The 72,089-nt window shown below is 31.7% G+C and overlaps 3 protein-coding genes across 4 annotated transcripts in view; all 3 read right to left on the bottom strand.

The window, feature by feature from the left end:
* LOC145202015 (Golgi-associated PDZ and coiled-coil motif-containing protein-like) overlaps nt 1-6,551 on the bottom strand; it is an 8,403-nt gene extending 1,852 nt beyond the window's left edge. The window contains exons 1-5 of one of the 2 annotated variants that reach the window (XR_016450931.1): nt 6,247-6,551; nt 5,917-6,081; nt 4,390-4,565; nt 3,818-4,109; nt 3,414-3,680 (exon numbers count right to left, since the gene is read on the bottom strand). Coding sequence is in view for 1 of the 2 variants with exons in the window: in XM_090082527.1 (XP_089938653.1) it covers nt 3,430-3,680; nt 3,818-4,109; nt 4,390-4,565; nt 5,917-6,081; nt 6,247-6,462 (1,100 nt within the window). In the remaining variant the exon portion in view is untranslated. The remainder of the gene's footprint in view (nt 1-3,413; nt 3,681-3,817; nt 4,110-4,389; nt 4,566-5,916; nt 6,082-6,246) is intronic. The other variant, XM_090082527.1, reaches the window with a different exon arrangement.
* Nucleotides 6,552-7,467: 916 nt separating this feature from the next.
* LOC145180454 (ras-related protein Rab-39B-like) lies at nt 7,468-9,113 on the bottom strand. The gene is made up of 2 exons (XM_080055351.2): nt 8,611-9,113; nt 7,468-8,427 (listed from the first exon to the last, which is right to left on the bottom strand). The coding sequence occupies exons 1-2, from the start codon at nt 8,792-8,794 to the stop codon at nt 7,937-7,939; spliced, it is 675 nt and encodes a 224-aa protein (XP_079911477.2). The 5' UTR covers nt 8,795-9,113; the 3' UTR covers nt 7,468-7,936.
* A 10,166-nt stretch (nt 9,114-19,279) lies between these two features.
* Nucleotides 19,280-51,429, bottom strand: LOC149890745 (uncharacterized). The gene is made up of 10 exons (XM_090081960.1): nt 51,000-51,429; nt 50,697-50,800; nt 41,719-42,039; nt 38,041-38,256; nt 34,710-34,844; nt 26,506-26,591; nt 21,855-21,936; nt 21,246-21,271; nt 20,165-20,273; nt 19,280-20,084 (listed from the first exon to the last, which is right to left on the bottom strand). Exons 1-10 carry the CDS (start codon nt 51,426-51,428, stop codon nt 20,024-20,026), a joined length of 1,569 nt encoding a protein of 522 aa, XP_089938086.1. The 5' UTR covers nt 51,429; the 3' UTR covers nt 19,280-20,023.
* Nucleotides 51,430-72,089: the final 20,660 nt, after the last annotated feature.

A 72,089-nucleotide genomic window follows, 5' to 3' on the forward strand; every position in this document is an offset into this window, starting at 1 on the left:
TTAATCTGTCAACCCTGTATAAAAGTGTATGAGATTGAACAACATTTCTTTTTCTGGAAACAATAGAAACAGATTTTCTATCAAGACTTTTCTTAACAATCGAATTCTGGTTTTTAATTATGATTGGAACATTTGAATTGTTGGAGCAACTATGGGCTGCACATTTTTTAATTCATAAAACATTTATTTCTAATATGACAAAAATGTTTTAGTATAATAAGTGTAGTGAGTGGCTTCCAGTAGGTTAGACTAACCTATTAGTTTTCTTCAAGGTCTTTTTATAATTGTATAGTTTATTGGGTAACACTAAATGCTGGAAAAAAAACTAATAGGTTAGTATTTTCTGCAACACTTGCATGTGTTATACATGACAACTGTATTTGTTTATGTGTTGATATTGAGTGAGCAGTGATATTTGTTTATTTTCTTGCTATAACCGACATGTAAGGTGAATGACAATTGGATTTTATCATTTATTAATTATTTCATTATTTCTTCTGGCTTTTACAAAGGAAAAGGTCATCTTTAACAAAGAGCCGCAAAATATAACACTGTGTTACATCAACTTAAGAAAAAAATTATCCCAGAGTTTGTAGAAATGATAAATTATTTGTTTAGAAACCTTGTGTTTTTAAACAACTTTAAACTTTTTAAAACAACATTTAAACAATAAATTATACTGTAAATATTATAACTTAAGTTTTTAACTAATTTTAACAATATTATTTTTTTGTGTATCACACCTTATTAATTGTTGAAAAATAGGACCAATTAAGATGGTTACACAAGCATTAACTTTATACTTGTTATCTGCATATTCTTGCATAAAAAAAGAGTAATAAATTTATCAAGCCACTAATTGGTCTTGTGCCGAGAAAAAGCAACAAAAAATGTTTAAACTGATAAATCTGAAAAAATTTTGAAAAAAATCCAGTCTAACATTTTCAGTTAGCAAACTTATATCCAAAACTCTAAATAATACTCCTACACAAAATTTACATAGATTATTTCAAAAGAACTATTGCTAATAATTGTCAGTATTTCAAAATTTTTGAATAGAAGTCTTGATTAAGCCCAGTGTTTTCTCTTCTTTTGGAATTAATGTAGGGTAGGGAAAAAAGTGATTTCTATTGTAGGATTTAGGCCTATCAAAAAATATGTTCGAAAATACGTATTTGCAAACAATTGAAGACCACACTGGAAAAACAATCAAGCTACATTTTTGCTTTTATTGGGTTTTTGCCCCTGTTATATTGGGCTGCAGTTTAACTATATAATAATTGACTATTTAACTAGAAAACCGATCAAATGACACAGATATTTAGCCTAACAAATAAGTGAGCTATGGTGTTTTGAAGTTTAAAATCAAATTTACTCAAAACAATAAAAATGTAGCTTGATCGTTTTTCCAGTGTGGTCTTCAATTGTTGTTTAACTTTTTAACAAAACAGAAATTTATCTTTTTTTTCAGCTTTATCCTTTTTCATTTTAATATCGAGTTAAAAAACAAACTTTAAGGGGTCTTTATGAGCCACAAATACTGCCATTTTTTAATGAAAAAAGGGTTTATTTTAAAACCTGAATGTAAGGAGGATCCTTAAATATAAAATTCCAACTCAGTAAGTTGGCTGAGGTTTAAAAACATGTTTTCACATGCATTGCATGATTTGATTCAGATTTTCCTTGAGCAATCATAAAATAAATGAATATTTTTACCCAACTGACAATGACTAAAATTATCCAACCAATTTATGAATTTTGCTAAATAATGCAACAAGAATGGTTGATTATTGTTAGCTTCTTTTGCGCAAAGTTAAAGTTAGCCTAGCCAATCAATTCTAAGGAGTTTCAGTTTGCAGGGCATACTTAAGTAGTGCCACTTGGTGCTCCTACCAGATCAAACTTCTGTAGCATTTCTTATATTTCTCAGTGGAAATAGCTGTATGACTAGAATTTATTAGTACAAGGTTTACAATGGATAAGCAGCATGATTCTAAAGCTGAATCAACTGAATTTGAAATCAACTAAGAATTAGAAATAAGAATGTTACATTGCCATTGCTTGCCTTAAAGTGATCAAAAGTAATGCCAAGTTTAGGGATAACTGCATTTTCATACTTTGCTGGAAGCTTTTGTGGAAATCATTTACCACATCACCTAATTTTTGAGATAAAGTGGTAGGGTGTGATGGATGACATTGCCCCTGAGTGATGCTGAATACAAACTGATGAAGCCAGATCCAGAGGCTATTTCAGATGGGTTTTCATCTTCAAGGATAAATCTTAGCTTTGCACAACTATTCTTTTTTAACAGTTGTATTAATTGGGAGATTGCATAAATTATGTGGTTAATGTAAAAGCTGATCTTTTTTTCAGGCAGTCATTGGTGTCAAAGCTGAGATTGGAACAGTTTTCTGAACAAAATATTTTTTATTGCGACCATATGGTTACATTGTCAGAGTGTTTCACAACTTTTAAAGTATTCCCTACAACTGATTCTTTTGAAGACATTTGCAATTTGGAGTGAGAAAAAAAAAAAAAAAAAAAAAAAAAAAAAAAGGAATTTTCTTTTTTTAATTTATAGCCATAAGTAAAAAATTTTAAGTTTTTACTGTGAAAGGTAAAAATATTGATTAAGAAGTTTGAAGAAAAAAGATAATAAGTTTTTGCACTTTGGGTTGCTAATCAATGCCATATTGTCACTAATCCACAATTTAAATATACTACATTACAAATCACTGCTAAAATGTTGCATTCTATCAATCTTTCAAAAATCTAAAAATATGAGAAAATTATTGAATTGTAGCAGTACTTGCAGGGTAAATTATATATATATATATATATATATATATATATATATATATATATATATATATATATATATATATATATATATATATATATACATTTAAAAATGATGAAGCCAAAATGAAAATTTAATTCATATCAAAAAGTTCTGGTGTCAAGAAAAAGGAGAAACTTCAGCTGAAACTTTTTTGTCTAAAAAAAAACATTTTATTTATACTATATATGATAAAGATACCATTTTTTTACATTAAGTAGCTAATTAATGTTCTATAATTCTAGAAGAAATTTACCTATATAACATTAAAGATTGTAGTTAAAGAAGGACATGGAATTTATCAAATCAAGGTTTAATTTGCAAGTCCTGTCTGACAGTTTGATCTGTTGTAAACATTGAGACAAGTATTTTAAATTTAAATGTTCTATTTGTCCTGGTAACAGCAGTAAACTAGTTTAATGTGTTTTGAACAGCATTTTGCACCAAGTTGCACTTCTTGAATAAAAACTTAAATATTTTTATCTTTGTTTTTTTTAGGCTTTGAAAATAGAACTTGAAGTAAAGTGAAAAATGGAAAAACTCAATAGCCTAACACACAAAGTAAACACATACTTAACATGATAATCACCTAGAATTATAATTTGTCTCCCAGTCCTCATCTTCGCTTGAGCTATTTATTATAACTCTGTAAACCTCCATAGTAATATTTCCACTCACTGTTGATAAAGTGCTTACAGCTTCAGCATGTGTAGCATTCTCCAAACTAATATTATTCACAGCTATAATTGCATCACCTGTATGCAAGTCATCACAATTTGAGGCAGGCAAACCTTCATGAATCTCAGAAATAATCACTGGAACACCATGCTCCTTTCCGCCCTAAAAGTTAAGTTAGTTTTAAAATCAAAGCTTTACTTCATTGTGATAATTAATAGTACATGGTTTAAAAATATATAATTTAAATAATAAGAGATGTATTTCATGCTAAACTGAATGATTTCAAAAAGAACCTTTACCGTTATAGATATACCAAGACCCTCGCTTTTTTTTCTATGGAATTTAACAATTCTGAGTTCTCCTCCTGGTTGCTTTTTTAATGGAAGATCAAGTGCCTCTTTCATTTCATTGCTAAAATTAGAAGAGTTTGATGTTTCTGTTGAATTTATTGGCCTTTTGTTATGGTTCCTTTTGCAGGCACGTATAACAGTTTTATGCCGATGAAGAAAAATTTCAGATTCAATCTGATTCCAAAGCATTTCATGTTCTTGCATTTTTAAATCACGGCCCAACAACTGAATCTGTTGGATTCTTTAAAAAATATGAACAACTCTAAATACTTCAATACAATTTATATAAATAAAATGTAAATAGGGACCTGTACATGCTATTTATATCTTCAATGACTACATGATTAACTCATAATGTAAATATGTTCTGATAGTTATCTAAAATTATGTTCAATCAGATATTTTGATTAAAATGATATAAACTTTGTAACTAGTTACTTTAATACTTAATTTACTCCTTTTTTCTGATTTAAATTTAAAATAATCATGATTATGACCAGGATTCTTGAAAGATGTCCTACCTTCCAGCAAGTTCTTTATCCAAATACTTAGCAGCAAGCCGAGCTCCACAAACTTCACCTTGAAGCTGTGTAATATATTTGCGCAGACCATCATTCTCCTTTTTATATAGTGCTGCTTCTTCCATTAGCTGAGATTCTTTTATTTCACTTTGACGAAACTGAGTGAGATCATTTTCCTGTTAAAAAATCTGATAACATTTAAAAATTATTTAAGATAACATTCACACATGTATGTATGTATGTATGTATGTATGTATGTATGTATGTATGTATGTATGTATGTATGTATGTATGTATGTATGTATGTATGTATGTATGTATGTATGTATGTATGTATGTATGTATGTTTTTATGAATGCATGTATGTATGTACAGTAGCAGCTAAAAAACTAAGACCATCTTATTTAAGCAACTTTTGATTTACAACTTTGAGACTTTTACAGTTAGAAACCTTTTATGGTATTTAGCTGTTACTATTACTTTTTGATTTTTATTTGTTTCAGTACTTATTGTGGTATTTAACTTTTAAACTATGAGTTGAAAACTGCCAATTAAAAAGAAATCTAGACTAATCCAGCACCAAGTTGCAGCTTGATTTAAAGTGTCAAAGACAGGAGTGTTTAATTTTAAACATTAGGAAAGGTAAAATTGTTCATTAGTTAAAAAGTACAAGATGACTATGTGTTATGAAGACAGGATCATCACAAAGTTCTCAAAAAATAATCTGAGAAAACAAACCACTCAATTGATTACAGAAATGTGAGAAAAATACAGAATTAAATGTGGTTTGCGGTTTTAAATCTAGGCTAATCCATGCATCAAAATTGTTTAGAAGATGCCCTACCTAAAAACCAATTGGTTTCCTATAAAAATCCTATAGCTCAAATTGAGCTGACTAAACACCATTTTCACAATGGCAAAACTCCCTGGAGTCAAATTTTATGCTGTTTGGGTTGGATTGAATAAAGAATGTTCGCTATCCTGTTGACTGAATATTTAATTATCCAAGTATCAACTTCTGATTGTTAAGCATGATAGGGATATGTAATAGTGTATGGCTGCTTCATTTGCATTGGTCTAATTCAGTGTATTCGCAGTATTCTTGATTAGGCTATGCTCAAAATGTCACCTAGAGGTTGCTATAACCAAGCTTATTTTCAAATTTTATAGTGGAAAAAATCATTTCTTGTTTTTCCTTTGCAGTAATTTGGTTTTTTGTGTTCATATAATAAGAAAATCAAATGTTTTAAAAGCCATTAATTTTGGTTTACACAGTTAAAACTTTCAGATGTTTTCGTTCTTTCTTTTCCATGTACTCATTCTCTAAATTTCATTTGTTTTTCATGAAAGATTTTGCTGTAAAAGTTTCTTCCCTAATTGATGTTACTCTGCACATATAAAATAAATTACGCTATTACTTTTATGTTAAAATAAAAAAAAAAAATAAAAATAAAAAAGCTCTAGATAGAAACAGATACCATTTATAAAAATAAACAAAAAAATAAATATAATTAGATTATCACTTACAAGTTTTGCTTTAATTAACTGCAGATCTGCCGTATTTTCATCTTTTAAATGGAGTTGCAGCTGAACAGCATGTAGCTGAAGAAGCAGATTCTTTGCTTCCTTTTCAAGTACAGTTATAGTAGCTCTTGCTTGACTTAGTTCAGAACGCATTCCAACCAATTCTGCCTAGATAAAGCTTATAGTTTAAAATTATTAAAAAATATTAGATGTAAGCTAAAAAAAAATAAAAAATTTAACTGTCTGTCCACATAGTGATTTAATATAACAAATGACATAATAGAAATGATATATATACATCACATTAAATTATTATCATAAACTTGTTATTACCTCATACTTTGCATTGTTTTCATAAATAGTCTGAGACTTATGTGATAACTGGGAAAAAACAGAAGAAATTACAGTTAATTTTTTACGCCCATCATGCATCAAATCTGATTGATCACAATCAATGTTTCCTAATATAACATCCAGCTCAATAAAAGCTTTATCAAACTCTTTTTCCAATAAATCTAACCATCGGAACATTGAAACAGCCAAACTCATGATTACAATATTAATGCACTATCAATATATCTTATGAAAAGCTCTGAACTCATCTATAAAGTAAAAAAGCCAATAAGATATACAAAGGTTCTAGGAAATAATCCTTCAAGAAAGATTGATCTATGTTAAAAAAACCATTTGTTTAGAAAAATTCCACTCTAATCCTATGCTATCCACAATCCTAACTCCAGGCCTAAGCCCAGTCTTATCTTTAACATTATAGAAGACTTATTGCTCAGGGATTACATCATGATACTGATATAAGATAAATTGAAAATATTTATGAAATGATAGTAATGATATATATATATATATATATATATATATATATATATATATAATTATTATTTATATTTATATTATAATTATTTTTAATTTTTTGTCAAGATAGAGTGAATTTGTTCGAAAGGAGAATAAAAGAATAAGAGTTGAAGAAACAAATTTTTAAAAATAAAGCAACAAGAATTCATTTAGAAAATAAATGAATTCTTGTTGCTTTATACAAAATATTGAGCACTCTTATACGAACAAGAGATATTGTATTTGAAAATAATAAAACTTGAAATAGCTATATATATATATATATATATATATATATATATATATATATATATATATATATATATATATATATATATATATATATATATATATATATATATATATATGTATATATAGGACCTTTCAACTTTTTTTTCAATATTTATTTCAATATAGTAATTTTAGGTAAAATTTTCAAAAATATTCTTTAACTATAAATTGCAAGATACAATAAACAATAGCACTAAAGATGTAAGAAAACTTTAAATCATAGCAACCCCTAAACATACACCAATCAACTTATATACATCAATTGGTAAAAACAGTCCTATATATCTAATACTTTTAAGTTTAGCAATACTAATTTAAAGCACCCCAATATATAAATATACATAAATGTGTATATACTTTTTAATACAAAGTCTCTTACACAGTGCTAGAAGCATGTATTTAAATAAGACACACTTTTTCTTAAGATACATTTTTTAAAAAAGAAAATCACTAAAAATTTCAACATTTAAAATAATTCCTAAAATATTAAAGTATAACTTTTTAAGAATTTTTAGTGTATGAACAAATAACAATTATTGCTGATCAGTATGCGTGCATGTACATGCATGTGAGTATGTGTGTGTGTGTGTGTGTGTGAGTGTGTGTGTATATATATAGACTTAACAAAACATAAAAGTATTGTTATAAGTTTTTTTTAATAAATATAAAAATCATTCATTGTACTTTTTGATTGTTGCATCACTTGATTACTTGTAAGCATCATGGATTTATTAATAAAGAAATTTTTAACACCAAAACATGTTTATAAATAAAAAGATTTGTAACTATTGAAAAATTTATATTTATGTACATAAACAAAAATTGTTTAATGAAAGAAATATAGCAAATACAAGTAAAATACATGAAGATATTTAAACGTATTTTAATTGCAACATTTTCTTTTCTGTTCTATATCATTTGTTTCCTCAGAAAGATAAATATTAGGTGGTCTGCTAGGTAGTCTTTTAACACCTTCCCAATCTGACTTTTGTTTTATAGAGCCCTCATGAAATCGATTATATATTTCTCTTGCAATTAAACTAAATGCTTCATCAACATTACACAAAACCTTGGCTGATGTTTCAATGAATAACATGTCATGAGCTTGTGCAAATGCTTCACCCTCAGAAGTTGGTACTTCTCGCAAATGATCTAAATCAACTTTATGCCCTACTAAAGAGTAAACAACGTCTAAATCTTCAGTAGCATATTTTGCTTCTTTTAGCCATTCACTTACATGATCAAATGACTCACGATTATTTATGTCATAAACAATTAGACATCCTGCACAGTTTCGATAGTATGACCTTGTGATTGAACGAAACCTTTCTTGACCTGCTGTATCCCATAGCTGCAGCTTTACACGTACTTTATCTGTAATGAACCAAAAATTTAATTCAATTATAATTCAGCAGAATGGATAACTTCATTAGTATGTCACTCTACCAAACATATTTGTAGTAACAGTACATGAAATCTTAAAATATAACAATGTCATTTGTGATAAATTTTAAGCTCTATACTAGAACTAAAACACTGCATAATAACAAATGATACCGGTGATTTGAATAACTCTCACATGGAAATCGACACCAACTGTGGGGTCAGATGTACGAATATATTGACCTTCAGTAAATTGACGAAGTAAAGAAGATTTCCCAACTGTGCTGTCCCCTATCAGAATGACTCGAAATTGATAAAAACTGTCTGTCTCCAATGGATTGTATTTATTATCAGTCATCTCATAAGTTATAAGTTGAACTGGCAATCATTTTTGGTGATACATAATAGAGGCCCAATTTAAACAAGTCATCTTGTTACCGTAAAAAATATATAAACGGAAACTTTTGCTCCAATGGAAAATACCCCGTCATCCGTGAAGTTTAGTAAATTTTCGATTCTTCAACTTCCTAAATCATCATACGTCTCAAAATAAACACATCAAACGATAGCTTACGATGTTTCTGAAAGTTGTGAATTTGTTTACTGCCCTTTTAACCCAGTCACTTTCTTTTCGCCAGTCTTAAAGGTACTGTCGGTCGGTAAAAAAAATTCTGCTCAATTTAAATGTCACTCGATCAAATATATTTAAATGTTCAAAATAGACGCGCAGATTATGGTACTTAGATAAGGAATTAATAGCAAAAAAGATTTTATTATTAATGACTTATCTGTTGATTTAATGAAAGCGAGTTTTAAAGGGTATAAATTAAAATAATAAACCACCGGCAAATCTACGAATTTAAAGCTCTGGTAAATTTTTTCCATTTTTGCGCTTATTTCGGTAGAAGATGCGCTGATAACATTCCTATGCAAAATTTAAGAACTCAGCACGCCAATGAAATGATTAGCAAACGTTTTTAAAACAGGTCCACTGTAGTTATTGAATGCCGTAATGAATAGCATTAGTCAAAGCATGTATTGCAGTTCGTCTTTTTCTGATCCTACAAGTAACAGTTGATTCTTCAAAAACGAAAAGAGCGTAAATTTAAATACGTTATGCGTAAAAAATGAATGTATAACTAATATTTAAACTGACGTTCTTTTCGTTATGCACATTTGTCTGTATGCACTTTGCAAAGAGAACGATAAATAGCTAACAGTAAAAGAAAAATCATCAATCAATTTTTAGACACCATACTAAAGTAAGAGAAGATGAAGAGGAAAAGATTGAAGTAAATTAACCAATCTTCCACTATATTACATGGTTTTTGTTCTGAGTCAGACATCCCTGATGGAGGTTTAAAACTGGAGTACTTAGTCATCTTCTCTTTTTTATTGTTGATAAGTCTGCGAGTGGCAGTGAATATTTACGACAGGGGGGGGGGGGGCATGTATGAATTAAATAGGAGCAGCATTCCAGTTTTTCATATGTTAGAAAAAGTCTCATCATAGTTACCTAGAGTTAAATTCACAAACTACAATTTTCTATTTAATCAATATGATTACACAATTCGTCAGGTTAGAATTATTTTGTTCTATCTCCAATTTTAAACGTTTGGAGAAAATGAATTTTTGATTTTACTAAGTAATGATTACTTTTAAAATAGATTTTATTTTTAAATTTTTTTTTCTAAATAGCTTCTTTAGATATAAATTGTTTAAAGAATAAGTTTTTGTTTCTTAAAAAAGTAATAGTAAAATTTTAAGTAATTTTTACTTATATAGAAAAATTCAAAAACTTTAGAACAAAATAATTCTAACCTGACGAATTTTTAATTTAATGCAAAGTGTCATATAAAAGAAAATATAAAAGAAAAAAAATACAAATTCATAAAAATATAATTAATCAAAAATTTTGATAATAAAGTATAATAATAATGCATTAATATGAGTTTGTAATTGAGATCAGTAGTGTATATGCGAAGAGAGTTTTTTTATAATCAAAATTGAAACAGCAAAGTATATGTTTAAAAAACAATAAACATAAAATCTGCATAAAAAATTGTTAATTACTGAGTTAAGTTAACAAAGTAGAGTAAAGAGTTTTCTGAAATAGTTCAAAAAAATAGATTAAAATTTTTATTGGGGACCGCAATTAACTCAACCGAGAGCTACATATGCACATCGTTGCAATATACTTCTCTTTGAGAATTAAATATGCCAATTGCACACTTAATACTTAAATGAAGTATTAAGCGGTGATGTACATTCTGGAAAAAGTTCATTAAGATCAGCATGAATAATTACTTGTGCCTACTTAAAGATGGTGAACATTTTTCGCGGCCACAAAGTACCAATGGCTTGGTACTTTGTGGCCGCGAATTGGCTTGATCATTTCCAGTTGCGTAATATGATGCGACAGGTGTAAAAAAATCATAATTGATTGACAATTTATTTACAGCTGATGGGCTTATATCATTTATGCTATAATCCAACTGACTGTTCATTTAATTGCATTTAGTCGAAGTAAAAGATTCTTAAAAAAGTGAAGAGTCCTTTTCACTGTTTTAAGTTAAAAAACTTTAAAGTAGCTTTTCCTAAGTTAAGATTTAAAAGCAGCATTTATGTGTCCGATAACAACCCTCCGTTTCTTAGTACTTTTGTTTTTAAGCCTGAAACTAGTTAACTGAATTGAATAAATTCTTCGACTGAATTTAAATGTTTTGTGGCCCATTCAATTTGTATACAACTTCTCTGTCCACCTTTAGCATATCTACATTATGGTTTAAAGTTGAAAATTAACAACCATCAAGATTTCACAAACTTTAAGGGGCTTTCCAATAGAACCTGAATAGCATCTAGGACTAAATGTTGGTCCATCCAATTCCTCAAGCAAATGACGTAGTGGAAGCTCATTTGCATGTAGCATAAAACTTTAGCCACCTCTACAATGGGTAAACAAATTACCCATTGTAGAGGTGGCTGAAGTTTTAACTCAATCAATCTAATAGAACCACCCTTGTTTCCAGTGTTTACATTAGTCACATCATTTGCACTTTAGCCCAGCACTTGCAAATTATCCAAAATAATATTGTGTTCTTTAGAATACTGAAGAATTTCAGATTTTAATGCTTCAGCAGTGACACTAAAAGAATTTTAGTATGTTAAGTAGCCTTCTCCAAGTTCTTGAATAAAGGGTATGTGCTCCTCCATCACTATGGTTCTCTTTTTATTGGAAAGTTGAAGTGTCCGGTTTATTTTGCCTTCAAAGTACAACGCCTTTTCATCATGTGAAATAATGCCGATATCCTCAAGTACAGCAGATGCCATAGATACAGCAGATCTGTCTGAGATTCCATGGCGGTTGCACACCAATTAAAGAAAAGAGAGAAACAATTGCATCTGCTTTAAAGATGATGATAACGACGACGACAACGACGACGATGATGATAATGATGATGATGATGATGATGATGATGATGATGATGATGATGATGATGCTGATGATGATGATGATGCTGCTGCTACTGCTGCTAATGATGATAATGCTGGAGCATTTTCACCAAAAGCAGGCCGTTTTGAAGTACCTGGTGTGGCAGAAATGACAGAATCTATTGGTACTGCATCAGTAAAGTTTGAGCTCTTTTTGCTTTGGATATTTGCTGTAACTTATTTGTTTATTGATCCAATAGCCATTTTACATTAACTCCTTTGATCTACCATATTAACTTTGGCATAGCAGCATTTTTTTAAACCGTTGCATTAGCAAGCAGATTTATCAAACAGTATGTCTAGTTTGTCCTTGTAGAGCTGGAAGCTTTTTTTTATTTTCCATGTAAGAATTTGGAATTTTTTTTGCAGCTTTTTGCTCTTTATCAAGGATGTAAATGATGGCACAATTATTATGTCGCATTTTCCACAAATTTTTAATACCGCTATTGCTTTTGAAGCTGCTTTATTTTTTTTGCCAGTTTTTCCAGGAAATTTCAGTAAAATTATAATATATATTTAACTCTTCTATTATTTGAGAAATGATATCTAGTATAGCTTGCTTACATTTTCTTGTAAATACAGCATATGCCACATGACATCTAGTCATGTTGGCAGTTGCATCTCAGAGAGTGACTTTGAATATCCAAAGAGTGATCATTCACTGTTTTGGATCTTAGCATTCTATTTACTGAAATATAACTAGCAAATATTAGTATAGTATCAACAAAGTATCAAGCTGTACATAGAAACATAAATGGCTCTAACATTTTAATTATATAGAAAACAGTAGCGCGTAAAGTTTATAAACAGCTAAAGTTTTTTCGTCATAACTTTTTATCTTTTCACTGAAAATGAATGAAATTTTTAACAATTGTCCTTCTAAAGTAATTATGTAATATGATTTACTTAAAAAAATGAAAATTTGTTACGGAAGGAAGAAATTCAAATTTTATTGAAAACATAATTGTACAAAAGTACAAAAGTTTATAAACGAATGAAAAAAACTCAAAAAAGAGATATTATTTCAAATTCCTCCAGATTTTTTCATTACAGCACATCAGTATTTTGTCGGATAGCCTCTAGATTTTAATACTGCTCGGCACCGACGAGGCATAGAGTCAACTAAGTTGATAAGCACATCTTTGGGGATATTTGCCCAACAATCCGAAAGCATCTTGAATAAATTATTTTTGTTGATCGGTTTTTTTCCCTTCAATTGACGATCAAAATGTTCCCAAAGATGTTCTATTGGATTTAAATCTGGACTTTGAGAAGGCAAGTCCAAAAGTGGAATTTAAAAATTTTTTGACAGAGTTTGCGCGATGCTTTGAATGGTTGACTTGCTAGAAAATCAAACCACGAGTCATTTTGTCCTTTCCATGTGGCAGCATAACATTCTTGATTATATCTAAGTATACATTCTGATCAATTATGCTTTCAATACGATGAAGTAGACCAACAGAATCACAACTGAAAGATCCCCAAACCATTATATTGCAAGCATCATATTTAGCTGTTGGTTTTTGATACTTAGGAGCAAACCTTTTACATTTCGGACGTCTCACGTACTTGATATCATAGCTACCAAACATGCAAAACTTTGATTCGTCAGTGAATAAGACTTTTGACCATTCTTTTGAAGTCCAACCCAAGTGATCTCTTGCAAATTTCATTCGTGCTAAGCGATTATTTAATAATATAAATGGTTTCTTGGCAAGACGACGACCAAACAAGTTTTACTGACACAGGCGACATTTTGTAGTTTCTACGCTGCACTTAACACCATAATTCTTGCTCAAACTACCATTTAATTCGACAGCACTTCTGCGGGGATCTTGTTTTGATTGTCTTACCAAAATTCTGTCTTGATGTTCTGTAGTTACCTTTGGCCTTCCTAGACGATGCTTGCTTTCGAGAGTCTTACGGTCTCTATATCTCTTAACTAGTACGCTAATTGTTGTTTAGCCGCATTGTAAAGCTCAAAAATTTGCTTCTAAGAAATCTTTTTCTCTGCAGCACATATTATTAAATTTTTCTTTTCTAGGGACAATTCCTGAGACTTTCCCATTATTTTTTAAATTTAATATCAGTTAAATACTATCTCCAGTAAATTAGGTTTAATAATAAAATGTTTTTCTTAATAAATTTTTTTTTTTTTAATGGGGTATGGAACTGTTTATAAACTTTTGCTCGATTACGTTTTCGATAAAATTTCTTTCATTCCGTAAAAAATTTTCATTTTTTTTTTGAGTAAATTATACTATGTAACCACTTTAGAAGAAAAATTGTTAAAAATTCCATTCATTTTCAGTAAAAAGATAAAAAGTTATGACGAAAAACACTTGAACATTTTAGGTTTTTATAAGCTTTTGCACGCTAATGTAGTGATGTGATTTTATACTTACAATATTTAAGAAACAAGCTTTTAAAAAAATTTTAACAAACTTTTAGCGAACTTTTTTTCAGAAAATGTTGAATTATAAGCTAATTAAAACAAAATCAAATAATATCTAAAAATAATAAATAACTTGAAGTTATGTTGATCACTGTGATTATTATTAGTGCTGTTACGACTTAGAAATTATTCAACTGCCAACAAAATCGATTAATGTATTTTTCAAAGTCTACCAAAATCGTCTAATACATTTTTAAAATCGACATTTTTAGTCGACTAAAAGTCTATTTAGTCGAAATATTTGAATACAGATTTTATTATAATCATATACTTTAACGTTGCTTACCAATTTATTTTTTAAATGCTATGAAACAAATAGAACTTTAAGAGAATAAAAAAAAAACTTGGTGGTACGTAGTACTGTTATAATAACACATGATGTTGCTATATCAAGACTAATTTTTTTGTTCAATTTTAATTCATTTAATCTGTTAGATGAATTAAAATCAAATAAATAATCTAAGTAAAAAGGAAATTACAATCACAAAGTAAAGAATAAATAACACAGAGGGGCATTTTATTTTGTTTTTTACAACAATAAAAGCAAAAAATTAACAAAAATATTTTATTAATAAACAACAGTGGCGTAGATAGATGAGGACGGATAGAACGACTAAACTTATTTTGGGTTGGCAGATTTTTAAAACTTTTTCGCATCCTTAACTAAGTACCATAACACATTACTTAACATTTTGTTTTAAAAAGCATCAACTGGCTACTATAATGAGAAAAGGAAACATTAATGAAGTGGTGCTACATACAGCTAAGAATTAAGTTGATGTGATACAGAAAACTAAGTTCAATGTTCAGGTATTTTGGTTGAATTAAAAAAATCTCTATAAATGATATCCTTATGCATGACTCAATCTTTATAAGTAATTTATTTTTACAAGATAAACTACTTATTAAGATATCTCTTTACTAAATGGTCAGCATCATAACAATATTAAAGGTTGAAAAATAAAAGCCAGTGAAAAAATAGAAATAAGGATCTCAGGATTATTATCCGATTAAATCGACTTTCTGTCGGTTAGTAAAACCCATAGTCGATTAAATCGATTATTCGATTTTTCAAAGTCGACTAATTTCGACTTTTGACTTGTCGACTTTTGGTCGATTTAGTCGAAGTCAATGACAACACTAATTATAATGGTCATAATATTTATGGATAATGCAAATCTAATATGTTGTCCCTTTAAAACTTCTAAAAAATACTTAAAAAATTATAAATTTTGCGCTATCAATAATAAACAATATTAGTTAAAAATTGCTACAGGAGGTAGTTCTTGTCCAAATTTGATTATCTTTGTGTAATTTTTTTAGTTTCCTTATAATTAACATAGAATTTGGATAGAATAATTGAGTTTCTATAAAAAGTTGTTCTTACTCCACCCAAAATATGCACTTTTAAAGTTTTTGATCCTTAGATCTTTAGCTTCTTTTATAAGATCAATTTTAGATAATAGTTTCTTATCTAACACAGTTTCACCAACTTTTATTTTTATTTTATGCAAATGTTATATATTTTTTATCTACATATAATATGAACATTAAATGTGGAATGTCAATCTAAACAAACATCAAAATAATCTGTTATTACCTAGAAATATTACAGTTCTAATTGTTGGTAAATCTGAAAGTTGTTAGACAACAATGGTACTGAATTACTCATTTATCCAGGATGACTTGAATATAATTGGGTAGTAGTTTTGGGAAGTCATTTTCAGCCAGAGTATTGCATAATAATCGAAAAATTTAATGAAAAGTTACCAAAGGAAACGATATCATGATTTTTTTTAACAATAGTTAAAACAGGTGTATCCGTTTCTTCACTCACTTAAGCAATATCAAAAGAAAATAAAAAATTATGGGATAATAAATATAGTTTTTTTGAGCCAGGGTTTGATGTTCCAGATCCTAGAGAGTTATCATCAGAAAGAAAAATCTTGTCATTTTTGATGATGTGCTATTAGAGTAGCAGAATAAGTAGGAGGCTTATTATACTCGTGGAAGACATAGTAATGTGGATTGTACCTATCTTGCACAGAATTATTTTAAACTTCCAAGACAAACGATACATGAGAATGCAAACTTTGTCTTTTTCCACAAGACAAAATTATAAACCATATCTATTTTTAACTTGACAGTCAAGACATGCCAATCATTGAGTTTAAAAGTTTATGTTAAAATGGTTTCGAGAAAACCTGGAAAAAAACTTGAAGGCTTTGTCGTTACAGATCAAGCTAGTAAATCAATAAGTTAAACGTATAGATGTTGGTTTTATACTTTTTATTTTTCACAATCTTGTTATGATCGATAAAAATTTGTCATATAAAAAATGGAAAATTTTAAAATACTGGAAATTAAACGTACTTTTGGTTAAATAATATAGCATATAAGGAAAGTATGCAAATACTATTCTCTGATAACAAGAGAAAAGTTCAAACTAGATTCAGTTCTACATTACAGTAGATAAGAATAAAAAGTGTAAATGTGCATTGGTTAACTTGGAAACATACCACTCATTTATTTATAGCATTTCTAATGATCAAAACTGTAAAACGATACACGCAAATCAAAGTGCGTTGAATCTGTACTCGTGTTGGAAATAATTATCAAGTGGATTTTACAGATATAAATTCCATTTCATCAGCTTTGGATTTTAACAAAATCAAATATACTCAAGTTTATCAAGAATCTGAAAATCCTTTACCATCCTAAAAATATATAGTATTCAAGTTCACATGGATATTATTTGAGGATCATATGTAGATGGATCAACAGCTAATGTTATTTATTTCTTTTTCCATATGTATTACCTGGATATAAATTGAATCTCCATCAAACTAGGTCTTTCTTCCAATCTTCAAATATACAATCAATGGAATATTATAACATTCACTGATCAAGATGGAAACTTGTTTAATCTTTGAGGAGAAAAAATATCCATGAGATTTGACCTACGCAAGGTGGAAATGTGAGACAAAATTAATTTTTAAATTGCTGAATGATTTAAAAATTCCTCGCATAACAAAAACGCTAGTTAACAAATTTGGATATACCTAAATTTTTGTTAGGAATATAAAAATTTAAGTATATCCAAATTTGTTAACTAGCAATTGGATTTGATAGGAACGTTAAGAGATACTTGTTACAATTCAATTGAATCCTCAAAGAATTCTAGATGATAAAGTGTAGATGATAAAGTTAATATATTCATATTTAAAAGATTAAAGAGCTGTAGAGCTGTAGTTTTTTCTCGCAACCAACAATTCAATAAATAACAATCTTCTCTCCAAACTAAAACTCTCTTTTTACAAATTTTCTCCTTCGTATATACCCTATGCTTTTCCTAAAATATCCTTCCACAAACCGTCATATATCACCGCAAACACATATTTACAATTCTTATTGGTAAAAACTATTAAAACTATTAACTCCCTAACGTCAAAAAATGTTCTAGAACTTTCCGGAATTACATGAGCAAATGCTTACGTTGTAAGAAATGGATTGATTAATCATAATAAACGGAGGATGAGATAAGTTTTTTTTGTTTTAGTCCATAAAGAGATTTAGTCATTTCAAGAACTACTAACAATTCTATATCTATTGGATTAAAAATAAAAGCAGATGTTGGAGCTCTAGGTAAATGGAAATGTTTATCCATTCATTTGGATATTTCTGATGGAAGTTTGGCCAGCTCAGTATGGTGTAATGGAAAACAAATATGAAGTTTTTCAGCTAAAGCATCTACTAGTAACACTCACCTAATATTTGGAGACTTAAATCCAACAGGTTTTGCACCTTTAAACATACTTGAATGACTGTATTTCTTCGTTATTTATTTTATAGAAAAATCATGTTGATACATAAATATTAGCTTTGCAAAATAAAAAGGTTTTATACAAATTTAATGACTATGTTTTAGATATTTTTGAAGACTATGTAAAAGTACCTCGTTAAAATATTATCAATTAATTCTTGTGAAAACTCTTTTAGAGATTATGTGAGTGTTGCATTCTTGCATAGTAATGTTTTATCTAACGAATTTTCAGAAAATATTACATTATTATACATCTAAAAGTAATGATATATTATTTAATACAAACGGTGTATCACATTTATCATTTATCTATTAAATCCTGGTATCTTAGTTTTTCTAAACTCTTAAATTTTTTTAAAGTCTTTTCATAGCAGCTACAATACATCCACTTTTTATCTCATAATGGCATCTTTTATTCAATCCACATTTATTACATGACCATCTAAATTCATCATGCTCACATAAACTATCTATACCACACTTTTTACAATATCCCCTAACTCTAAATGGTTTCGTTAAATCTTCAATTTTTTTTTTTTTCATGAAAATACATCAGATTAACAAATCATTTTGCTTTTGAAAACTTTGCAAAGAACACAAGCCTTTAATTCTTTTTCGATATTCGTTCTATTACCTTACTCTTCTTAAATTCAGAACATATTTTCTCCATTCTTTAATAATATAAAGATATTTCGTATGAGAATATCAATATTTGCAACTTATATGTATATATTAACCAATCACTGGATCTAGTTAGCATTTTTATAGTTACATATTGATGAGTTTTAATCATATATACAATACTATGCAATAAAATGATGGTTGGAAAAAATCTAATCACACACCTAAGTTTAATGGTGAAAAATGATGGTCAAAAATAATAGCTGAAAAAAAACTAACGAGCAAAAAATCTAAATAGCTACACTCTGATGATGATTTTTGAGCATGTATATAATACCCAGCAAACACATAACGTTGAAACAACGTTGAAACAACGTTGAAATAACGTTCACCGACGTTGATCAACGTTGTTTCAACGTTATGTGCTTGCTGGGTTGTTGAAAACGGTTTGTGTAAATGTTCCCAAATTCATCAATATATACTATTATTATTAACAATTTTTGTAACAATTATGTTGTCAAAAATGTTCTTGATTTGGATTAAAGCAACAGAGACAATCCAAGAAGGTCAAGATAAAGTAGGAAATTCATTAATAATTTTACTTTAAGCAATAACATTCTAATTTTTCTCCTTAAATTGAAAGTAATTAATAACGAAGGAAAACTTGAGCTAATCAAGAAAAATGTAGATCAGTTTAGATTCATCACCCCAAAAATGCTTTAAAAGAGTTCCAAAATTATCTGCAGCAAATTTTGTCTTGACCTGTTTCACTATTTCAAGTTGATAAAGCAATTCTTCATTTCACGAGCATTAAAGATAAGTTATCAAAAACGTCAGTTGTCCCTTGACCTTGCAGAAACTCCTGTTTGAAAGTTCCTCAGGTCTATTTTTTCATTATATTTACAGATTAAGTTTTTGGAGAGCCGAAACAGAGCCTTTTTTTTTTCATTCTTATAATACTGAGGCAGATTGATCTTCCCCTCCCCTAGTGAAACCCAGCTACTTGATCAGGATAAAAAAAATCTGAATATAATATGTAGGATTGAATATTTAGCAAATACATATCTCTAACTCTTTATTATTCAAACTTCTTTGAGAGATTCAGGTAAAAAATAGCTAAAAAAACTGAAAAACATCATTGCACTGCCTAAAAATAGAAATGCCAGATCTTGTTGAATGTATAAAAGTTGACTAGCCTATGGTGAAGCAGCTGATCCAAGTAATCTAGCCATTACACATGCTCCTACTCCTTTTGATCTAAAAGTAATAAGATAACTATTATAATTGTGAAAAGGTCATCAAAATATTAAGATATCTAAAATACTTTGGTTTTTTACCGTATGTTTGTTGGAATAAATGCAGCAGACCAAGTATAAATGGCATTAAAAGACAAAGTTAACCAAAACTTTCCTACAATACCCATTGTCACCCGTATCCAAAAAATATCTAAATAAATGTAATATTGTGAGAAGGGGGGGGGGGGGGGGAGAACTAATTTAGAAAACAACGACTAGGAAAATATGTACACATTGAAACTTATTTATCCAGCTAGCTAAATAAATGAAGTATATCGTAACAAAAAACCAACAAGTTGAAAGAGAGTTTTTAAGAACGGTTTTAAGTAGAGTTTTTAGAGAGAGAGAATTTTTGAGGCTAATGAGTTTTTAGATAAATTATTGAACAAAAGAGAAAAAGAAATTTTTGATAAACAGAAAAAGTAAAGAGTTAAACAGAAGATACAAGTAAAAATGATTAAAGAAAGTAAACAGAAATTTTAGCCGTTTCTAATAAAGAAAAAGAAGAAGAGATTTATTTAAAGAAAAAGAATAAAAGAGGAATAATTGATAAAAAAAAGTATTTGAAACAACAAAGAGAGTAAGAAAATGTTATTTGAAATTTTGTTAACGTAATGAATAAAAAAGTGCTAACCACCATTCATTGGCGCCGAGTTCACGGGGCAACAGGGGCAGTGCCCCCCCCCTCAGAAATTTATACTAATAATATATAATCACGGATTATTACGGGGGAGAATAGATGCTTTCGCCCTCATGGTAATCCGTGATAATATATTATTAATATAAATTTCCAAGGGGACCACTGCTCCTGTAGCCCCCGTGGACTCGGTGCTTATGCCACCATTACACATTAACTCAATCTTATACTGAGAATCCTTGAATATAAAAATTTAGTGAGGACGGACAACATAGCCTTAACACTTTTACAATTAACTCTTGTCCTTTCCTTACCATCCAATCCCCAGACCCTAAACCTCAACTCCAACATCTGCAATCCATTCATTTGACACTAGAGCCCATACCTCCTTTATCCATATGTAATCCTCAACAAAAGAAATAGAACGTAAGTAAAAAGACCGCCCTCACAATATATTTAAAAAATGTGTAGTTAGAAGTTAAAAACTTTTTGAGCTGCAATATGAAGAATCTCTGAAATTAGTTTTTAAATTTGATGAAAATATTATTTTTTCAATTTTGCCACATACATGGGGTACATTTGGGCATAATTTTGGGTTATTTAGTATATTTGATATTGTAGAAAATTAAACATGAACTAACTGAGTTCTGTGGCTAATTTTGGTAAAGGCACATTGATGTAGAGTGGACAATTGCATGCCAATCGGTGTGTGAAGAATGCAGGATAAATTACTGAATGTGGTAGAAGAGAGAGTGGCGTAATGGACGAGGAAGTAACATGCTACTGGCCCCCAAGGTTTATAAAATGTGGGGTCCCGCAAGTTGCGAAGCTAAAAATATGAACACAGAAAAACTTATTACTGATTTTGCCAATACAAATGCACAAAAAAAAACTCTTTTTTTTAGAGACTTTCAAATATTGCATTAGTTTTTGTAGTAAAGCATAGAAGACTAATTTTCATTTTTACTTAACAAATAGCATTTGTACCTTTAGAAGGAGCATTTTAAACAATTAAACCTCCATAAGTAATCATTTAGGCTAGAGTAAATTAACAAACCGAAAAAGTTTAGTGACAATTTCTTATTAAATAGTTACCTTCTAAGTTTTCTGCTTTCAGAAGATTCGTGTAACTTGTTTAAATAGAGGAAACAGTTTAAAGTTTTGCCAACATCAATGTCTAAAATGAAATGGGTCCTCATAAAATTTTTCATACGGGCCACCAATAGCTTTGTGACACTACTTAGAAGAATTCGGGTTATCAGTTACAACTGATAGAAGAAAATCGACATTGTCAAAGACAAACTTGTCCACAGGATAAATGGATTTTTAAAAACCATTTTGCTCCAAAAATGGATGCGATTAGAAATTAAGAGACCACGCAGTCATGATACTCCCAAAACCATTTTCAGAGGGCATAATGAAATAGATGCTTAAAGGCTTAATAAACTCTAAACTCAGTAGCAGCATCAGGTAAGTGCAGTGAAACCATTCCTTCTGACAATATGTATAAATTTAATACTTTTTGTATGAAAGCATGGCCATCCAAAACAAGAATATTAAAGCTTTTGCTTGCACCAGTAGATGAAATTAAACTGTTTAATCCAAGAGATGAACAAATCTGTCAGGATTCATCTATTTAAATTGCATTCTACATAAGCACCAAGAGATGTGCCATCCATCAGTTCTACCTTCCTACTTTCAAAAAATGAGCATGGTAGGCATGAACCACTCACTTGCAGAACTGTTTTTTTACTTAAACCTTGCTATTTCCTTTTGTAAAGATAATTTTAGACAAAGATTAATGAACTAGGGCTGTGTCATAAATAGACAAACTAAATTATAAAGAAAAAAAAAATTATTTTAAAGGTTTCATTTAAATATTTCAAATTATTTTGGTATTACTTTATTTAGAATAAAAGTTTAAACAAAGCACATGAAACATAACAAAAGAACAACTTAACGAAACAACTTAAACAAAACACATGAAAACTATTTATTTCTTGTAAAATATGACCTTAAACAAAATAATGTATCATTTCATCACTTAATGATGTTCTAGGTTTTTTAATGAATTAGCCAGCTGCACAATCAATATCAACAGATAAAAGTGGAAAAGAAGATAAAGGTGAACTTAACTTACTAAGCCTTTTGGTGTATTATTTGAAGCTTAAAACAATGCAAACTCTTTTTTAATAAATGTAAAATATTGTGAATACAACTTTTAGCAGGTGAATTAAAAACAGTTTCGGATAAATACTCATAAAGCTCATCAATCTTTTCAAAGGTTTATTGAAATTTTTGACAGATCCTTTTTTTCAATGAATTCAAAATTATTTTCACTCTTCAAAATGATTTTTCAACGAGAAATAGTTTCAATTTCAATTACCTTAAAACAATTCACTAAATCCTTGATATGATCATATTCTGATTTAATGAGTATTATTTCTCTGAAAGATAGATCTTTGAAAATAGAATTCTAAATAAATTTTTATCTACATATATCTTTAAAAGATTTTGACCAAAGAGCTCTATCAAATAGGATTTTACTTTTTTGAAATGTTCAAAAAGCATCTTTTTTGATCCATATTTTTTTTTTAGTTTTGTGCAGATTTTTGTACAACCTATTTCAACACTTTTCTCTAGCTAAAGAATTAGAATAAGATCAACAATTCCTGCAACAAAAACCTATGATGGATCGATCTTTGTTGTAAAACAAGCTAAAAATAATATCTAACTACTCTTTTTCTCCACAAATTCTTAATTTTGATATTTTCGATTAAGTTTACTATTCAATGTCTTGCCCTAGGCGGGAAATATTAGAGTAGTAGCTGTCATTTTCTTGGTTCATTCTTCCGAACTTTTTAACTTGCTGAGGTCCATTCAACCGGGAAGTCTTTACAGTTTTACTTACTGTTTAGGATTTTGGTTTGTCTTTCAGCTTCCGAAATTGAAGTCGGATAAGAATTCATGTCTGAATTGAATCCAGATTCCATGGAATCATTTAGTTTTTTTTAAACCAATTAACTGCTCTTTGCCAAAGATAGTCAATTTCTGTCGTTTTCGACACAACGGAAACAGATACATATCTATTTTCTGAATAAAGTCTTGTTCTTTTGCTGGCTCATTTTAAAAAAACTTTCTTTTTTTTTAAAAAAAAACAAGTTTTAATTTATTTGAATAAACTCACTTTATAAATTAATATTAAGATTATCCTAATATAAACAAATTATCATACAAATGACACATGTTATTTTGACAAATTTGTCTGAGTTTTAACATATTTGTTAATCTCTTGTTCTTAGCCTCTAAATAGATAAAATATCAAAATTAGTAATCAGTGGAGAAAAAGAGAAATTAAATTCATAAATAGATTTCAAATTTCATATAAATCTATTTCGCTGCTCAAAAGATATAACCATTTCAAGTTTAAAACCCCCTCATTTTTTTAACCTTTCACAATTTCAGAAAAAGCGTCTAAATATTTCTAATATCTAATAGGTTTCTATCTCATGTTAACTTACTGGAAAGAGTTGTCAAATAACTTTAAAAAATTTAAAAAGTAAAAATAGCTTCAACTAAAAACCTTTAAAAAAGAACAGTGAGCATCTGGTTTCTGAAGAGCTCCCTCTGTAGAATGCTCTTCGTAAAACCACTAAAATATTCATAGCCAGCAAGACCCAGTTTACTATTGAAATTTTCTTTTTTACTTACTCAACCTACTCATAGGCCATCTTTTTGAGATTGACTAAAAGCCAAAAAGCATGTTTTCCGTTACAAGAATATAGTCCACATGTTCATTCTACTTGAAACCTCTAGGACAATAATTAGTGGTAGTATAACATAATTTGTTATACCCCGTCACACCCAAAATGGTAGTGTTGTTAAAAACACGTCTTCACAAATATATACATTAGAGAGCTCTCTTAAATTTCGAAAGGATGAAAATAAGATCAGCTTTGATGCAAAAGAATATGTACCTCTTAAAAATGATCATTAGAGGCAAGGAAAATAATTTTGAATGAAGTTGTAAGGCTAATTTGAGGCTGTTGTTGTTTTTTTTTTTAAGTTCCCAGTTTATTGTAGTAGCTTATCACACCCCAGTTTCCCCTAAATAGAAAATACAATTTATAAAGAATGATTTGTACTACCAAAAAAGTGAAAAGAAGCAACACACTTCACACCAATCTGAGGCACCAATATTATCAAAAATGTCATAAAATGATAAGTAGGTGTAATATATATTATGCCAGTATTACTCCAGCAGTAGCAAAGTACTTTTTAATAAACAACAGCAAATAATTTTTATATGCATAAAGTATAGTTCCATGATGTGCTCACTTTTTTTTTAACAAATACAAATTTAGACATTTTTCTCAAGAATAAGATTGTTAACAGAACCATGGATGTATAAGAGATAAACGTGCTACTTATTGTTTTACATCAAAGAGGCCGCAGAAATCAGCGAGCCATGCGAGTTTCCGATCAACTCTAAATTTTCACCCGTCAACAAAAAATCTATCAAAATGGCTGCCGACAGATTTAAAAGAGAAACTCTTATCACGTAATATTGTTTTAAACTTTTAAAACATTTTTTTTAATAAGACAGTTTAGGATAAAGTAACTACTTTACGCGTTGACAATAATTAAACAGATTTTATCATTTTTTCAAGATAAACATTTGTAAATTTGGGAACTTTTTTTGTATAAGCAAAGTCTGTCAATGATAAAATAGAGCTGTAAGAATAATTTCAAAACGAATAAAAAAGTTATAGCGAAACATAAAAAAGCTTAAATGAAATTTTTTGTCAAGATCTGATTTTATTCGATTCCTTGGTCCTTCATTCACCAGTCTTAATTTTGCTTATTTTTTTAGTATTTATTCCGATATATCGCCCTTTTTTGCCTCGACTAACCTAAAAGCTCCATAATTCCACTATGAGTTGTTTTTCAGTAAGTATATTTTCTGATGGGCTTTATTACAATTTATTTGATAATGCATCATAAAAAGCACATAATAACCCATTAGTTTTTGTCAAATAAAATTTAGTTTATTTATAGCTGGTAAATCATATTATGTTAACATTAAATACTTAGTTATTCTTGCAGTTTGCCATAAATTGACTTTGCTATAGTGTCTGATGGAGCAAGCCCAAATAAAAAGTTCTGTAATATACATTAACTGGAATACTTCAACAATTTCATTGTTCACTAAACATGGAACCATTGTGCTCCAGGTAGCTACAAAAGTAGTTATTATTTAGTAGTAGTTATTTTTTATAATTTATTATATCTCAAGTTATACATGTACTAAAATAGTCAAGTAAGTTATCTTAATTTCTTTTCATCATACGAGTTATTTCTTAAATTATTAAGAATGTCTATCTATATAAAATTAAGCTTAAAACTTGGTTCTATTGCTGTTATCTTTAATAAGTAACAAACATTTTCGATGAATCCAACAGACTTTTAGAGAATTAAATTTCAATTGTTTAAAACAATAGATTTTTAACAATGCGCAACGCGAGCATGGTTTACAAAAAAACAATAACGTTGCGCTTCTATCTCTTAACCGTCCGTGACAGAACTCAATTTAGAGCGAATTGTTAAAAATTTATCCACCACTCTACAATCAATACATTTATATCAGAAGAAATGTTTCACTAAGCATTCACAATCAAGTTGACAAATCGGCATCTATGTATATATACTTCTATGAATAAACTATAATACTTTTGAAAGTTTTTACCTTTGCGTAAGGGAATAAGACCTAAAGTAATTATGCTTAATCCACTTATTGAAGTTGATAACAACATAGTTTTCCTCTTACCAAGCCTAAACAAAATATATTAATGATTTAGTTTTTTAACTATTTAGTATAACTATATACAGTGGCCCTTAACAAAGTTAAGAAATATATCAAGGAAAACTGTATGCAGATCCTTTAAGAACTTTATTTAGAAGTCACAAATCTGTTGAAATTAAAATCTGCTTGCCTAAGATTTTTAAACCAATTTTAAAAAACGAATTTTGCTAACTAGATCATTTGCTAACACTTATGGTTTTAAATTAAAAGAACTTTTTATAACTTTATAAAATACTTTTTTAAACTTACTAAATGGTTAATTTTTATCATATAAAGATATTCAAAATTTTGACGAAAAATTGAAAAGTAATAACTACAAAATTAATTAAAATTTGATTATTGAAAACGAGTTTAATATAAATATAAACAGACTTTAAAAAAATATCTAATAAAATTTTTAAAGCACGAAGAACCTAGACTAAAGATTAGTGCCCATGTGGAAAAAAAGTTACATTAAAATAAAGCTTCAGTAGTTTGCTATCGCAGAAAAGAGTATTGAACAAAGAAGATCTTAACAAAACCTCAAGTTTTGACATTTCAAACAGCATATATTTGTCGTGAATAAAGTCTTCAAGACGTAATTGAAGGTGTGTGAAGGCGTGTTTGAAGGTGTGGTTGTGTGAAGGCGTGTTTGAAGGTGTTAATATTTTTAGGTGTTAAGGTATTTAATTGTTAATGCATAAAATGTGTGAAAATGACGCGATTGTAAAAGTGTATAAAAAGAGTGTGTATTTTGTAAAATAATTGATTCGCAGTCAGATGTAAAATATATTATCAAGTTCAAAAAGTGACTCTTTAGTGTCTCAGGGAAAGTATAAATAATTCCCCACACTATTTGGTGGCGACTACTGCCAGGACGAACGAAACCTACGAGTTAGCGAAGAATGGACCAAGAGCAAATTTACCTGAGAGAAATCAACATGATAAGAATAAACATTAAAGGCATAGAACGCAACACGATTAATGGTGACAAATCAAGCATAATCTTAGCGCTGGACAAAATAACAAATTTATTGGGAAGATTTGAAATGGCAAAGGATGAGCTGACCAGAAAAATGCTCGACGACGGCGAAAACATCGATTCGGTAGAAGAATGGCTTTCGAAACCAGTAATGGAAGTAGAAGCAGTGATTGAAATCAAAAACAAAATGGTGGACAAGTTGGATTCGATAAACAAAAACGAATGCGTCAGAAAATTCGAGTATGAAAAACAAATCATGCAACAGCAGTTAACGATTCAAAAAGAAGCAGAACAAGCCTCATTGAGAAAACTTCAAAGCGAAGAAGAATGGCATCTAAAGAAACAAAAAATGAAAGAAACATTGCGTAAATCACTTGGAAACGAAAACGAAGCTACTCAGCAATCCGTCAAGCTACAAAAGTACACAATCACAAAATTTAATGGCGATTATAAAGACTGGTTACGATTTTGGAATCAATTCACGGTAGAAGTCGACAACTCAAACATATCAAACATCAGCAAACTCAATTACTTACTGGAACTCGTCGAAGGAAAGCCCAGAGAGGACATACTTGGTTTACCACATTCGTTGGAGGGATACGATGAAGCTAAACGCATACTACAAGAAACTTACGGAAAAGATATTTGGGTTCACAAAGCATTGATTAAAGACTTAGAAGGATTGACGGCTATACACAGCACGCACAAAATCAAAGAAGTTCACGACTTTTACAACAAGCTTGCGAGAACTGTACGAACATTGAAAACTATGCAGAAACTTCAAACGGCTCAATCATTCGTGTATTCATTGATGGATAAACTTGGACCAGTTCGTGAAATACTCACACAAAACGATGATGGATGGGAAGAATGGGGACTGGAGCAACTTGTCAAAAAGTTGCAAAAGTACATTGAAAGGAATCCGTTGAACTCAGCTTTTAACCCAAGCGACGAACAAACAAAGGGCGATAAAAAGAACACAAACGTGCAGTCAAGGTCCTATGAACATCTAAGCACTACATTTAAACAGTACAATGGCGGTCTTTATGACAAAGAAATCATGGCAACTAGTGGTAAGCATGGATGTATCTACTGTGGGTTACAAAATCACAAAAGCGAGGATTGTACAAAAGTGCTAACTGTTGCAAGACGCAATGAGATTTTAACGAGCAAAAGATTATGTTACAACTGCGTTGGTTACGGACACTCGGCGGCAAATTGTAAATCAAGAGGATGCAGAAAGTGCAGCAAAAAACATCACACGTCCATTTGTCAAGATGGGAACGCAACGATGGATGGTAAAATGGAAAATAAAAAAGAAACCATGGGAGTGGTGCTAAATGCAAGTACAACTATTCACCCGACAGTGATTGCAAAAGTAATGTTGAAAGCAAGGATAATGTTGGATACGGGTGCTGGAAGTTCCTATATATGTACAAACTTGATTACGAAACTAAAGCTGAAACCTACACGAAAGGAATATAAAAGTATTGAACAGCTCTATGGAACGGTGGGCAAGCGTGTGGAAATCTATAACGTTACGATAGAATCAACAACGATACCGGAATTTCGAATTAAGGTTGAATGCACCAACGCAGAAAAAGAAACACTCACCTTTTTACCCAATCCGATGATTAAGGATGTTAAGAAGCATTTTGCAAGACTAAGGAGACTGAAATTTAGCGATAATGAAGGGAGTGACGAACTTCAACCTGTTCACATTATACTCGGTGCTGCTGATTATCAACGTATAAAAACCACGGAACCGGTAGTTCTCGGAAAAAATCCGGATAAAGATCCAGGAGCAGAATTAACTATGTTGGGATGGACTCTTTCTGGGAGACAAACACAATTGAGTTCTGGTATTGAGAAAAGTTTCTTATTGAACACTGGTCGTGATGAGTTTGAGCAAATGTGTAGTTTAGAAGTACTTGGATTGTCAGGCACAAACAGTGAGTCAATGTTCCACCAAGACTTCAGCGAAAAACTGCATCAAACCGACAAAGGTTACTATGAAACCAGAATGCCGTGGAAAAAGGGTATTGTTCAACTGCCAAACAACAGAAATCTGGCTCTTAAAAGATTGGGAAGTGTAACAACTCGATTGAAAAAACTTAAAAAACTAGAACAGTATAATGATATAATGATGGAACAAATCAATGAGGGAATATTGGAAATGGCACCAGAAAAACCTACGGGAGAAATTATTCACTACGTTCCTCATCAAGCAGCAATCAAAGAAAATGCTGAGTCAACGAAAATGAGAATAGTTTATGACTGTTCAGCTAGGAAAGACGCTCAATCACCTTCATTAAATGACTGTCTAGAAGTGGGACCATCGCTGCAACCTTTGATATTTGACATACTCATACGAAATCGGATGAATAAACTCTGCGTGTTAGCTGACGTGAAGAAGGCGTTTCTACAAATTAGAATACACGAAATGGATAGAGACGCACAACGCTTAATTTGGTATAAGGACTTAAAGAAAATGGAATTAACGGAGTTACGATTTACAAGGGTAATTTTTGGTTCAAGTTCAAGTCCTTACATTCTTGGCGCCACGATTAAAAAGCATATACCAAAATACAAGGACATTTATCCAAAAACGGTGCTTGCTTTGAAAGAAGATACTTATGTCGATGATATACAGGCAGGTGGAGAAACAGAAGAAGAACTTATCAGGTTTAAAAATGAATCAACGCAAATCTTAATGGAAGCTGGGTTCCAGCTGCACAAATGGCATAGCAACGTCAGCAATCTGGAAAGCGACGCTGAGGCTAAATTAACAAAAATACTTGGGATTCCTTGGAACAAAGAATCGGATCAACTATCGATTGACTATACGGCATGCATCACTATCGGAAATAAAGGAGCAATAACAAAAAGGAAAATGCTATCAGCTCTCAACAGTGTCTTTGACATATTGGGATTTAGTGCACCTGTATTAATCACTGGAAAATTACTATACAGTTGAATATGCTTGTTAAAACTCGGTTGGGATCAACAAATTCCAAATGAACTTTTAGAAGAATGGAAAACCTGGATCAAGGCAATAAACATCAAGAGAACTATTTCAATTCCGCGGAGTGTCGTGTCTGGAAGAATCATTGAAATGGAGCTCCATGGATTTTCAGACGCAAGTAAATCAGCAGTATGTGCATGCGTCTACGTTGCAGTGAGTCATCAATATTCAAAAACAAGCAAATTACTTGTAGCAGCGCACACCTTGAGCAAGTTAATGAATCATGTTAGGAAGACATTAACCAAGTATAATGTCATTGAAGTATATCATTGGGTTGACAGTACTGCGGTACTTTACTGGTTAAAAGAAAGGGGCAGTTGGTCACAGTTTGTCAGGAACCGAGTTCAGCAGATCTTATTGAATGGAGAAGTAAAATGGCTATATGTCCCAACAAAAGAAAACCCAAGTGATCTTGGAACAAGAGGAGTGAGTCCTGAGAAATTATCAAGCTTGTGGCTAAATGGACCTATATGGTTGAAACACAAGGAAAATTGGCCAATCCAACCAGAAATAATCGAAGCGCCGAATGCATCATGTGAAACTATTAGTGTGAAAGAGAACGTCGGTATGGCAACTGAAGAAATAAAGGGACATAATATATTTAAAGAAATATTGAGTAAACACAAGTATTGGAAGATCATAAGAATATCATCCTTTATAAAAAGGTTTATATACAATTGTCGAAATGAAGTAAAAATAACAGGACCGCTAAAAGCTGAGGAGATGATGAAAGCGGAGTTAATGAACATGAAGTTACTACAAGAATCTGTTGCAATAAAGTCCGATGTGGAACTTAAACAGGATGAGAAACAGCTTTGGAGATGTCACAGAAAAGTCTCTGGGTATAATCCGATATTTGTACCAAAAGGATTCCAACTAACTCTAAGAATTATTGAGCATCATCACGCAAAAACGCTACACGGGGGAGTAGGAGATACAATGAGTAGCATAAGAGAAAGATTTTGGATACCGAATTTGAGAGTTGCCGTAAAAAAGGTCATTCGTGAATCTAATCTATGTAAAAGATATAGAGTGAAGCCGCTTTTACCGCCAACGAGAGCAATGTTGCCACGCTTTAGAACTGAAGATATTGATTTAATAACAAGGGGCGATTGTGCACTCCGGAGAGTCAAGTTTGTGAAAACTTGTAAGAATCACTTAAGGAAAAGATGGATGAACGAGTACGTGCACGCAATGGAAGAACGACAACAAGCAAAGGAAAAGAGAGGTAATGCAAAACTCCCAGGTGTCGGAAGCATGGTTCTCATTAAAGACGATGTGAAGGATAAGGCACTTCTCAACATCGGTCGAATTGAAAACAACATTAAAGGGAAAGATGGAGTTATTCGTGGCTTTAAAATACGACTGGGAAATGGTTATGTAATTGAACGACCAATTCAGTTGGTGTGTGACTTGGAAATGAGTTGTGGGGCAGAAAGCGAAATCAAATCGGACGAGAATTTGGAAACCAGAGCCGAAGAGGATACCTTGAAAAGAGAAACGAGACTGGCGAAATTGGATGCAAGACAAAAGATCAATTACATCATGGAAGACGAGATGGAAGATAGCTGATTAAAGCCGAAGTCTCAGCTTTAATCGGGGGAGGGTTTCGTGAATAAAGTCTTCAAGACGTAATTGAAGGTGTGTGAAGGCGTGTTTGAAGGTGTGGTTGTGTGAAGGCGTGTTTGAAGGTGTTAATATTTTTAGGTGTTAAGGTATTTAATTGTTAATGCATAAAATGTGTGAAAATGACGCGATTGTAAAAGTGTATAAAAAGAGTGTGTATTTTGTAAAATAATTGATTCGCAGTCAGATGTAAAATATATTATCAAGTTCAAAAAGTGACTCTTTAGTGTCTCAGGGAAAGTATAAATAATTCCCCACATATTCTCTCATGTTATGTGGTACCTGCAAAATAAAATTAATAAGCATAATAACGAAATTAAAAATAAAAAAATGCCAATAATGCAAAACTATAACTGGATGTTATTAACCAAAGAAGCTCGAATAAAAAATGATTTATTCAAAAGGAATATTAGTCAATAAATTCAAATTTTTATAAGAAAATTTGAATATCTTTCAGGTTAATACTGAAATGTTTTCAAATGGCTTGGAGAAAATTACTAATCAGGTTAGATCAAACATAGAAAAAAAAGCTGTTTCTACAAATCACAAAGAACAAGAATGAGAAAAATCTTGCGCTTGTTCTCTGTGATGTACAGAATCCCGTCGAAACTTTTATTTTTGTAACAGATTTTAAATTAATTTTGATACTAAATGTTTTGCAGACAGCCCCTTTAAAAAATCTCTATCCATAAAGAACAATCATTCGGAGGATTAGATAGCCACGAGGAAGAGAATACGTGTGAGGCAAATTGTAATTTTGATGTTTCTTCACAAGACTTAAACAACATATATCCAGATTTGTTAACACATGGTGATTTTTGGAAGTGTTATGACAGGGACAACTAGAAAATATCTTATTTGAAAGCATTTTGTCTATTTTTTGCTACTAATTTAATAATAAATGTGTTTTAAATATTTAAAAAAGTAATTCTAGCTGCTTTGAGGAAAAAAAAGAGAAGTGCGTAAGCACAATGAATTTTTCACTCTTTAAGGAACCAGATGATATGTTGGTTACAGCTCATCTTATTTTGGGTAAAGGCTCTCTTATGATACTACTTTTAATACAAGGATTCTTCAGTCATATTTTCTAGAGCAATTGATGATGCTGCCAAATGATGTTTTTGGACTCAAAAGGTTTTTACAAAATTGTATAAATACCTGCAACTTTCGAAAAATATTTCTCAAGGCACTTACATCTATCTTATCAATCTTATTTATCTCAAGGCACTTACATCTACTGTACCTATCTTAAAATACTCATCATTATTGAACACTTAGAACAATCTATTCAAGAATTTAAGTAAGTTTATAGATTAGGGCCAGTATTTGAATTGGTTGGAGAGTCAATCCATGAAGAATTTCTACAGCATTGCTCACGATATTAACTAAACTGATCACCGTTGAGCCAAATCGAGAGCATCTAATCAAATTTATTGAATTTAGCTCCAGACATTTATGATAACTTTGCTTTTTATTTATTTTTTGCTTTGCTTGTTTAATTTTTTAAAAACAGGTTTAGCTTTAGTCTTTTTTGTATTTGATAATTTAATATTTTTAAGCAAATATTTTAGTTCTCCTAAATTCATCAAAAACATCACTTCAAGTGCATTTAAATTATGCAGAATTGTATGACGCCACTGCTTTTTCTATGTTTACAATTATTTCAAAAAGTTTGGCAGGGAGATAAAGTACTTTTTAACTGATAACAGCATTCTAACTTGAAAAAAATTGTCATGCTTCACCTTTACCTTGTACCAGATGAAAATTTTTCTTTGAACTAAAAATAAAATAAAGCTAAAATAAAAGTTGTTTAAAAACCTAGGACCAGCCGCAAGGCTTTTAACTTCAACGGATTTGTAACCTTTACATAAAGTTCTTAAAGGATCTGAGAACATTTTGCTTTTGACATTTTCACTGATTTTGAATTTGTTGAGTATATATACACAGTAACCTGTGCACATATACTAAACTAACTCAATAGACATTCTTAAAATAAAATACAGCGAATCAACAAAAGATAACATTTAAACTAATCAATTTAAGTATTTTCTCTATTCATCGCACATATTAGGAGTGAAATCAAGAGTTAAATAGGAAACACGATAAACGAGTTTAAAAGAAAACACGATATCAGGTATTTCTTTGTAAAGGAGACCAACAAATGCAAACAATTTTAATAATATTTTTGGAAAAATAAGTCATTGTAGAAAAGTATAAAAACATGACATAAATATACCACATTCTTATTGATAATATGAATAATTATAAATATGCGGTATCTATATGAATAATTATAAATATGCGGTATTTCATATTGTATTTTTTCTATTTTTTGTGATTTTTACAAAAATATGTAGTATTTTAGCATCTGTTCCTAAAAGTGTTCAATATTAGCTGTTCGTTCTTTTTACAAAAAAGTTAGTTACATAAACTTAACTGCAATTATTTCATAATCATTCAAAAAGTTACACCTACTTGTTGCAAAAATAAATCACTAGCATAGTTGCTGGCAAACCAACAATGCTCACTATAGCAAAATCTCTGTATAGGTTTAAACTAATATTGTCTGATAATAGAAATAATCCATTATACACAAATTCAATAATGAACCTGAAATAAAATATGTTATTATTTCTTTTAGTAAAAAACTAGAAATAATGCAAGACTTTTACTTCCGACAAAAAAATAAAAGTTAAATAACTGGTAACTTTTAATGTTTAAGTATAAAAAATTTGTTAGTGTAATTGAAATGCACGGAAGCAATCGTATAAAGTGGAGGAAAGAATTGATGTTACGTAGCTTCCTTGCGTTTATGGCTTTTAATAAGAAATTTTTGGAAGTATAGTTTGAACAAAGGCGAGGTATTTTTTTAAAGTATAATCGAACGCAAAACTTTTGTTGAGAAGCGTTTTCGAAAGAAGAGAAGGTGTAGAACTAAAACGTTGTGTTCGCTAGGAGAAAGCTTCAGTTAGTTATTAACAAAAAAAATACAGTTTATTGCAACTATTAATTACTCACCTTGAAGCCTAAAAAATAAAACTTGATTTACATCAAAGAAGTAATGCAAAAAGGAGAAATTTGAAAATAACTGAAAAAGTGACTTTTCTAATTCAAGCAATAAATATTGCAATAACAAAAATCATTAGGAAAGGGTTGCTTAGGACGGAACAATGCACAAATCGGAAACATATTATGTGAGTTTGGTGCAACATTATATGCAAAAAGTCATTTAAATATTTTTCACAATTAAACATGTAAACGAATGTATATATATACATAACTTGGGTGCTTGTAAAAAATGCTTACTAGGGTGCATGCTAGGGTGCATGCCCTGGGTACTAGAAAGAAATGAATGTCACAATCACACAATCACAATTGTGTTTTCCGACACTCCTTTATATGATTCTAGTTATAGAAAAGCTGAAAAAATTTTTTTTCTGAACATAATAATATTTAGGACTTGCTCAACACTTCTAAAGTTTTTAACATTTGTGTCAAAACCTGTAATCGCGAGTTTTAGAACCTGCGGAGCACACCTTTGACAGTTGTAGATAGGTTTTTATCTAAAACTTTGTTCTGAGCTCAAATCAAAATCAGGTTAGTCAAAGTTATTGTTAAATAGTCATTATTCAATATTCAATGGTCATTTTATCAGTTTATTGACCATTAACTTGGCATCAACTGCTAAGTATAGAGTTCCAATAACCTCTTTCTATAGTCCTCGGTAACTCAGGTATTGAATCTGTTATTGATTGCGTTTTAGCAAGTTAAAATCCTAAATGCAATCCCACACGCAAACAAGTCATTGATAAGCTTAAGATATGGACCAAAAAATTTGCTTTCTTGATGCTCAAGTTGACATTCACACTCACTAGGATTGACCTGCAAAAGATCCTGGGATACGTTAACAATCGTGAAAAATAAATTAGTGTAGTTTGCATCAAAGTTGTGAAGTTTCTTAGTAGTCGGATGTTAAAATGACTGAATTCATTTTAGAGACTCATATGTGTCTTCAAAGTTATGGAGTGCAATTATTATTGAGAGCTTCTCCTCTATATTGACAGCATCATAAAGGAACCAAAGACAATGAGAGTTTCAGATAGATTAAAAAGGTGGCCATCAAAGGGTGTAGTGACATCCTTAGCAATTTAGCGTTTGGGTATTCAAATAAAGCACACGGCAATGCAAGGTATTGTCATGGAGCACAGTTTGCAGCTAGAATTTGAAACCAGTATTTCAGAAGTACGTCCTGCAGTTGATACCATATTTTCTGACTATAGGGCTGTAATGACTCATACCATTGTAAAAAATATATCTGCAGACATTCAATCAAGAGCAGCAGTAACTTGATGAGTTACAACATCCAGAGTGCCTCTCGCTGTCTGTGTCTTGGGAGCTTTCAGAATGTATAAACCAGCTTAAGTTCAACATCAGAAGGCTGTAACCAACTATTATTGCTAAAAGTAGCAGTAATAAGTGACAGCGGTACTGATAAGTTAAGATGATTACTTTCAACTACTATTTTCCGTCCAACTTCTCGTTCTTCATTTAGCGTAAGTGATAACATAATGATGGCTATAATCCGATTGATATTCTTTTTGAGACACGTGATTTCTGGCTTTTGTTGGCATTTGGGCCATTTCCCATATTGGTAGCAAAAGTGAAACAGATTTTTCAATACTTTTCTGTAAGCTCATGCTCTCATCAGCGTGAGAGCAGAACAAAACCTTCAAGACATCGCCACATGACGGAAATTATCAACTTTGAAAAGTTTCATGGGTCATACTGACTAACCAAATAGAACTTGCTGAACATATACTGCGTAGAGTCATTGTACCGGAGTTCTGTTCTTAACTCAGTCTTTGTGTAATTGATTTGAAACAATATAAAAATTTTTTTGATAAAAAATGCATTTTACAACAATATTGAATGAGTTAGTTACTTAGTTAGTTACCACTTGTTTTAAGAAAAAAAAAAAAAGCTTTCAGTTATTTTTAAAAAAAAGATAAAAACTAAACCAGAGTACATAGTGACCATACAACCAGGCTCCCAGCTCTGACAAACTAAACTATATGCAAGTATAATCAAACAATTTGCCAATACAAAAACAGTTGTTAAACGCAGAGCAACATAAATAATTTATGTTGAAAAGAACACTTAAATTTAGTTTTCAAGTTCAAAATATTATGCAAAAAGAAAATAATTGACTAAAATCGCAAACTTCAGCAATTTTTAAACCAAGATTGTGTTCTTGTGTATGTCACTTGAAATAACAAATAAACACATACATTTACATAAATAAGTTGTAATATACATTTTTGATTAGAAAATGAAAAAAATATGATCAGTTGATGAAAAATGTTATAATCACGTATTTTAAACTCTAAAACTTGTTGAGTAAGTTCTAAATATTAGCTTAATTTGATTATAACTTAATTTGAATATAACACATAAACTGAGTTGACGGAAAATACTTCCCTAATGAAAAAAGATTAAATTTTGAATGGGAACACCCTAATACATACATTTCATATATATATATTTACATGTTGGAACTTAAGATCATCAAACCATTTAAAACAGAATTGAAAAATCTTCCGAGAGGGTTCAGGATGTATAATGAATATTCTAATTGATATTCTTTTTGAGACACGTGTGAGTAAAAATGAAGCACAACTTTATTAGATAGTTTATATAAAAAATGAAATGAAACACTACCGCGTTTAAGTCAGAAAACATTCCTTGGATTGTAGCATTCCTTCCGTCTTGCACAATTCTCTCCTAATTATTTATTTTGATTCCCTACCAAATAATCATTTGGAGTGCGATAGATTTAAAAAGTTTCCATGGATAGAATAAATGCTTAAATGAAGTTTTTTCTTCAGATAAAGTAGCTAAAGATAATGGTGGACGTGCATTTGGCCAAAGCTTTTTGTTAAACTTTGCTATATTAAAAAGAATGTTTTCAGCACTTTTTCTTCGACCTTTTACACGGAGCCATCTCACAGATTCATGGACGAATCTAAAACAAATAAAAAAGCGTTGTATTTGGTAATATATTTGGTTATTATGTAAATATTTGTCTCACTTTACATTTTAAAATTGAATTTATATTTAAGATTGTCCATGTCGGCTTACTAGGTAATATTATGTACAGAGTTGCATTACTAAATATACACAGACATGTCACAATTGAACATACTTCATGATAAAATGTATTTCAACTCTTACTTTATGTATGGTGTGAATAAATCTTTATTAATTTGATATATTTTCAAGATTTTGTATTCCAAATAATGTAAATACTCGATTAATCATGCCAAAGCCCGAAGGAACATTGAGGTTATCTGTATTTTAAGGAAGCCATATTGTTGATCGACATGAAGGTGAACTAAAAATTACCAAACAACTCTCCATTCCAATTTCTACTTTTAAGACTGATTGTACAATTTACAAGAAAGAGGAAGGAATGTGCATCAACACACCCAGATCGTTCAGGGTCTGTTAACAAAACCTTACATCTTGTTAAGAGCAATTTTGAAGATAACCCACGTTATAAGGCTTTAAACATCGCAACACAAGATATTATCAATCCCAGAACAGCTGTCAGGAATCTTCAGAAACTAGGCTACTATGCTAGAGCTACACGAAAGAAGCCACATCTTTGTCCAGCCAATATCAAAGGCAGAAAGGATTGCACTCGTGATATAGTGAAGAGACCTATAGCAATTCGGAACTCTGTCAAATTCTCTGATGAGTCACGCTTTGCATTATTCTCAGACAGTGGAAGGGTGTGGGTGGAGACTCTACGGCCAAGAATTTGACATCAAAAGATTGCAGCCAACAGTGAAACATGATGGCTTTTTAGTTATGAATTGGGGTGCAATCTGGAACGATGGTCTGACGGTATTTATGGAAAATGGAGCACCTTGTCACTCTACCGAAGCGACTCATAATTGGTTTAATCAAAACAAATTTGAGAAACTTATATGGTGAGTCAGTCGCCTAATATGAACTAAGGTTCATTTTAGGTCTATATTTGATGATTTGATGAATTTAACATTTCGAACACCTCTGAATTCTTGTAGACCAGAAACTTCGCAAAAAGAATAAGAAGCCGTTGAAGCATAAAGCATGGCAAGTAATTCCTCCAGATAACCTTTATAAATTAAATTCTAGTATACTAAAAAGGTTTCTAGCAATGAAAAATGCAAACGGGATGTTAAATTAGGATAAATTATTCAAATTGTAATTATTTAAATCTTTTATTTTATCATTTGCTATTTTCAGTTAAAACTTTAAACTGAATTCAACCCTGCCATGTCTAATAAACTGATATGATGTCAAATAGATCTTTAATAAGCATTTCTAAGCATACATAAGAATATAAAAAATAATTAATAAATTACTTTCTAAACTCTTCAATAAAAAAACTTTTAAAGTGTAAACAACTAAAAAAATTGTCTTTTCAAATTTCATACTTTCATCTTTACTTTTTACAATTAGACACTTCAAATCTCAATGTAAAGTTCAATAATTGGGATGAACTTAATTTGATTTGTAGTTTGCTGTATTTTGCACTTGTTGTTTATGTAGCTTTTAGTTTGGTGTTTCTAATTGCTGTCAGACAAACTAACACTGGATGCTATGAAGTAATAACTAAGCTTCTGCCAAGCTTCAGCGAACTTTTGTTGATTCATGACTTTACTAATCAAATTGAGTTTATTTAATTTAGAGCTAAGCCAAGTTTCTTCATCCTATTGGTAGAGATCTCTATGTTCCGATAAGTTTCCACCATGTTTTATGTCGAGAGAGGATTCTTTTAAAAGTTTTTGACCTACTGATAATCTTGTAAAAAAAAAAATTGTTAAAGCCAGCTTTTGAATCTTTAAATTAAAAAAAAAAACACAAATGTTCGTAATTGTTGTCAAAAAAACTCATCTCATCTTATTGGCAAAAGTTTTCCACTTGGTTAATTTAATTGCACTGCGCGGATGTAAAAGTTTAATATGGTTGAAAATTTGACGTGATATAGTTTCTTTGTAATAATGGCTTTTAACTAGAAATCTTTGTTAATATAGTTTGAGCGGTTTTTTGTGTGACAATATCTAAGGGGCTTTTATGGTTTATGAGTGGAAGTATAAACTTAAACTAGAAAATTTTATCGATGAGAGTTTTAATTGCAAACTTGTGTTTGCTGCGAGAAAGAAATAGTTGACTTAGTCTAACAGTCCCACGAGATGCTGCTTTGGAAGAAAAAAACTAACGATGCCGATTGCTCAGATCCAATAGGATCAGCACCAACCATGATTCTTAAGTTTTCATGTCTAGTTCTCGGATGGTAAAAGTGAGAAGTTCCATGACTAAGGATTGACAAGCATTTTATTCAACTTTTTTCTAAAGTTTTAGTACACTTTTGTGGTGCCTTTTTTTTTCAAAATAGATGCTTTTCTTTCCCTTTAAATTTTACAGTTGAGCAAATCAAACAATAACATGTTGACAATGAACTAGTAGAAGGCTTGATTGAAATCGCTGCAAAGATGTAGAGTTTGGGCACAACTCTTGTTTAAGTTTCACTAAGTTTTGCAACTTGAAACCTACAGGTAATGCATATGACCAAAGGGACTATGTCATTTTTGAAGTTAACATCACTCTGAATATGTTGAAGAATTTTTTGCATGTGAAAATTTGTCAGTTCCTGCTCACCTTTCTTCACGCTTTACACTGACACACTTTCTGTACTCTTGATGGTTTTTGGAAAAAGTTGGCATTTTTTTTGTGATGGATAAAATTCTTTTGATTAAAATGGTAAATTTTACGTTGAATTTGACACTACTGCCTTTTCCCAGAAAAATAATTCTTTATTGTGGTTTTTATAAAAATTACGAAAACTCGCAAATCCACTCCAAAAATCGAGTTTAAAAGGTCAATTTTTTTGTAAAAAGACAAAACTTTTTAAGCATACATTTTATATTTTATGAAATTTTTTCAATTGAAATATCCAGTTTTACCTTAAAAGGTATCAGATAAAAAAAGTCCTTTGGGTTTTTATGCAGGATTTTAAAATTACTTTTTATGTACTTATTTTACTATATACTATCTACCCTTAAATGGGTATTTATTGGATGTTTCATTGATATAAGGGTTGAAAACTTACAAACTGGGAGCTAAAACCATCAAGAAGAAAGAATGATTTTTAAATTTAAGCAATCGAAACTAGTCCAGTCAGTGTTTTGATCAAGATTAGTTTTTGAAACAGAATTTAATTTAATCTTGTTGAAAAAATTTTTTTTCAGCGTTTTGGCAAGTTTTTTACTTTTCCTTAACTTTAAGGGAAAGTAATTTCAAAAATAAAAAGAAAACCGCATTTCTTCGGTTTAAGCAACGATTGTATTTTGGAATAAAAAAGGTGGGTGTGTGCATGTATGTATGTGTGCGAAAATACAATAACTCCACTAAAAAGAGTAGCAAATTATATCCATACTTGTAGGTGAAGATCAGGATCAAATAAGGTGCGGTCAATATAATTTCAAGTGTGCGCCATTTCTGAATTAGCCATGTTTGCAAAGCCAAGAAACAAAAGGATAGAAAGTATGCAATCCACATTAGATTAGAATAACTTTTGAAGTTGGGTCCTAAAGATTCGTTAACTAAAACCCATAGCACTACAAACACACCTCCTTTAAAAAATCCACTGATGAATTGAAAAGTTATAAAAACCCATTTGTTGTTCATAAATGCCAATAAAAAGCTGGATACTATTACTCCGAGCCAAGTTGGATACAACACTTGCTTTCTACCATATCTAAATAAAAATTTCGGTTTATGTTAAAATTAAACAGTTTATTCTCGTATTAGATTAGATGAAAAAATTAAATCTAGTGTGAATCCTATTTTCTAAAAGTTAAGGTGGTCAAATCTTATTTCAAAATGTAGTTTTTTGAGAACTTTGAAAAAGTAGATTTCATATCTTTCCAGCATTGTAGAAGATGGTCTAACAAAGTTTATAAATAGAAAGGCTTAAGTTTTTTTTTTTAACGACGCCCATAGCTATCATTTATTTAGAAATATTACAAAAATTTGCAACTCTATAGCCAATGTAGATTAATATATAGAGAGAAATCTAAGTGTTAACAATCTCCAAGTATCCATTTAAAAAATTCTTTTAGCAGTATTCTAAAATCTATATTATCAAGATTTACTAACTTGCAGTTCCAGTTAAGAAAGTTTGAATGATATTATTTGGAAAAGATGTTCAAAGAATATATATGTGGGTAAAAAGTCTTTGGAAATATCTTTAAACTCAACTACTGATTCCATGTTGGATTTCAAAGAGTTAAGCAGTGTTTAAACTTTGGGTGCACATAGTGGATGGTACACGACAGAAACTATAATCATACAATGCATCACAAATGTTAGTATTAGAAATACACTGACAAAAGCAAAACAAGAACGCGAAAGCTAAGAAAGGAACTTAAAAGAGGATCTTTTTATGTTGGCCTTTTTTATTAATCTGGAAAAAAACAATTCATTTTTGCATTCTGATTATCGCTTTATTTAGATTTTAGCAAACTGAACAAAAAAAAAAAAAAAAAAAAAAAAAAGAATCTGGGAAAATTTCAAGCAAAAAAATTTCTTTTTGCTTAAAATTTTTCCAGATTGTTTTACATACATTGGAAGAGGTCTGGAATAATTATTTTTACTTTTTATAAATTTATACTTTGGACGTTACCTTACTCAGTAAAACTAAAAGTTATTATGTCAATTCTTATTTGAACCATACTGGCTATTTTATTAAATCTGCTTGGATACCTAGTTAATATATCATGAGCTGAAATACCCTAGGGCATTAAAAACAGGTTATTGTTTTCGCATATATTTTCTCCTAAAATAACGTCTGAAAACGAGACAAATGTTAAATATTTGAGACAAATTTTGATCTTTTTAAGCATTAATTTTTAATCAATTACATCATAAATAGACAGAAAAAACAGTAAAATTAATCAAATCATCAAATATAGACCTAATTTCCATTAAAATAAGCCTATTTTATATTAAAGTAAGACCAAATTTACATTAAAAAAAGACCTATTTTACACTGAAATAAGAATATATTACTGTTAAAGAACTTAGTTTTGAAACTTAAAACTTATTTAAAACTCGAAAGAAATCCTTTTTACGCATTTACAAGGATCTTGCAAATTTATAACTTTATGTTAAATATATAAATTTGCAAGATCCTTGTCAATGCGTAAACTTGTCTTAAATGCCTTGACTTTTATCTTACTTCATTTGCATATCCAATATGTGATAACTGAATTTTCCAGCTGAGAATCCGAATTTTAATTTTAAAAATCATATTTTAAGTTTAAAAACGTAAAAAAAAAGTTTACAAAAAGATTTTAAGTGCGCATAACTTTCGAAAAAAAAAATTGAAAAAAAAAAAAAAAAAAAAGGCTGCATTTTAACCATCATCGTTTTGTGTTTCAGTTAATACCCAGCAAAATAAGACGTCTTAAGACTTTCTTATTCAGATTTTTTAATGGTCTTGTCTTCGAATGTTATCTTTTAAAAGACTGTATCGTCGTGAAAAATTGAGCGTCTTCGTAAGACGTCTTTAAGACATCTTTATTTTTCGAATAACTCAACAAAACAAAAAAGACGTCTTTTAGTCGTCTTAAAGACGTTTTTAAAAAGACTTTCGGCGTGAATAAACTTCGTGTCTTTTTAAAGATTTGAAATTTTTTGTGTAAAGTTTTATCTCGACCAATATTAATTCTCTAAATCATTATTCTAGTAAAAGGTTTTATATAGGCATCGTTATGGAAACTGAAAATCGAATGAAGCGTCGTCGCTTGAATAAAGGTATGTTGAATTTTATAATGACATTTGAAGATGAAGATATTAAAGATAGTACGTAATTTAAATCCTGAATTTAATGCTTCTCAGGCTGAGCCTAAAAATCCTTGTAAAGACCTAATTAATGTTTTTAAAGAATCCGGAGAAAAAAACAAGTTTTCGAGTTGTAATTATGAGAATTTTAAATGTTGTAACGCAGCACCACTTTTGACAACAGAAACATTATCAGAAGACTTAGCAATGTGGTCTTCGAAAAGCAAAATTAAACGAGCTTTTGAGTGTTATTATTATTAAAAAATATGGTCAAAATTAAACGAGCTTTTGAGTGTAATTATTATTAAAAAATATGGTCAATCAGAGTTACCAAAAGATCCAAGAATGCTTTTAAAACCCTCTAAAGTTGTTACAGTAGATAGGAAGTGTGGTGGAACTTATGTGTACTTTACTATTGCTGATGGCATAAATATTTTTTGAATTTAAAAAATGATTCTCAATGTACTGGGTAATCTATTAGTATTAATGATGATAGGCTACCTCTTTTCAAATCTTCTAATCTTCAATTATGGCCAATACTTGGTCTAATAGAGAACTATATTTTTATTATTGCACTTTTCTGTGGTGATGGTAAACCAGACTGTTTGGATGATTTTCTCAATAATTTCCTCAAAGAATTATTATTGTTAAGTGGTGATGGTTTATACTGTAATTATAAAAAAGTTGATCTTACACTTAAAGCATTCATGTGTGATGCACCTTCTTGCTCTTTTCTTAAATGTATACAAACACATACAGGATATTACTCCTGTGAACAATGCCAAGTTAAAGGATTATATGAGGAACATAGAGTGGTTCTTAATGATAACAACCCATCAATTCCAAGATTAACTGAGAAGTTTAATTCCTTTTTGTACACTGGTCATCGAAAATCTCGTACTCCTTTAGGTCAACTTAAAATATCTTGTGTTTCTGATTTTATTTTGGTTTATATACACATGGTTTGTCTATTTGTAGTAAGACGCATACTTACTCTTTTAAAGTCTGGTCCAAAATATTGGACTTTCAAATGGCCAAATAAAAGAAAAATGTGATAATCTATTAAACTTACGTGGTATGATGCCATCTGAATTTGCTCAACAATAAACGTTCCCTTTTAGAGTTAGATCAGTGGAAAGCAACAGAGTTAAGTCAATTTATCTTACACACTGGTACCTTAGTTTTAAAGGATGTTGTTAGCAAAGAAATTTATAATCATTTTCTACATCGCATGTTGCAATGGTGATTGTCTTAAATGAAGACACTGAGTTTAGGAAACATCTTGCTTTTGCTAGAGAACTAATTAATTATTTTGTTATAAATTCAAAACATTTATATACAAATTCATTCTGTGTTTACTATGTTCACTGTTTACTTCATATTTGTGATGATGTTATTAAATTTGATTGTTCACTAAATGACATATCTTGTTTTCCCTTTGAAATTTATATGCAGTTATTAAAGAAAGCAGTAAAAAACTGAAAGAGTCCTGTTGTTCAAATAGCCAAGCAATATCAAAGTATACAATCAATGTTAAATATAAAATCTTGAAAACTAAAAGTTTCAGTGAAGCTGAATAATTCATGTTTTTACATAGGAGAAAATCAATATTGTTTTATTGATGAGAAATTATCATCTGGGCTTTTTAAATGTAGAATATTTAGACTTAAATTACAAAATGATTTATATACATAACCTATTCAGTCTAAAACCTTTCAAATTTTCTTCATACCAAGTATTGATGAAATTAGAGTAAAAGTAGTTGAGTTAAAAATGGAAAGTATTTGCTGAAAGGTTGTTGTTCTACCTTGAAAGGTCTTACATGCTTTCCTTTATTGCATGAACATTAGTTGAAAGGTTTTTAAATTCAAATTTCTTTTGATGAAATATTTTATATTTATTATGTTTTATTAATTTGCATCTTGTATCCACAGTTTGATATATATATATATATATATATATATATATATATATATATATATATATATATATATATATATATATATATATATATATATATATATATATATATATATATATATATATATATATCAAACTTTGATTTATCAAACAATGATTTATTTTTAACTTTATTTTTCCATTTTATTTCTTTTTTTACATTTATATTTTTGTATAAAAAGATAATCTTTAATTGAAATTATTATTGGTTTATTTGAAAATGTATTTAAATGTAGTTATTTAACATTTTTTGAAATTTAAAAAAATCAATTTTCAAGTAAAGTTCAGTGAATGATAAAATAAAAGAAATAAAGTTAAAGAGCTAAAAAAGTAAAATTAAAAAAACAATTATCTAAGAGATTTAATCTTTTATAACATTGTTTCATTTCTTTATTATTTAGGAAATTTATTAAAACTACCTTTTTTTTAATAGTTGAAGTGATGAAGTAAAATATCTTAAATATTTAAAATATTAAACAGATTTATTTAAACTGACCACTCAGTTATTTTAATGCTGTTTTTAATTCCTTTTTTTGTTTTCTTTGTCTGTTTTTTAGACAAATTAGTGCTCTTCCTGGTCATTATCACTATAATTATTAACCTAATGGTTTTTTTGTTCCTTTTCATTCATTTACAAGTTTTTTAAATTAAAAGACAGTTGTCTTTTGTTATTGCTACTCATTTCTGTTATTCCAATATATATATATATATATTGGAATAACAGAAATGAGTAGCAATATATATATATATATATATATATATATATATATATATATATATATATATATATATATATATATATATATATATATATATATATATATATATATATATATTATAGCTCTTATAAATCCAATATAAAGATCAGATATTTTTCCATCATGCATGTGCTGGCAAAATATCTGATCTTTATATTGGATTTATAAGAGGTTTGATTCTTTTAGATAATATGGAGGAACTAAAAGAATTTTGTTACACCACAGCAGCAGAGGAAGAAGATGAAATAGATGTTTGTCAATACCCATTATAATCGGTAGTAGCAATGTATATTTACCATTAATACTACACAGTTTTCTTAAAACATAATGAAATAAATCTTTAGGCTGCCTTCAGTAAGACGTCTTTAAACAATCTTGAGTACGACGTCTTTGCGACGGACAACGTAGACCTTTTTAAGACATTTTTAAGACGTCTTTTTTTGAGACATCCTTAAGAGACGTCTGTAAGACGACTTAAAGACGTCTTATATGTGCTGATTGTGCTCAGTAAACCGTCTTGAATAAAGCGTCTTTAATCATTCTTAGACAAGACGTTTTTACGCTGTCTTCAGTAAGACATCTTTAAACAATCTTGAGTAAGACATCCTTTCGACGGACAACGTAGACCTTTTTAAGACATCTTTAAGACGTCTTCTTCAATCTTGAAAAGACGTCTTTAAGACGACTACAAGACGTCTTTTTGTGTGCTGGGTTATGAGTATAAACGAATAAAAATTTCTTTAACAGTCATTTGAAAGAAATTAGACTTAAAATATTTCATGCATTTAGACTTTAAAAGTTACAACACTTCAAAAAAATATTGCGATCCTGTTAAACCTAACTTGGTGTCCTCTTTTTGAGCTTAAAAAGTATTATTTTTTTCAAACTACTTTTTTTTTTTTATGTACTAGTTTTTTTTGGTTTCCAATAAGTCACAATTTAGTCCTTAAATCATCATTCTACTCGTACTTCTCAGGAGATTAAATTCACGTTTAGCAATAAAGTATGCAAAGAAGTATGGATACCAGGAGGAAGAGTTAGAAGAATTAGTGCAATGAGAAAGTTAAGGAGAGTTTGGTGGAAGAAATTTTCCCTCAAAAAAACTTCCCCAGGGCCCGAAATTTCTCTCGGCTACTATGGGTTCATGCAGCGATGGTTCAATCTCGATAAATCCCTAAAAACGTATTATGAATTAAATGCGGCGATTTAGTCATTCCATATGAATGAACGTTCTTCCTCTTTCTTTTTCAAGCAGATATTCTCTCTGCAGCTTAGAAGAGAGCTTTTAGCCGTCATTTTCCTGAAAATTTCCAAATACCTCTCTTGATTTTAATTAAATAACCAACGTGATTGTTCTAAAAACAACACCGAATCATGATTGATCCACCTCTATGGTTGATTGTTGGAGCAATACATTTTCGTCATCTTTTGCGTCAACGAAAAGAAATCCTAGCTTTAACCCTAAAATTGAAAACTGTGATTTATCAGTCAAAAGGAATTTTTAACATTGATTAATCATCCATTTTTGTATTTTGTAGCCCAATTCAACTTTTGTAAGTGCAAATATGGATTTTTATTAGTGATTTATAAAGCACTAATAGTCGAATCTGAAATCAAAAGATCCAAATAGAATCCTGTTATATTTTGGTTTATTTGACATAATTCGACTTTGAAAGTTAACATCGGATTTAATCAATTTTGGAATCAAATGTGAGTAAAAAATGTGGATTTTCCTTGCATAAAAATTGCGTTAAAATAGTGAAAATTAATTTTTTTAAATTTTAAACTCAATTTTTAAGCTTATTTTGACAATCAAACGGTTATATTTTTATATATCAATGGATGAAAATTTTTATTAGCAAGATATATGGCGAGGGTTTAATATAGTAATTGACGGTTTTCTGAGAAATAAAAGAAGATCAGAATACGTCTCAAATTTCTGAATTTTTCATCTCGCGAAACTTCTATGTCGCGAAAGTTGTATCTCCCGAAACCTCTCTTATTTGAGGTCCGACAAAGTGCAGACTGAAGCCATGTTGAGAAGGAAAAAACTGTTTTGTAGATTGCCCATAGGTATGTTGTTGGCACTATTTTTTCAAGCTCCACCTATCAACCTCACCCATTCCCTTTTCCATGTTCTCCGCCATGTTCTCCGCCATGTTCTCATCTTTAGAATTCTTCTAACTTGTTTGCGCGAAAGAACATTTTAAAAAAATACCAACCCCATTTTTAACGGTATTTTTTTCATTAATGTGACAATTTTCGAAGAAATTAAAGAAAATTCGGAAAATATTTCTTGAAATTAGATCTCTAAATATTAGAGTTTTTCAACACAATTTAACACTTAAAGTCAATTTTTTTAATATTCCACCATACGGAGCGCTAACTACCGATCATGGTTTATATAATTAGGTTAGATGATGTATATATTAATGTTTGAATCTATTATTTTTCTATGATTTCTACAACCAAACGTTACAACATGTATTTATTTATATATATATTTTGCATAAAAAGTACTATTTAAAAATGCAAGAAAAAATTTGTAAGAAAGTTGTGAAAGATCTTCATACGGACCTAAGGGAACTTTGTTTAGATAATTAGTTTCTTAAACATCAAAAAAGGCATAGTGAGCAATGATCAAATGATAGCACAGAAGCAATGTCACGTTTCCAATTGCTTCCAATACTGCATCAAAAAGAAACAATTCAAGACTGTGAGGGTAACTACCAAGGGCATGAGCTTATTTGAAAAGACTTTTAAAAGAGTTGTTAAAGATCGCATCGGAACCAAATCTTGTGATAAATAAAAAAAAAAATAATAAAAAAAAACTCAACTCATCATCTTATTAGATGAGTAGTATTTCACGGCACAACAACATAACAGACATACAAACCTTGAGTGTTGAAGACGTTCCTCATGACAATAAAACAATCAGTCAGACAAATTACTTTAACAATGTTAAGACTTTGAGTTGCTTCAAACACCCTCAATATGCTCTTTATGTAACTATCATCAGGGTTCAGGATGGGTGCTAAATAGTACCTAGAGAAAGTTCTTTTGTGATAATTAAAACTTCGATTTCGTATGGGATCAGGCTTCCTGCAACCACAAAACTTGTTTCAAGACTTGGTAAAAACCAACCCCAAATTCTGGCTTCAAAAGTTAAGGCCGCATAGCTCCACTAACTTAAACCCACTCATTTTCACGATGTGGTCTCATGGTCAAGCAGGAGCTTTTATCGAACAACAACAAAAGTTAAATGAAGCCCAGCGCTCCATCATGAGGTCTTAGAAAATTTCTCAGCTGACTACATTCAGCGCAACAGCAAAATGTTTAAAACTCGTCTGGAGCGTGTGATCGAGGTTTAAAGAGAAAAAGTTTCAAAATTTTGAACAGTATACCTGGTAGTATTGTTAACAAATAACTTTTTTAACATAACTAATGTGCATTCTTTAATTATATTTAAACTTTATTCTATCAGTTGATAAACTTGCTCATCGCATGCAGCATCGGGGTTTTTGTTAAAGAATTGTTCTAAGGTGTATGTTCAAATGATTATACAACTCGGAAAAGAATTAAAGATGATAATAACATTTTAGCTCGATTTAACTTATTTGCATAAATTAAATGAATAATTTAGATTAGATAAAAAATAAATATTGTCTGGGGGTTGATTAACAAAAACTTTATTTTTTGTTTATACTTTAGGAAAAACTCAACACTTAAAAGTCTTTTAAAAAAGATTCAAAATTGTTTTCAATTTAAGTGAAAAAAAAGATTTCTTAATTTAAAGGCAATAATTGGAGTCTGTTATTGTCTTATTTGAAAAAATAAAATAAAACTAAATTACTTATCAGCAGCATAACCAACCATAAGAGCACCGATGGCATCACCGATTTGAAATATGCTAAATGCAACGTATGTCAGGTATTTCCTGCCACAAACTAAATCCCACTACAAGTAATGAAATAAATATAATTATCAATTGAGGAAAAAATTCTAACCAAATGTCTCAAAAGGAATTTTTGTTAACTGTTGTAATAGTTTACAATTATAACAAAATGTTATTTACTATGTTAGTAACTATTATAATTATATGCCATTTGTTATATAAATAAAGTTTAAAGATAGTATTCATTAAATAAACACGAACCTCAGTAACGATTGAGTAATCTTTGTCTATAACAAACTTCCATGATCCTCTTTTCATTTCGCACCTTTTACTGTAAAAGTTATGATTTACTGTAAAAACGTCCGTACTATTGCATTCTGCACTAGTGTAATTGCAAATCCATGCAGGATTGGCTGCTATGAACGCCATTGAAAGGACTTGGTAAGAAGGTGGTATCACGAGTATACTTAAAATAAAAATTTGTAATACTTGTCTTGTTCCAAACTCTCCAATTTCAACCAATATATCGTCAATATCCATTTCTTTAGAATTTAATCTCTCTTCTTCTGGTTCTTCAGAAATTAGTTTCTCTTCTTCTAGTTCTTCCGAATTTAGTCTCTCTTCTTCTGGTTCTTCCGAATTTTCATAGTTTTGTAAGTAGTATATTAACCGTTCTGTTTGTGTTTTCATTGTTTGTAGATAAAAAAAAAAGAGATGGAAATAAATTTATCATAAAATATATGAGCAAGATAGGTGAAAAAAAAATTTTAGAATTGTAAAACTACTGGGGTGTAATAAATACCACAACACCTTTGTGATAAAATAAAAAATTGATGACGTATTTATGTGCCTTTTTTAGTAAGTAAATAGAACACCTTGCCATCTACCTAACCAACTTATGCTAAACTTTAGTACTTTTTAATAATGGCGGTAATATTTGGCTTATTGTTAGTTTTGCATTTGGATAGTCAAGAAATAAAACAGTGATAAATATTTTCTACCAAGTTTTTAATCAATAAAACCATAATCTGAAAGGAGCTCAATGTTTGTTAAAGGCTCAACTGAAATTCAATTTGAAATATTGAAATATTAAAATGACAACTTTAACTTAAAAGGACTTTTTATTGGATTTTGGTTTAAATTTTTTCCAGAAGTTTCTTAATCAATCCAAGGGATTGCTTGTTTGTGACTGAAATTTCTTTTTTGTAAATTACTAAAGGATATGAAAAAAAGATTGCAACGCAACATTTTGTATGAAATCAACTTTTTCCAGTTCTTTTTAACATAATTTGGATCTCCAGTTTCAAAAATGGGAACGTTTTGCCTTAACATCTTGATGAATATGCTCACCTAATAAATTATTCATGTTCCTTGTGGTTACCAGAGAAATTTTCATAGTGATAGTTGCGGAAATAAACCTTAATACTCATGCTGCAGCCCAGTCGTTGTGCAATGTTGAAGTTACGCAAATGTTGCATAAAAGTTCATTTTTTATACAGCCACTGCAAAATTTCAAGCAACATTTCTCCATAATATTTGTAATATTATTTAAAATTTTATTCTTTAAAGTTTTTCATAACATTAACAAAATAAATCCATGCTGTTTTTTGTATATCAGTCATAGTTAACTTTTAAATAAAGCTAATACTTTAATTAGTTTGTAAATTTATATTGTAAAATATAAAAACGCAATCTGAATATTAGAGCTGCTTTATTCATAAGGCTGACACAGCATATTTTGGAGACAATCAATGAAGTACTTCATGGGCCTTCGCAGTACGTCGAATTTTTTTGATCTCTTGATCTTTTTATAGCAAAAAACTGCAGATAAACTTGGACTTTTATTCATGAAAAAATTGCAGCTATTACGCTTTTAAATTTGCCAGCATTTATTACTTTTACTGAGAATCTCACTCTAGTTACAAAAAGATTCTACTTACAATATAAATTTCCAGCATTGAAATGAATCAAGTAAATACTGTTTTCACTGTGTTCACACTGAAAAATTTTCCACGAAAAAGCGAGAGTCGGTTAATAGAAACTTTATAATTCTCTTACAAAGTTTAGTTTTATACACCTTTGTGAAATAAAGTCAATAAACTTTCTAATCGGTACTCTAATGACTACAACTCGACGTTTCCGATCTCATCTCGTAACACTGTTGTCAAACTTAAATCCGAGGATTACAAGACTTTTGTTCCATAAATGAAAATTCTAAATGTTTACAATTAAAATATAATTTTAACAAGTTTATCATTAACTTGCGTATAATACTCATCTGTAACAGACTTTTTCTTTTATTCTTATACATTTTTGAATGTTAAAAGTCAAACTTCTTTTACAAGGTGTTTTACTAATAAGATCTTGGTCACACTCCGACAGAAGTTGCATTAAATCAATAAAAAAAAGGGGCGCTCATCAACATTTCTAGAAAACTGGTATCACCTTTATTCCAATAAAATGTTTCATAAATTTTTACAAGATTTTCGTCTAATTTTTGCATTTTACTCTTTACTACTTATGTAAGAAGTACATAAGTTAAATGAATAAATAAAAATTGAAGCAAATTATTTACATTTTTAAAAGATTTCTTTAAACAAAAATATATCACTGAAGCATTATCATATTATTATCAGCTAAAAGTATTAATCAGAAATGCTGGTTTATTTTAAAATATTTTGAAACATCAACTTATGTAAAATTACAACAAATTTGTTTAAATATGTAAATAAAGTAGATGTTTATATTTACAAATAAAGTTTGTAATTATAACAAGCTGCTTATAAATATAAATAACTGTTTATAATTGCAAACTTTAGAACTTTCAAACTTTTAGTAGAAACAGAGTTAAAACTTAAAATATTATTTAAAAAATGTAACTAATTTGTTTTTTTTAGTTTTTGCGCATTTTCTAAAAACCTGATCTCTATGTGGAGCTAATAGATAAACTTCATTTGTATTTACGAATTTTCCCTCCCCACAAAAAAAAAAAAAAAGATCAAAAAAAGTTTCAAAAAGGTAATGCATTACTTATTATATAAATAAATCAGAAACTATTTTTTGTTCCACAGAATACATGTTTATCATATAAATATTACCCACACATTGACTAAAAAGCTTCTTCTGTTTTGTTAGACAATTTTATTCAATTTATTCAAGTCATTCCTTTATTCAAAGTTTATGTTTGATTAAAAGATGGCATAATCAAAGAAGTTGAAACAAATCTAATTGTTAATTTTCAAATGTTATTTGGAGAAATTCAATCCATTGTTTATTCAGCAACCAGCACCTCTGAACATAAAATTGGAGATTTTGATATATCTTTGATTTTCCTCGATTATCTTAAAGTTAAACTGAATCCAAGATCATTTCTGGGCTGTTTTTCTATCACATTGTGACATAAGAATCACAGATACTTCCAATCCTTTAAAACTTACGCAAACTCTGCGTTTGATCTCGCATTGACTAAATTTGACTCTCAGCGCTGAGGTTTGCTTAACCGTAGCTCCTATTCCTTTTCCATGCATTGCAACAAAAAAATGTCATTATAATTTTGTCTTGAAATGTTTCACAATAACAATCATCGCAGCCATTAAATACTCACTAATAATCACTAAATATATATACTTCTTTTATTCGATTACGAATATATTGATGGATTTTGTTAAGACCTGGTATCATTTTTAAAATTTTGGTTATTTGCATTAGAAACTAGGCACCGCCGATACGGTTCTTAAAATCCGCAAATAGCCAATCCGACTTATTTTGCGGATTAAAACAGTCAGTTCGTAAGAGTTTTTCGGATTAATAATCCGAAAACTAATTTACGAACCACTATTGAAATTTTTTTTTGCGGATTCACTTCGCTGTTCGGATTATTTATCCGAAAAATTTTTACGAATCAATTTATCTTAAATTTGCTTAGCGAATTATACGAATCGCGTTTTGTTCGCGTCACCATTAAATGGTGTGGTCCAAAAAAATTACATTTTTATTATGTGCGCGTCCTATAAATAGTGGATTTCTTTTTTATTTTCAATTAGTCCTATTTGGAAATCTTAACCAACAACAATTCGTTCAACAGATCAAGTCTACTATTCTTCACCTACATTTATAACGGTAAGCCATTGTTATATTATTTTGATTTAAAATTTAAGAATATTTCAAACTGAGTTTTTGCAGTTTTTTTTTTTTGATGATCGAACTCCTTTGCAAATTATTTCGCATTGCGGATTGCTTCAGTTAGTGGATTTGTCCGATAAATTTATATTGTTACATTTCTTCTACTTAAATATTAACAGAAATAAAAATAGAAAAAGAGATAAAAACTAGTTTAAAAATTGTTACGTTCATTTCAATAATTAAGGCAAATAGTTAGTTCTTTTATTGAAAACTTTATGCATGCCTCTAAAATATCATTTAGTGTTAAGACGAATATTAAGGAAAATTTTCAAATAACTTAATAATTAATTAGTTCTTTTTCGGAAACTGTTTGTATGCATCAAAAACAATCACGTTTTATTAAGGCAAATATTATGGAAATATCGAGGCAAATATTTCAATAAAAATTCCGTAAACCGAAAATGTTATTTGATCCGTGTTTTCGAATTTTTAATCCGAAAAGTAATCCTTATTAATAATCTGATCCATTTTTGTGGATTTTAAATTCAGTATATAATCCGAAATATTCGTCCGATCCGATATAGCAAACTTAATCCGATTCGTTTCTTTTTTTTTTATTTCACTTTTTTTTTCTTTTCAGATGCCTAAGCTATCTAATGTTTGGGACTTCTTCAACAATGGCGAGGAAAACAAGGCAAAATGCGAGGCAAAATATACTTAATCAATAAAAGCACCACAAGTCCTTTAAGGAACCATTTGAAAAGAGTCCACTTGAATTTATATAAACAATTAGAAAGGAAAGACAAGCAAAAATCAACAATACCAGACATTTTTGATGAGCTTGCCTCTGAAGACTCAGATTTTGAACGAACACAAGAAAGAGGAAAAAAGAGGAGATGTCCACAGACACAAAAAGATGCACCAGTATCGCCACAGCCTGGACCAAGTAGAACTTGTGGCACTTCCAACACACAGACACGGCAAAGCAGAAAACAGGCTACCAAACCTGAATGGGAAGTTACTGACATCAATCAAATAAGAACTGTTGTTGACATTACTAAATGGGTTATTGAGGACACTTAACCATTTTCTATTGTAGAAACTGAAGCATTCACCCGGATGATGAAAACTGCAACCAATGGTCAATTCAGAGCCATTACAGCAAAGAATATATCTACAAAATACATGGTGGTGGTGGATGCGATGGAAGCATTGGATTGATACAACAGTCCCGTCGATGTGTTGTTAAATGAGGATATGTTTGATCCGTTCCACGAAGACAAATAAAAATCTTCCAATCCAGACGAGGGAAAAATGCATTTGCTGTCAGCGTCATATCTAGGAAAGTAGGTGTAATTGTTGGTACTGTATGGAGTCCAAGGAGTGAGAACGGTGCCGTTGCCTGGAGGTAAATTGCCGTCGTACATTCGGACTCTTGATTCCCACCAGTTTCCAGAAGAGCCAATAATGTGCATCCTGATGTATTTCAGAAAACGACCATTTCCTTTTCCGTTGGTGTTTAGCAAAACATATTCGCTTCCATACTTCGTATTCAAATATCTGAACGTCCTGCAGTAAAGTTTGAAAAGAGGGATGGAGGCAGGAATGGAAGCAAGAGTGGAAATGAAGGGTTGAATCCAGTAAGTGATGGCTGTAGCATTTTTGTTCACCAGTTGAATGGAGAGATCGTTTCTGAAAGGCATGTCCAACGTAAAGTATCCTCCCAAGGAAATGGTGTTAAACATGTTGCATCCTTGCAAAGAATTGGCGTAAAAAAAGCGAATTGGTGGCAAGTCCTGTTTGGTCCACTCCAATTCCGTCAGTCACTTCCATACTTATAGTAACTTAATTCCCCACATTAATTTCTCAGTCTGTAAAGATTCGAATAAAAACTTGACCAGGAATATTTGTGGTAGATGTGCTGTATAAAGCCAGCCACAACCTTCTCAACACACCAGATTTTCCGGAAAACGAAAACACAGGAGAAGTGGTTAACGCCGCCACCATCTGAGACTTAAAACCCAAACTGGTGAAACTGGATCCTGGAACGACACTTGTCAAACTCAATTTTTGCAACAACAAGTCGACGTAACTTTTCGTCGCAGCGTCTTGCGCGTTTGATGGATCAAGCACATTGATCAGTTTATGTGAATTTAAATCCAAGTCTGCCGTTCCCACAATAGTTCCACCACCTGAAGCGTGCGTGTCCACATAATTTTTCGTGGCTGAATCTGAAGCTGAAATGGGCTCAGCCAAATTGGTCAATTTGTGTGACGTCATGTTAGTGTCCGTGTAAAAGATATTGTTGTATGATACTTTAGTGTCCACATACGCTTTTGTCGCTGCGTTTTATACAGCAGTCGGATCTTTCACATTGATCAATTTATTGGAATTTAAATCCAAGTCCCCACTGATGGTACTCGATCCGTCCGTTTTGATGCGCATGCTCAAGCAGACGTCAACCCAATTTTTTGTGGCGGCGTCGTAAAGATTAGTTGGCTCGTTCAAATTGATCGCTTTGTGAAAATTCAAATCGAAGTTCGCAGCTCCAATCACCGTGCCAGTTCCTCCTCCTGTCTAATGCGCGTCCTTGTAATTTTTTGTGGCGGCGTCGTGCGAGTTGGTTGGTTCTGCCTGGTTGATTATTTTGTTTGAATTGAAATCCAAATCTGCAGTAATGGTGCTGGATCCGTCCGTTTTAATATAAACGTTGCTTGTTGAGTCTGACGCAAGATTGTCGAAATAAACGCTGAATTCGCTTCTGTTGAATTTGTCAATCATTTTTAAATGGGCTAAAATTTTTTTAAATTTGATTTGCAATCACCAAAGGGTGTTGATAACGTCTTGAAAGCTGTTTCCCTCTTCACATTTTTTCAAGACGTAAAGACATAAGTGACCGCAATAAGACGTGTTTCCAAATTGAACCCTTTCGCTGTTGTAAAAGACAGGGCTTTTCAAATAATCGACGAGCTTGACGAGAGGGAGTTGAGCGTAAGAGTCAAAGCTGAACTTTGCATCACCGTCTTTGTACCAGCACACCCAATGAAATCCTCCCGTGCTCGAATCCCATGTGTTGATAATCACGCATTCTTTTTTTTCTTGGTTTTTTTAGGTAATTTGTCTCTTACAAAAACTCCACGAAAGTTTTTTATTTTCAGTTTTTTTGCTGCTTCCATCAACTGAAAAGTGGAAAAAGCCTCGTTTGGGAGATTAATTCCATGCATCAATTGAAAATTGGTCAAAACTTCCAGCACATTGATTTTCTTGTTTCTCATTTTTAATTTAAAATTTTTTTAAATCCTCTGGACTCCACGATTATCCCTCTGCACTCTGAGATTAATATTTTTGACTTGTTTTAAATTTCTTTGTTCTCTGCGATTATCTTCCTGAACTCTGCGATCAACCTTTTTGCCTCTGTCCCTTCCTCGGGTTTTTCCTCGGCTTCTTCCTCGGGTTCTGTCTCTTCCTCGGGTTCTGTCTCTTCCTCGGGTTCTGTCTCTTCCTCGGGTTTTCCTCTGTAAATTTTTTAAATTTGTAGTGGCCATAAGCCAACGTGTGTATTCCATCTTCCAAAATGATTCTTTTGTCGTTGTCGGAGCTGAGAGAGACTTTGTTGATTTCTTCCGTGTAAATGTCGTGCAAATGGGATCGGATGACGTTCATTTTGTTTACCTTTTCTTTATTGGTTTCGAGACATTTTTTGTAATCGTCGTGGGTGATGTATTTTTCTACGACATTTGCTTTGACACCTTTGCATTATTTGCATTTTTTTGTCTTGTTTTTCTTGATGGATTTTGTAAGAGTACAATTTCTACCGGAGACCGACATATTCTTCAATCTGTTTTCCTCCGGTTTCGTCTTTGGACATCCCAATGACCTTTTTGTTTACGCCAAATTTGAACCCAGCGCTTTGAATGGCTGGATGGTTTTTGTCTAATTCGCTCGTATCGAATTTACTTTCCACATCCTCGGAAATCTCTTTGTAAAAATCGTCCGTTTTGATTTCATAAATCAGCGAGTCCGTGTCCGTCGCCATTAACTTTGCTTTGTCTGAATATTTTTTTCCTATGTAATCGTAGTGGAATTCGAACATCAAATTCTTGCTCAATTCCAAAATGGACATTCCCAAATAAATTGGTTTGTTGAAAAAAAGCTTTGTTCTTTTCATGTGAACGGCGAGCAAGTTTTCATTGAAAATCGTGTGCCGGGTATAATTTGGTCGGGCCAAAAATTTTATTGCCTCTTCTTTTTTTGTCGCCAGTCTAACGTCCTCTCGCTTTTCAATGTTTTCCATTGTTTTTCCAAACACCGAATTGTTCATCAGTTTGAAAAAATCCTTCTCATCTTCGCTGGTGGCTTTTGTTCTTAAATCGGTGTTTAGGTCAATGTACGGTTTCATCCAACTCCGTTCCTCAAATTTGATTCCTTTGTGCACCTTTGAAATTTTCAGTCCCAATTGTTCGTACAATTTCAGGTTTTCGCAGTGAAGGACGTAATTTTTTTTGTCGTTCAAATTTGGAACGAGTTTGTCCACTTTTTCAGTTTTCATTCTTTCAGGAGCTAGAGGGTAATCGTTGTGTTTGTCGTGAAGACTTTCTGGATAATCCAAATCAACTTCTAAAATGCAGGGAATCGATTTCCAATTGGAAAGTTCGTCTACAGGCATCCATTCGAAACCGTGAGTTGGAAGAGGTTTGCACATGGCCCATCCGTACAAGTTGTTGACGTCTAAGTATTGAATGAAGGACGACTCTTTGCTCGGATCGAACGAATCTCCCATGTATTTGTTGTTTGACTTTCCAAGTCGGTTTGAGATCGTGTTGATTCATCCACGTGTTCCTTTTTGGACGATGCGAATCATGTCGGGATCGCTCAACAATTCCAATTTTATTTTTGTTATTTTCAAACAAGCGTCCCAAGCCAACCCAGGAGATGTGTAATGCCAGGCGGGGTCGAGCTTGTAATGTTTCATGCAAATGTCACTAAAATTTTCAAAGACATCCGCCAGAATCAAAACGTCGGACACGTTGTACAAATCGTGATAATCTCTGAATGTTTTGCATTAAAACTCGTTCCAAACCGTTTGCGCATGCGCGTAATTTTCGTCGCTTATTCCCTCGTGGCTGAGTTTTGAGAAAAACGCTTCTTTTGGCGGCAATTACGTTTCTTGAAATTTATCGAATGTGTCCACCCAATCGTAAGGGTAAACGCCTTTTTTACGAATCAAATCGAATTTTATTCCCTCAAAATGTTTTGCGAGGTTTTTGAACTGTTCTGGCTATAAATTTTTAGACAAAGTATCCAAACTGAAGTTCAGGAATTTAAAACTATCGATGAATCTCAATTCATTTTTTTTTTGTTTGATTTTTCCATCTTTCCTAGTGTACTCTCTCACTTTGATTTTTTTTGAGAAGCTGATGTATTTTTCTTCGTTGCATGGAATGCGGTTTACTTCTCCGCCGAATTTCTTGATAAACAAATGTCGTAGCCTGACAAATTGTGAAAAACGACAGGTATGAATTTTGGAATTTTGTATTTCAAATTGCAATCGTTGTAGGCAGCTCCTCGATATTTTCCAGTAAAATGGCAGTGATCGCGCACTTTGTCTTTATCGAGAATTTTTTCTTCGCAAATGTGGCAAACTGTCGCGGATTTGAAATTTTTTTCATCGACCTTTGTGAAGACCATATTTTTTTTCCCGGTTTTTCCATATCATTCTTTTATTTCTTTTTCCAAACTTTCAACAAAAAAGTTGGGCCACGTCTTGGTTCTCGTTTGACGATTCGGAAATTGATGGAACGCCGTCATAAACGGTTTCGTCAAAACATTTGATGTAATAGGAAAAGGAACTTGGAACGTGTCTTTGAAACTTTTCGGTGTACGACTGGTTTGGGTCTTGTTCGCACGAATCCATCGGTTTGACAAAACTTTCAAAATCCGCGTAAACCACAAATGGGACTCTCATTGACCTTTCTTTGTGCTCAAATTTCATGAACGAATTTTTTGGAGGAAGATTGATTAGAACTGCGCTGTGCTCTCTGCAATAGGCTGAATGTCTTGAAAGATCTTCCTCGCTTTTCATTCCCTGCAAGCAATTTCTTCAAAAATATTTTTTTCCGTTGTGTTTGGATGTTTAGGAGGAAATGAGTCGAATCAGATTTTTGATCAGGCAATAATGGTTTGTCTTTTCGTTTGAAATGAGCAGCAAATCAATTTCATTTTTCCGTTACGACCGACCTCCGATGGGTTAGTAATCAATAAAGTTAATATCCATTTTCAAGATGGCGGACACTGTGCAATTCGAACCCATTTTGTTGTAATTGGTCATGTTTTCCACGATTTCCTCTTTTGCTTTTTCGTAAAATTCTCCCGAATCCGTCGACTCCAAAACAATTCCAGCTTTTGACGAAAAAGGAGCAATTCGATACACTTCCTCTCCAGTAGTAAGGCTAACGCTCACCATTTCGCAAGTCAAAACAATGACCGCTTTTTTATTTTTACTTTCTTGAAGAATTTTCATCGCTCCGTCTCTTGCCAAATCTAAAAAGGAATAAGCGTCGCGATGATTTCCTTCGACTTGATGCGAAAATTGTTTGGCAACATGTCTAAGCGCGTGATTTGTCAATTGAAAATTAATTTTAGATTTTCCGAACACGAGCGATTTGAGAGACAAGATTCTTTTTTTCAATTCTCTTTTTTTATTTTTCAACCTTTTTTTTTCACCACCTCTGGAACGTACGGATCAACGAACTCAAGCACGCTGTTGAAACTGTTGACGACCACATTTTTCACAGCCATCGTAAACCTTGAAAATATTCCAGGAGTCATCGAAGGAGGCGAAACTGGAACAGGAGCGTCAACGATATAACGTGACGGCTCTTAAAAAGATCTTGTCGCAACGACAGTATTTTGCAAATGGGCTGGTTTAGGAGGAAGAGCTGGTTTCCACATAAGAGTGGCGGGTCTCGATGGCGGAGAGTGGCGGGACTCGATGGCGGGTCTCGGTGGAATTGTTGATGGTTTCGGAGCGATGACAGGTTTTTGAATAATTTGGCTCGGCACGATGACAGGACGAGGAGCAGGAACCGGCTTAACGGAACGCGGAACAGGAATCGGTCTTGCAGCAGTCGTTGGTCTTCGACGTGTTACAGGTTTAGCACCAATAATAGGCCTCGTGTTTTTTATTGCTTCAACGAGCTTATCCCTGGTCATTTTTGAAAAACCTTTTATCGCCCGGTCTCTGGCTTCACTTCGCAATTCTTTCAGAGATTTCTCTTTGAATTTTCTTTGGCAGTTTAGTTTTCCATTTTTATTTTGCCAAGAAAATTATTTAACTCAAAATCAATTTTTTGGGTTTTTCCATTTTTTCGCATTTTGTTTTCCATTTTATTATGCCATAAATTTTTTTTTCGAAATCAGTTTTTTTTTCTTTTTTCCTAGAATTTTTTCAATTCTTTTTTTTCCGAGAATTGAAAATTTTTTTTTTCGGACTTAACAATTTTTTCGCATTTTTTAAAATTTTTTTCTGTTTTCGAGTTTTTCAGAATTTAAAATTTCAATCTTGATTCCATTTTCCACTTTTCCACCTCGACGCTCCAAATATCTCCATCCATGCCCCGTCTTTTTCATCTCTTTGTAAAGGGATCCGTATTCAACAACTTCCCCGGTTTCGATGTTGGTCGTTTTCACAGACAGGTTTTTTTCGAATTGAACCAAGCCTCTCGTATTTTGCGTCGATCGGTTTTTTTGAATTTTCCGTTTTCGCATTTTTCGTTTTTATTTCTTTTTTTGGTCGGCCCACCGGCCTGTATTCTTTTGCACTTTCCAAAAGCAAATCTTTGCTTATCAGAATGTTCTCAACCACAGTCATCGTCAAAGTCAACAAATTGTTTGAGGTTTTTGTTACCCCATTTTCCCTCAGCAAGTTTTTCAGATAATTTTTTATGAATCTCATGTTTTATTTTTAAAAAGAAAAAAAATTTTTTAAATCATTTTTTTGGCAAGAATCTCATGACGGTCTTTTAGACCTAATAAACAGCGTTCATGTTGGTTCCGTCTGAAACAAATTTGACCAATTTGTCGGAAATGATCACTGCGAAAATAACGGTGCCGTCGGGCACTGCCTTTCGAAATTTGAGGTTCACAACCAATTCAGCTGTTTCGGAAACAACTCTTTCCTTTTGCTTGCTGATGTCGACAAAAAACAATGGAAACAAATTTTTATATTTTAGCAGAGACAATCTAGATTGGCAAACAAGTTCGTTTGAGCCGTAATATTTTTCGTCAAAAGTGAACACGTCGGAATGGGCCATGACAATTTTCTTTTCTCCAAAATTCAAGTCGTAATTGTAATTTGGATACTTTATCCCATTGACGGTCACGAAAAAATTGTTGACATCGCAATGATCGAATACGGCTGGATTTGCAGTTTGACTGGAAAGTCTGTTTGTCTGAAGTCCGAACACAATATAGCTCGGAATGCTTTTGTCTGTGATTCTTCCGAGAGTCCAGGTGAATTCTGTGAGATCCGAGGGAATGGCTTGCCTTTCGACTTTGTTTGCCTTATAGGCCACTGGAACGGAAATTTTTTTCGACATGAAATTAAGGAATTCGGATTTCTTCAAAACATCCAGCTCAATTCTAGGCATGAAAAGTCGGAACTTTTTGATGTCGGTTATTCCTGCAGCAACAGAGCCAGCTCGATAAATGGCGTCGCCGTATTCTTTTTTTGTAAAGGTGATTGTGTGTCTGAATCCGTAAACGACTTTGTCGTAAGTTTCGCAAAAACCAAAAATGTGCTTCAAAGGAATCCTGAACGAAAATGCGCCAATGGATGTGGTGTCTGCGAACAAGTGGTTTCGTCTGACGATGAATCCTGAATTTCCAGTGGCGTTTGAAGTGTCTTTGTACCACATTTGCTTCAAACCATCTGCAAGCTGAAAACCGAAAGGATATTTCAACAATCCAAGCATAGTTGTTTCCTGACCTGGATACATGACTCTTTCAACTTGCTGTCTTGACAAGTCATAAGTGACGTCGCTGAACAAATACATAACGGCGTTGTTCACCAAGGCAATTTGATCTGCTGCTGCGTAAGCAGTTCCTTCCGCTTTTTTCAGAAAGCTCTTCCATCGGATTAATATAGGCAAACTGGTCCACCTTTGCCGCTTCGTTTACAATCGTGTTGGCAAATTGGTTCGGATTCACCGTCCCTGTTTTGGCTTAAACTTTTTCAATCGCTTTTTTTCCTTTGTCGATGGCAACGTCTTTGGCGGTCAATATGGTTGAAGAGGCCTCTTCTTTCCCGGCAGACTTGGCTGTGGTGATCACTTCTCTTCCAATTTCACTTGCTGCTGCCTTTCTCAATAAATGAAGAGACTCTCGATGCGTTTGAAGCTGCCATTCTCCTCAAAAAATTTTTAATCGTGTCTACGATTCCTTTGCCCCCGAAGACGTTCTTTTTTGAATATCTTCTGTTGTTCACAATGAGCATTTTTAAAATGAGAAAATATTTTTTTAAATCCGTTGTGTTTCACAACTCGATGTATTTTTGAATCGACTTGTATTCCTCTTTGTTTATTTCCCCCTGCCTCAACAGCTCGTCAAAAATGGCGACAGCTTCGTTTCTCGATGCAATATTTCCAGCATGACCTGTGGCGATGCTCAAGCTAAGTCTTTAAGCAAGCGCATTCGGATCGCTCGGAAGAATGATCACTCCGTGACCTTTTTTTCCCCTCGTTTTAATTTTATTTCTTTCCCAAATTTTATTTTATTTCTTTCCTGTTCGGATTTGCATCAGATTCAATCGCGCAGGTGCTGATCAGGATTTTTTCGTAATTTTTAAGGTCGTCATCTGTGTAAATGCTTTTGTCAGGTTTGGATCTTGAAATCAGCTCCCAAAGACCTTTTGTTCCAGCATACTTTTCTCCACCCACAGTGACGTCATTTTTATCGATTGAAATTTGTTCTTTTCCAATGTACATTTTTCCACCTTCTCCTGCATGAATTCCAAACACTCTGTCTGAAACAAATCGCTTGGATGCGTATTTGGACAAATATTCCAAAGCTGTGTTTCCAACAACCATTCTTTCAGGAGGCTTTTCAACACTCTTTAAACTTTCAAAAGACGACTCGCTTTCTGGATAAGTCAAAGCCAGTGGACTGTTGTTAACCTCTCTGTATGCAACGCTCTTCAGCTCGTTTTTCACATTTTCATTTCTCTCGATGAGCGGTTTGAAAAACTTGGACAAATCAGTCTGATAATTTGCATCTGAAATGTTGGCGTTTAGACTGTCGTTGTAAAGCTTTTCTCTGTTGGCCATATAATTTTTCACAATTTCCTCTCTCTTTTTCGGGTCTTGTATTTTAAAGAAGGACATTTTTTAAAATACGGAGAAAAAAAAACTTAAACAAAAACGCAAACTCGTTTGTGCTTTTTTTGTGTTTATTCACCTTTTTTAAAAAGGTTGTTAAATGCTTTTATCGCGTCTTCTCTTCCTTTTTGGATCAACGACTCTTAGGTCAATTTGTCAATGCTGCTTTTTGCCTTTGTTCGGATTACTTCAGTCATGGTTTTAAATTTTTGAAGCTCGCTAAGAATTAATTCGTACTCTGAATCGCTCACAAATCTATGAGCCATTTTGAAATGTGATCGCGTTCAATTTTGACTCGGAAAGAATTTTTAATTTTGACTCGGAAAGAACTTTTAATTTTTCGTGCTTTTTGGCCTTCAACATCAGTTTTTTTTTCTGTTGATTTCCGAAAATGGACAAAGCCCCCATTCCAACAGCAACACCCTCACACGCAATCGAAACTGAAGTGGCAACGACGGTTGACAAAAGTGCAATTCCTGTAATTCCCAAACCAATGCAGACCGTTTGCAATCCATCGTCTGCGAAACGAATAATTTTTGCCGTTTGGTGGTATTTTTTGCTTAGAGCCATTCTCTTCACTTTTTCATCCTCCATTTCTTTTTGGATCTCGCTTATTTTTTGAAGTCGGTAAATGTGGCCTCCATCGGATGGTGCTGTTGGAAGAGCTGGGTAAATTTTTTCAGTGTTTTTCAATATTTTCATCTTTTTAACAAAGTCAGATTTTTTTTTTAAATTCGAATCGATGTGATTTATTTTACAGAGCTTTTTGCCTTTTTTGACGATGACGTCATGGATGCTATTGTTGTTAACATCCAAAATGGCATCGTCCACAGACTCTAAAAAAATAGCATCGTTTTTCTAAAAGTTCAATTGATCGTTGATTTTGTTCATCAAAGTGACGACAGCAATTCCTTTGTCCAAATTCAATCCAACGGACAACGATATTGTCGTGTGAGAAAGAGCACCAAATTTAATGTCTATCTGAGCAAAAATCTCGTGCTGTCCGTGTACGTTGAAATAGGTGGGATGATCCAACTATTTTTTGACCACGATAATATTTTTCGGATTTTTTTTTCCAACTCTTTGATTCTATCCTCCAAATGTCCCAAATGCAAATTCAAATGTTCCAAACTCAAATTAAAATTGTGAATCTCTGCTGAGGCGCTGTTTATAAAGAACTTGTGGGGGGCAAGCATTTTTAATATGAAAAGAAAATGTTTTAAATCATTTTATTTTCATTTTTTTTTTCGTTATTTTATTTTCATTTTTTTTTTTTTTTTCGTTATTTCAAAATTCTTCGTCAGATTCCACTTCTCTCAAATCCAAATCGTCACCCATGATGCTTCGATTTAAAGGTGCATTTTTTGCACCTAATTCTAACCTGAATGGACTCGATCTGCGCTCTGACAAAAACACCTTCAATTTTCAAAGAGGCGATGGCGTAGCACTTTTGTCGAACATATTCCAAAGGATTCACTTTCACAAACTCTTTCGTTTTCTTTTTGAAAAACAACGAAGACACTTCAATGCTTTTTCGTTTTTCTTTGTGAACAACTTTCCGAATAAAATGGGTGCTGCATTTGGATTTTCAGATTTGTTTTTCAAAATGAACAAATCTTCCGTCATGATTTTTTTCGTTCTTCCTCCTTTTTTTAAAGTGGGTATCATTTCCTAGACTTTCTCGCGAAAAAATTTTGATATTTTTTCAGTCACCTCGATGAACTTTCTTTCTTTTTCGTTCATTCCGTTTTTTCGTTGAAACCGAGAAAGGACACGGAATATCCATTCAGTTCGTTCGTTCCAAAAATGCAACTTTCAAACACACCCAGAGAAAACAAAACGGGAGTCCTCAAAATGACAGGACCTTTTCCAGAGGGGTACTCATAAAAAAGCGGATTCTTTTGGTATTGAATTGGTTTGGTTGCTGAATAAATTTCTCCAACCGATAATTTGCTCTCATCAAAATTTTCAATCGTCACAAAATTCATCTTTTTAAAAAGAAAAGAAAATTTTTTAAATCATTTTTTCAAACGAATCAATTCTTTGTTATCCACCCAGTTGAACGAGTCTGGATATCCTTTCCATTTGACTAATGATTTGCTCTTTGTTCGTCGAATTATTTTTTCAATTCTGAATATGTCTCGGTGGGTCTTTTGCGTTTCCTGTTCGTAAAAAGTTCCTTGAATTTCTTAATCGTTGGCGTCGGTGGCTTTGTACGTGGGTTGATCCGTGTGCTGAATTTTTGACACTGTGAAAACCTCCTCAGTCCATCTCTGTGTGTACCCTTTTTCAAAACTGGACTTCTTTTTTGTGATCCTCACTTTGTCACCCATGGAAAGTTTTGGTTCTTGTCTTTCTTTTTGCACCTTTCCATTCAGATTCACCCAGACCTTATTTTTATTCTTTCCATCGCTGGCTTCAAATGGAGTCATTTTGATGGAAGAGTGCTTTGTGCTGTTGTACTTTTTCACCATTTCGTCCAAAACGTCAATGTATTTTTTGGTGTTGTTTGCTGAAAAGAATTTTAACATTTTTTCTTTCATTGTTCTGTTCCATCGCTCAACGACACAACTTTTTTCCTCGTTTTTAGTAGAATACAACTGCACTCCCAGCGCTTTCACGAGCTTGTTGTAAAATTCTTTTCCTTTGTCAACCCACAACTTGGAACACTTTCTTTTTTCAAAGATTTTTTTCAGCGCTTCAGCCACATCAAGACCTGTTTTGCTTTTTAAAGGAACGATCCACCCATACTTCGAAGACACGTCGATCACCATGAGAAAATATTTTACGCCGTTGTTGAGTTTTGAAAATGATTGCATGTCGACCAAATCTGCAGCCCATATTTCATCGACATCATTCACAAACACTTTTCTTTTTTTAAAATGATAAATCACCGGTTTGTGAAGATCCTCTGCAAGCTGATCCGTCCATTTCAAACTGGGAATTTTTTTTCTTTCGCAGAGACACCCAGTCCGAACTTGGCTTTGGCTTTGATAATGGGAGTGATGAGTTTTCTTTCGTTAATTTCTTTTTGAGTGGGGTTTGGAATGGAGTTCATTTCTTCAAGCATCATTTGATCTGCCAAATTTCTGCTTTGAACGTCGTTTAAATATTTATAAGCCAAATCGTGATGATATGCTGCATTGTCAACTCTGTCCACCGGTTTGCTCCACTCCTGGTACATGTCGGTTGAAGTAAGTCTTTTTTTCAAATTGGTGCCCGGTCCTGCAAAATTCATTCTTGGAATGTGCATTTCTCCTGGAAACTTTGCCCACGGAAGTTTTATTTTTTTTGAAAAATTGTTGATCGATTCAAAGTCTCCCCCTTTTGTCGTCGAAGAAACAAATTTGCATTTTGTCGTTCCGCAAACATCGCAAGTCCCTTTCAACATATGCCTGTTGTTTTTTGAGACTTCGTTTCTGAAATTGATTGTTTCTGTTTTCCTTTTGCATTTAACGCAGTACATTTTTTTTATTTTAAAAAAATATTTTTATTTAAAAAAAATGGAAGTTGCTGATTTGTCATGGACTATTTGAAAAAGCAAAAGGGATAACAACAAGCTTCTACCGAGAAGCATTCGAGGAATCATTGTCGGAAAGTCCGGTTGTGGAAAAACAATGTTGCTTCTCAATTTACTGTTAAGACCTGGATGGCTGGATTACAACCATTTGCAAGTTTTTGGGAAATCTCTTTTCTAACCCGAATACAAAATACTGAAACGTCGTTCGAAAAAAATTTGCTAAAAAAGATTATTCTCGATTTGTTCAAGGTACAAAACAAAATGGAAAAATTAAATTTAAACCCTGAATGCGTCATCGACGACCTTTCAAAAAATTATTCCAAAAACGATGACATGGAATGTCAGTTTTTCGAAACGGCTGACGATGTGCCTGAATCTGAAGATCTCGATTAGACCAAAAACAATTTAATGAACTTTGACGAATTGCAACTCACAAAGCAAAACAAATGCGAAAAATATTACATCCGAGGAAGACACTCCAACGTCGATTACTTTTACCTCGCTCAAAATTATTTCATGCTCCCAAGACAAACTATCCGAGAAAACACCAGTTTCATTTGTCTGTTTCCTTAAGATTCAAAAAATGTGGACCATATTTATCGAGACCATGTTTCGAGCGACATGAAAAAAGAAGAGTTCAAAAAATTTTGCAGACATTGCTGGTCTCAACCCTACGGATTTGCCGTCATTGATTTGTCCTCAAAAAAATACGATGGAAAATATCTTTTTTTGACAATTTGACAATTTTTATTTTCCAAAAGAGGTCCTTGAAAAAAACGATTTTAAAAAAATTTCGTCCATTTAAAAAATGTCAGGCATAATCATCGACGTGGATGGAAATTCCAACGTAATAATAACATAATTTTTGGACAAAATCGTTTTTGAAAAAGGGAAAACTTATGAAATGGCTTTTCTCGGTCTGGGACGTACAACAGGAAAACGTTACCATTCTAGAACGGGAGCTACGACATCATCGACATCAACAATTATTTGCAAAAGACCGTCTCAAACACAAATAAAAAATTATGCGTCTCAAAGCGCAAGCTACGTCACAGCAAATAAAATAAGCTACTCCCCTGAAAACATCAAAATCGGATCCAATTCAAACACTTTAAAATCCACCATCAAATTTGGCTTGAATTATTTGATGGACTTGAGCGTGGAAAACAGCATCGCTTTTGGGATTCACAAAAAGACAATTGGACTCCAATTCAGAATACGAGTCCGACGACATTGTCAGAATTTCAAGCGTCAACACGATCAGAATCGTCAACAACGTTATCGGTTAGGCTTACATCAACGGCTCGCAATTAAATTGCATTTACTCCTTTTATCCCGACGTTGGTCCAGGTTTTAAAGTCATCGAAAGACCCACCCATTCGGTTTACCTCCCTGTCAAATCCCAGAAATTTCAGGGACAGATCGAAAAAATAAAAAAATCAATGATGGAAGACAAACACGTTAGCATCCGGAATTTAAGAGAGGATTTTAACGGAAGCGACGTTTTGCTTGTGACGGAAAGTCAACATCGAAAAATTGTAGACGCTCTCCATCGAGGAGTTGGAGTCATCATTAAAATGAGCAAAGCTCAAGTGGAACACAACGCAAATGTGAAAGGAGGATTTATTGAGTCTCTTTTACCTTTATTGGGAATGCTTGCAGCTCGGGCAGCTCCAGTAATTGCCAATGGCTTATTGGGTGGGGTCGCCTCTTCACTTGGGTCCACTGTGATCGACAAAATTACAGGAAGAGGTTTCGTTTACGTCAAAAAAAATGGAAATGGAATTAAAATGGGGACTCACAGAGGAAACGGACTGTTTTTAACACCATGGGTAAAAGGAAGCTCAGTAAGAGATAGACTTTACGTCAAAAGCGGAAGAGGGTATGAATCCATCGGCGCCGGATTGCTACTCGGACCAAACTCCCCATTCTCAAGCGTCCCCTTTTTAAATTTAATTTTGTGAAAAAAAAATTCTTGGCGTATTAAAATGAATGACACTCGCAAAATTAGAATCTTACGAAATGACGACGGAAAAATTCGATGTTTTAAAATACTCGATCCCATTCAATTTTTAAAAAATAATGGAATAGGATGGCGCGAAATTGAAATGTACAAATCCATCATCCAAAAAGAATAAGAACAAGAACAAAGAAAAAAAGAAAAAGAATTTTTTTGCAATGGAAAATTTAAACATCTTTACGAAAATTGAAATTTTTTTTATAAAATAAAGTTTCAATTTTTTTTCAAAAACTTTTTTTTAAATTTTTTTTTTTTTGAAAAAAATTTTTTTTTTTTTAAAATTTTTTTTTTTTTAGAAATATTTTTTTTGTATTTTGAAAACTTTTTTTTGTCCCAGAACTCTCATTTTCTAGTAGTGCCTTTACATCCGACGTGTGGACCAGTGATCACACCAATTTGTGTTTCATGAGCCTTACACTCCACTATATGGATTCAAAGTTCTTTGCAATATTGTCGCCAGCAGGTTGTTCGGGGAAATGTACTACTTCCCCGAACAACCTTCTGGCGACAATATTGCCAAGAAGCTCAATGAATCTATCAACAAACTTGAACTTGATTTTGGAGTTAAAACCTGGATAACAGTCGACGGTGCAGCTAATGTTCAAGCAGGTGTTAGGAAATCAATTGGGGTTCAAAATGCAATTTGGTGTGTCGACCATCGTCTAAATCTAGTTGTCAGTGGTGCTGTCGATGATAAAAGATGTCCAAAATGGTCAATTCTCAACCAAAAAACAACAAAATCAGTAGGTCACTTCAACCAGTCCTCTCAAAAAGCTATGACTTTAGTTAGTGCTACCAAAGCCTTAAATAACTACAGAACGAAGTTAGTACAGAGATGCCCCACAAGATGGAACTCTGACCTCCATCAAATGGAGTCTGTGGTGGATCTTCTTCCGGCGATGCATTCTTTAAAGAATCCGAATCCTACTATTTCTGGAGGTTGTAAGTTGACAGATCTTTTACCAACAGATGATGAAGTGGATCCTATTCAATCTGTCATCCGGCTTCTGAGAGGATTCTCAGAATTCTCTGAGAAATGTAGCAGCAAAAAGAATGTTAATATTTGTTCCGTTATTAATTGCCTATACAACATCAGAGGAAGATAAGCAAGGGAGATGATTAAGCCAAAAACCGAGGTGTCATCAGAGCTTGCTCACTACTTCAATGAAGATATAAACAAAAGATTCAAAGGGGAGTTGATGAGTATTGAATTCTTTATAGCTCATTTTTTAGATCCTAACAGCAAGGGCATGTGCTTTGTGGGTGAGGGGGAAAAATTTGAAGTAGTCAAAACTGCATTAAAGAAAGCTATGCAA

The sequence above is a fragment of the Hydra viridissima genome, unplaced genomic scaffold, assembly GCF_058129835.1.
Source record: "Hydra viridissima isolate aposymbiotic clone 2 unplaced genomic scaffold, HvirCarnegie_v1 scaffold_3, whole genome shotgun sequence".
Taxonomy (NCBI): Eukaryota; Metazoa; Cnidaria; class Hydrozoa; order Anthoathecata; family Hydridae; genus Hydra; species Hydra viridissima.

Bases quoted from the DNA above. Each gene is read 5' to 3' on its own strand.
- LOC149890745 (XM_090081960.1), bottom strand. From the start codon at position 51,428: ATGAAAACACAAACAGAACGGTTAATATACTACTTACAAAACTATGAA. The intron at 34,845-38,040 runs GTAGGGAATCAA...ATTTTATTTCAG, and splicing joins GCACTCCAAATGATTATTTG to GTTCATTATTGAATTTGTGT. The intron at 26,592-34,709 runs GTAGGTGTAACT...TATTTTGTTTAG, and splicing joins GTGATTTATTTTTGCAACAA to GCTTGGTAAGAGGAAAACTA.
- LOC145180454 (XM_080055351.2), bottom strand. From the start codon at position 8,794: ATGACTGATAATAAATACAATCCATTGGAGACAGACAGTTTTTATCAA. The intron at 8,428-8,610 runs GTATCATTTGTT...GGTTCATTACAG, and splicing joins GAGAGTTATTCAAATCACCG to ATAAAGTACGTGTAAAGCTG.